General features: G+C 35.2%; 1 protein-coding gene and 1 long non-coding RNA gene across 2 annotated transcripts; one reads left to right on the top strand and one right to left on the bottom strand.

Moving 5' to 3' along the window:
* Positions 1 to 30,942: 30,942 nt before the first annotated feature.
* On the bottom strand, positions 30,943 to 36,924 carry LOC110688973. The gene is made up of 3 exons (XR_002504747.1): positions 36,008 to 36,924; positions 35,866 to 35,891; positions 30,943 to 34,592 (listed from the first exon to the last, which is right to left on the bottom strand). It is a non-coding gene; the product is annotated as an uncharacterized LOC110688973 (long non-coding RNA).
* Positions 36,925 to 49,196: 12,272 nt separating this feature from the next.
* LOC110688971 (aquaporin NIP2-1-like) lies at positions 49,197 to 66,125 on the top strand. The gene is made up of 5 exons (XM_021865717.1): positions 49,197 to 49,456; positions 49,591 to 49,815; positions 64,799 to 64,993; positions 65,140 to 65,201; positions 65,750 to 66,125. Exons 1-5 carry the CDS (start codon positions 49,355 to 49,357, stop codon positions 65,937 to 65,939), a joined length of 774 nt encoding a protein of 257 aa, XP_021721409.1. The 5' UTR covers positions 49,197 to 49,354; the 3' UTR covers positions 65,940 to 66,125.
* Positions 66,126 to 72,089: the final 5,964 nt, after the last annotated feature.

The following is a 72,089-nucleotide window of genomic DNA, read 5'->3' as shown; positions in this document are numbered from 1 at the left end:
GCACTCCAATGAGTCCATACAATACCCGAAGTTCTATACTTAAACCAAGGCGTGAAAGTTATAATTAACTAAGGTTTTGGACCAAATCAAATCTAATTTTTTTTAATTTAATTGTTTTAATTTGATTTATATTTTTATTGAAGTTACTAACAGTTTATTCATGATGTAGCAATTCAAGGAAACGCGAAAAGTGAGTAACTAATCACTTAATTACACATATTTTTATTCTTATTGCTAGTATCATGATTAAGTTTATTTATATTTGATTTGACTAACGCTATTATTGTTAAATTGCTTCCAATAGTAATGCCTATTTTATTATATTTATTGATCACCACATTGCATGTTAAAGGGAATATGTAATTGCAAATCATGCCTAATAAGATAATTTGGACAACCGGCTTAGGATCCTTTTTAATCTTGTTATTAATTCAAGTGATCACTAATATTTTAGAATTATATGTTGCATTAATATTCAACCAATTTAGCATAATAATAGTTTGGAGCAAATTGAATCTTTGTTTGTATACCTTTGAGATCGCAGGAATCACTTTTCACTATAAGAATCGAGTAGAGGCCAATACGGGCGAATGTGACTCCATGACTCACTTCGTACCATCATCCCCGATCCTCCTTTTGTGGTTCTGAACCATATGGAGTTAGTAATCTCATGGATTATGAATGGGGTGTAACCTTCACGGGTCAATCGTTGTTGCATCTTGTTGTCCCTTTATCGTGGTTGCCTTTTATGATCCGTGAACGGTTTACAAGTTCCTTAAAAACTTGTTGGCGGCTCCGTACTTTCCTTGTCCCTAATCGTATTATGTCAATTCCCACTTCCTATTAGTGTCAAGCGTATTCACACATGCTTTAACGTAGGCGCACTCCGAACGTCGCTTCCAAGAAGCATGTTGATATACTTCTTGGTAAGAACAATCTTGAAAAGGTCCAATCGGTCAGAGGGAATGCTAGTAAAGTAGGACTTGGCTATCATGGTCCTCAAAAGAACTCAAACTGGAGTCCTCCTAACACCACATGGAAAAACGAATCTTAGAAAGGCAAGTATGTTGTTGGTAAGGACATGCTTGTTTGCACTTATTGTGGTAAGGAAGGACATCAGATTGATTCTTGCTATTACAGGAGAAACAAGACATCTAGCAACAAGAAACATGTGAAGCAAGTGTGGCTTAGAAAAGATAGGAATATTTTAAAGTCTTCTGTTCGGGAACCTAAACATGTTCGAGTTCCTAGATCTAATGTTTGATCATGTTTGCAGGCAAAAGTGAGGGGTAGTACCTGTTGCCCTTGATGTTTTGATGATAACACAAGACAAATAAATTAAAAGGACTAATGCCTTGATCAGTTTTGTAGTTTGTTTATAATAAAGTTGCTGGATTAATTCAAGGCAAAGGAACAAGGGCTAAAAGATTAAAAGACATGTTGCAGAGTTCCTATGTAGGAACTGAAGCTTCGGAGCAGAAGCTAAGGAAAGAAGACTAGGAGTAGAGACTTCTTAGAGAAATTAAAGTCTAAAATATTTTTCATGTTTTAGGATTTATGTAAGTGAGATTAATTAGGAGTTGATGATGAGTAGAATGAGATTTGAATTTGTCAATTAGATAGAATTTCTTTGATTGCTAAAATATAGGAAATATTGTTTCCAAAAATATCTTTTTTGTTCTTATCTTTAGTTAATATATATTTTTCAGGAAAAATATCATTGAAAAGGTGAGAAAAACTAACTTCCTAAACTTACGCTAATACCTGTTGATTCAGTCTTCACCACCAACATAGAAACTCCTTCTAAGAGGTTCAACGTGCCCTGGTTTTTAGGACATGCATGTTTGAAGCTTTGGTAATGGTTGAAAGTAGTGGCGTTAAGATGCAGCAGTAGTGGTGTAAGTAGAGGAAATTGTGGCGTTTTAATCAAGCAATATTTTTTTTATAAATATCGAAGTTGTTCTCTGGAAAACTTCACCTTGCTCAATCATATCTTTCTATCTTTCTTGTTTTCTAAAAGAGTCAAGAGTCGCATTCTACTTAAGAGTTAACTTTTTTAATTTCTTTCACTAGAGTATTATTCATTTGAGTTGTAATTGGGGAATTAGGAGTTTGAGTGAACTCTAAGACAAATCAGTATTGAAAAAGAGAGAAGAGAATAGAGAAGAGTGGCAAGTAGTGGGACTTGCTGCTGGGAACTTCAAGTTCGTAGAGGAACTTAAAGTTAGATCCTTTAGCTTGTAATAGGTTGTTTGCCCTATTATAGTGAAGAATATTTCCTAAAATCCATAGTGGTCGTGGTTTTTTCTCTTGTTAGGGCCAAGAGATTTTCCACGTAAAATCTCTCTGTGTTTCTTTAAAGTTCCTTTAGTTTAGTTTTATCAGTTCCGCGATAAGTTAGCTAAATTCTCCCAAAATACAATTCACCCCCCATCTTGTAGTATTCCTATAAAGTAACAATTTGTATCAGAGCCTAATCCTCTTGAAATTTGAACACCCTGAAGAGGAGAATCTTGGCAAAAAATGAATACTCATAAAAATTTGAAGAAAGATACTCTACTCAACGACCTCCCATGTCCAACGGGAACTTCTACACATATTGGAAGAACAGGATGGAATGAAATCTTCATTAAGGCAGAAAATTATCAAGTCTGGAAAGTCATCGAGGTAGGAGATTTTGATGTAACCAAAACCAATGCTCAAAACCAGGTAATAACTAAACCAGTGTCTAAATATGAGAAAGAAGACTTTGATAAAATGGAAATTAATGCTATGGCTGTTAAGTTGCTTCACTGTGGACTTGGACCACATGAGCACAATCGTGTAATGGGGTGCAAGAATGCTAAGGAAATTTGGGATTTGCTTCAGGTTACCCATGAAGGAACCAATGAAGTAAAACGTTCAAAAATTGATTTTCTAATGTCTAAATATGAATGTTTCAAGATGCAACCCAAAGAATCTATCCACGAAATGCTTACTAGATTCACTAACATTATTAATGAACTAGTTTATCTTGGTAGAAAAATTCCTACAGATGAACAGGTAAGAAAAGTGCTCAGGAGCTTACCTCAAGATGAACGTTGGAGAGCCAAGGTAACAGCCCTACAGGAAACAAAGGACTTCACAACATTTAACATTGAACAACTTGTTGGTTCCCTAATGAAACATGAACTCCATCTGGGAACTAGCAGCAGTGAAGGCAATAGGAACAAGGGGCTGGCACTAAAGGCCGATCAAGAGGAATCCGAAGTAGATGAAGAAGAGGCTACAATGTTGGTCAGGCATTTCAAACGAATGTTCAACAAAAACAACCGGAACTCTTGAAACTTTCAAAAGAAAGCCTCTAACTCCAAACCAGACTATAGCTGTGACAAATGAGGGTCAACGGATCACTTCATCATAGACTGTCCTCAGTGGGACATTCAGAAAGGAAAAGGGAAGATCAAGGAACAGGGAAAAGAAAAATACAAGACTCCCTTTTCAAAGACTGATGTCAAGAAAGCCATGATAGCTGCATGGGGAAACTCTGATAGTGAAGAAGATGAAGATCAACCAAAAGAGGAGGTTGCAAATCTCTATCTGATGGTCAAATAAGATGACAAGCGTGCATACCTCAAGGCTTTTGAAAAGGAGGTAAGTGAAAGTAACTTTGACAATGCTCCACTTAGATCTTTATCCAAAGATGCTTTAATTGATTTAATTATTGAAATGGAAGTAAACCTAAGTGATGAATGCATACAAAGGAATGAATGTCAAAAGGTTCTGCAAATCTGGAAGGATCACAGTGCTTGGCTTGAAACAACACGAAATGATATCCAAACCAAATTTGGAGAACTACACGACAAATATCTTCTTATATCTGAGATGCTTGAAAGAGTCAAAAAGGAAAATGTCATGTTAAATGTGGAACTTTCACATTATAGGCTGATTAATACTGATATTGTTTCTAGCAGTTCCTCTAATGATTCCATGAAAAAATTTAATGTTGATTTTGAAAAACTCAAGCTAGATCTAGACAATTTAAAGTCTCACAAGGATAAAATGGAAAGGGAACTGTAGGGTAGAAAGAATAGAAGTATTGATCCTACTAGTACTCCTAAATGGATTAAAGATGCTCAAGTCAAGAGAACTTAAGGACTTGGGTATGAGTCCAAAAGGAAAGGTAAATAGAAAAAATATGTAGAACTTCCAAGTAGCAAAGTTTGTACTTTATGTGGAAAAATTGGACATTTACATTCTGATTGTAGAAAGAAAATGGAACATGATAATAGAAATGTTAAGCAAGTATGGGTAAAGAAAACTGATATTACCTCAACATCAAAGGAACCCAAGGATCTCGGGGTTCCTAAAGCTAACACTTAAGTTTTCTTGTAGGTTCTAGTGAGGGGGAACAACCTATGGTACCTCAACAACGGTTGTTCAAAGCATATGACATGAGACAAATCAAGTTCCTTTAATTTCACAAGAGTTCAACCCAAGAAGAACAGTGACTTTCGGAGACAATAAAAAAGGAGAAATCATTGCTAAAGGAAAAATTGGAAAGTTAACCTCCCATGAAATTGAGAATGTGTTCCTAGTCGAGGGCTTAATGCATAATCTGTTGAGCATATCACAATTTTGTGATAAAGGTAATTCGGTAAGCTTTACTTCTGATGAATGCCATATCTTCAATAACAAATCAGGAAAGGTTATTCTACAAGGGAAGAGAAGAGGAAATACCTATGTAGTAGACCTTGACTTAATCCCAAAGAGTAGCCTTACATGCTTGAGTGTTATTGAAGATGACTCTTTACTTTGGCACAAAAGATTTGGTCATGCTAGCTACTCTTTAATTGATAAACTCAGGACAAAGGACTTGGTAGTTGGACTACCCGCTATTAAGTTCCTAAATGATAATATATGTGATGCCTGCGTAAAAGGGAAGCATGTCCGAAATTCTTTTAAAGCTAAAAAGACGGTGAGCACTACAAAACCATTAGAATTGATTCATATGGACTTGTAAGGTCTCATGAGAATTCAGAGTAGGAGTGGCAAGAAATATGTGTTGGTCATTGTAGATGATTACTCTAGATATACTTGGGTAATATTTCTAACTAGTAAAAATGAGGCCTTTGATGAATTTGTAGCTTTTGCAAAGCATGTGCAGAAAACAAGTGGATTCTCCATAATCCACCTAAGATCTGACCATGATACAGAATTTGAAAATTCAAAGTTTGATGAGTTTTGCAGGGAACAGGACATGAATCATAACTTCTCTGCTCCTATAAATCCTTAACAGAATGGAGTAGTTGAAAGAAAAAATCGAACTCTGGAGGACATGGCAAGAAAAATGTTGATTGTAAGCTCCCTACTAAGGAACTTCTAGGCTGAAGCAGTCAATACTGCATGCTACATTACCAACAAGGTAACTATAAGAGCAATCTCCAACAAGACTCCCTACGAGTTATTCAAAGGGAGAAAACTAAACATCTCTCATCTTAGATCCTTTGGTTGTAAGTGTTTTGTTTATAATAATGGTAAGAGGAACCTAGGAAAATTTGATGAGAGAAGTGAAAAGGCTGTATTCCTTGGTTACGCCTCAAATAGTAAAGCTTACAGAGTCTATAATAAGAACTCATTATGTGTTAAAGAAAGCATTCATATTATTTTTGATGAGTCTAATCTATTTATGAATGCTCAAGAACAAGAAGAAAATGATTTTAAAATTGGATTAGTAAGAAACAGGACTGAAGATGAAGAAGAAATGAATTAAAAGCAAACCAGAGAAGAACCAGTAGTTCTAGATGATCCTCATCAAGAAAATGTTGAAGATTCTCAAGAGGAACCTCTAGAAGAACGGGTAAATGAAGAACAGGTCAATGAGGATCAGACAAATGAAGTAGACGGTGAAGGAACTGAGCAAGAAACTCCTTAAATTGGAGTTCCAGCAAGGGAATTCTAGCCTAAACCTTTCAAATATCAAGGATCCCATCCCACTAATCTTATAATCAATGACATTGGCAGAGGAACTCAGACGAGATCTCAGATGAGGAACTTCTGCGCATTCAATGCATTTCTATCCATTATAGAACCTCGAAATCATCAGGACGATTTGGAAGATGCTGACTGGATTGTAGCCATGTAAGAGGAACTAAACGAGTTTGAAAGATACAAAGTCTGGAATCTTGAAGCAAAGCCCAAAGACAAAAAGATTATTGGGCTAAAATGGGTCTTCAGGAACAAGCTGGATGAATATGGAACAATAGTCAGGAACAAAGCTCGTTTTGTTGTGAAAGGCTACAACCAACAGGAAGGTATTGATTTCGAAGAAACCTTTGCTCGTGTAGCTAGACTAGAAGCTATTAGAATACTCATTGCTTTTGCTTCTTTTATGGGTTTCAAACTTTACCAAATGGATGTGAAATGTGCTTTTCTGAATGGTTACTTAATGGAGGATGTGTTTGTAGAACAACCTCTAGGTTTTGAAAATCCAAAATTTCCTAATCATGTTTTCAAGCTTGACAAAGCCCTCTGTGGTCTAAAGCAAGCACCAAGAGCCTGGTATGAAAGGCTCTCCAAGTTCCTTTTGCAAAATGATTTTAGGAGAGGAAAAGTAGACAAAACTTTGTTTTTAAAATCACAAGGAACTGATCTCTTAGTTGTACAGATTTATGTAGATGATATTATCTTTGGTGAAACTAATTAACAATATTTTGTGCAAGTACTTCGCTGATCTCATGAGCGGTGAGTTTGAAATAAGTATGATGGGAGAATTGAACTTCTTCTTTGGACTACAAATCGAGCAAACAGAGAAAGGAATTTCAATTCACCAGCAAAAGTATATCAAGGAACTTTTGAAATAATACAATCTTGATCAAGCTAAGACAAATCACACACCCAAGGGAACATGCACAAGACTGGATGATGATCCAACAGGAACTAGTGTGGATCAAAAGATGTACAGAGGTATGATAGGTTCCTTATTGTACTTAACTGCTAGTAGACCTGACATTGCTTTTAGTATTGGATTATGTGCCAGTTTCAGTCAAATCCTAAGGAATCTCACCTAACTGCTATAAAGAGAATACTCAGATACTTGAAAGGATCTGATGAGTTATGTATCTTCTATCCTAGAAGTGATTCCTTTGAACTAAAAGGCTTCGCAGATGCAGATTATGCAAGATATTTAGTCAATCGAAAAAGTACATCAAGTATGGTCCAGTTCCTTGGGCCATGCTTAGTCTCATGGGAATCTAAGAAACAGAACACCGTAGCTTTATCTACAGCTGAAGCAGAATGTGTTGTTGCTACTGCTTGTTGCTCACAAGTACTGTGGATAAAACAACAACTCAGAGACTTTGGTATGAAATTTGATTGCATTCCTATTTTATGTGATAATACAAGTGCCATATGTATCTCTAAAGATCCAGTGCATCACTCTCGTGTTAAGCATATTCATATTAGACATCACTTTCTAAAGGATAATGCTGAGAAAGGCTTAATTAATTTAGAATTTTGTGAAACAACTAATCAAATTGCTGACATTTTGACTAATCCTTTAAACAGAGAAAGACATGAGATGATGAGGATGGAGCTTGGAATGATTAAGTTGTGTTAAGAAAAAGCCTTCCCTTAGGTAAAATCACTAAACTGATGTACATTTTATCTCACACAAGTGTGATATGTTTAATTACATCGATTTGGCAAGATATTTAAACATTTCTGTCCAAAGTTGTGCATAAGAGAAATGATAATTCTTGAATTCCTTGACTGATGGCATGAGCTATGTTGAATTGTTCCGTGTATCAATTTGTATATTCACAAGTTTATCTTAAAAAAATAATAATCGTTTTTTATTTAATTTTTTATTTTTTCATATTTATCTCATCAAACACGGTTTATCTGATGAATACATTTAATATTCATCCAATTTTGTTGAAGTAATCTCTTTACATGCAAAATAAATTTCACATTCTAGAACTATCTTTTTAGTTTCCCAAAGCTATAAATGCAAAAGACTCATCATCATAATTCAACTAACCTAACCTTTACCCTGAACCGACACATTACATTTACCTTAGTATAAAAAGGTGATGGATAATTCTGGAATCTTCACACCACTCAGAACAATTATAAATCTTCCTTACAAAGAACCTCACTCATACTCTCCCATGGATATCTCACCAAAGACCAAACCCTAGCCAAAGACCAAGCACCCACAGAGAAAATTCAAGAAATTCCTAAAGACGAAACCACAAATGCCCTTAAACAACTTCTTATTGAATATCCTCCATCACCAAAATCATCCCAAAAGGAAGAGGAACCAGAGCTGCCCAAAGAAGAGGAAATCGAAGAGTTGGGGGTTTCATACAAGAACAAGACTCCATCAATGAAGCGTCTTAAAGAGAATGCAAAGCATTTCGTGTCGAGTCTGTGCTTGAATCTTCCATGGTGCAAGGCAAGTAAGTTTAATGAATTTCTTGAGCTCATTGAATTCCAAAACTGGAGTTACTTATTGATTGAATGTTTTAACAAACCTATTTATGCTGGTGCCTTGAAAGAATTTCATTCTACTTTTAAATGTGAGAAAGGAAAAATTACATGCATAATTCAAGAAAAATCGATTGAATTTTATGCTGAGTATTTAGGGGAATTGTTTAAATTTCCAAATGCTGGATATGAGTTGTACTTTAAGGGGTCTGTGCAGAAACCTCTCCCTAACCTTTCAATTGAATCAATTGTTGAACATTACCGAGGAAACCCTAAAATCACTTATGTCAATCACAACAACTTTATCCCTCTCCAAAAACTCCTCTTTGAAATAGATCACAGTGATATTGTTCCTCAACCTAGAAAAGAGATTCAGCTAACAAGCTTGACTGTATCTTCATGTATTGCCTTCAACATCAAATTCCCATCAATTTCCCTTCTTTCATTATCCAACACCTTGATCACTGTGATCCTCGAAATTGGAAAATTGGATATGTGTAGACACCCATTTGTGTCTCCCCAAAACCAAACCCGATGATGTTTCACGTCGAATCATAATCGAATGAAGTGAAAGTGTGGAAAGTCTAGTGTTGAGGATAGTTTTAATTTCTTTTCTCTTCTCTCTGTTTTTGAAAACCTATTTTAAGAAAACATCCAATCCAGTTTGGTTGGTCCATGATATGGGTCTAATAATAGTATAGTTGGATGGGGATTGAAAAGAGCTTTCCAATGATATATTATAAGCCCAATTCCGATGAATATTGAGGAAGTTATGACCAAATTACTAAACTGGGTCCGGTTTGAGCCTTATGTGCGGCCTAATGATCTAGGTGAGGGCCTAGTATGGATTTATCATTCCTAATGCAATTAGGAATGGTTTTAGTCTTCTAGATTCTTCTAGAAGGTTCTATTCATTCCTAATTCAATTAGCATTGATAAATTAACTTTTTGGAATTTTAATCAGAATAAAAGAGTGTTTTTAAGAAAAATACGATTTTATCCTCCTGTACGGTTAAATTTTATCTGAATTTTAGAAAACGCGTAAAAATATTGATTAGCGCTTAACGACAGACATTAGCGCCTGGCGCTTGGCGCTAGCATTAGTGTCTGGCACTAATGTCAGTGTAACACCCCGTCTAAAATAGAAGGCGAGACGTTAGCGGAAATAACGTCAAGACGGAGTGTCACTCTAAGGGTTACTAAAAACTAAACAAAATAAATAAATAACTGAAACAAAAATTATGAAGAGAAAGAAATCTCAAATGATCAAAGAAAACCTTTAACGAGGCAGAACAACCTCAAATTTTACTATCTCATAAAGAGAGGTAAAGACATCAAAAGATAGTCCATAAAACTACTAGGGGACAAACTAAACACTCTACTCTCAGCCCAGACTCAACAAACGCTATTCTTCACCTGCAAATAACATTTAGATTCCACAATCAGCGGGGAGTAACTAGCAGTTCTCCCAAAACTTGTAAAAACACAAAGCTAATCATAAAGTAAAGCATAGAAGCATACATAAAAATAATACAACATATAGACAAGATAAACAACTACTTCACAATACACTCAAGATAAACATGATAAGATACATAGATAGGAATACAAGTCAAAACATGCAACATGATTACAATACAATACAAAACAAACACGTATATTAAACAAAATGAATATATTACCACATGATTATAGAGTAAGAATAAATAGCACACAAAGCATAAGCAATACACTCATAAAAACAATAATTAACACTTATAAAGGTTCTTTAAAGAGATTTAAAAAATTCTTGACTTGACTTAAGAAGACTTTCTCAAAAGTAATAATATTAAAATAGAGAATTTTAACTTTTCAAAAACTGATCCATAGTGAGGCAAGCATATAAAATATGAACGCCGGTGAATTCCGCAGCCCACCATCAAAGGTTTGTCAGGGCGAACCTACAGACAATTCCGCAGCCGTCTGCGTCAGATAATGGCCAAACTCCCAGTTTTCCTACTCGAATTCCGCAGCCCGAGTAGTTCCGGACCACAACAATTAACCTAGAAAATACATCTCAAATTCCGCAGCCCAAGATGTTGGCATGTTCCAACCATTGAATTCCGCAGCCCAATGGTTGTCGTACACTCACTAATCAAATAAAACAGTAAAAATAATTCTTCAAAATCATCCAAACACATTTTAGGGATCATCAACCCTAATTTAAAATACTGCAGTTCTTTACTTCTAAGACCAAATTTCAACAAAAAATCCTTCAAAAGAGTTTAACTTCAAAATTCTTCAAAGTACACAAAATCATTTATAAATAACAAGGTGTCACCCTTATTGTCTGGATTTGGGTACGAAGCTAATTATAATAAAATATCACAATACACTCCGTACACAACCCTTGGCGAAGCGGTGCTAAAAACAGTGTTATTCTACTTTAAAGCACAACGACGTCGACAACTTATTTAATACTTTCATACCATTAGAAAACATTCACAACTTCACCAACTTTGCTACTTGTTCATAATCCTATCACTATAACAGTTTACCAGAGACAAAGGAAATTACCCAACTTTATGCAACAAAGATAAGATAAAATAAAATAAATAAAATAAAATTATCCATGATTATGTTATTGGCTAAACATGAAACTAATCAATAACATAAATAAAACTAGGAATAAGATCATGATAATACACAAATTTGTGGCAGCAACAATAACATAACATGTGTGGGAACCAATCAATTATATTCAACTACGTGGAAGTAAAGTAAGGTTAACATTGAACTAATTAAAAGAAGCAACTATAAGCTTTGGGAACTAAAACAATTCAACAAGGCCACAACAGACACTTATATCTTACGCTTGAATAACCCAAAAATGGCAGCAGCTACATACTTGAACCAAAAGCACACAATAAACGAGACTAAAACAACTTCATTCAAGCCCTTTTTCATATGATTGAACATGATTATAACATTAACATATAGACATGATAAAGAAGAGAAAAAAAAACATGATCTTGAGACTAAAATAACATCCTTAAGCAACATTAGACATGAGTTAATAACAACCATACTTTCTGTCCATTTCTTGCAGCAACTTTCAAGCACAAACAATTTACTTTGATCATGGTTTTATAACCCCCAACATAACAAGGACCTAAGTACATGTTTCTACCCATAATTAGACAAGAAATGCATGGTTGTTTCATGATTTAGAACAGTCCCAAAGACACGCACCAAATGGTTTGTACACTGAATTTTACAACCCGCAACACACTCAAACCCATGGCCAAATTCGATCCGTATGCTTGTTCAATTATCATGACATTTTACAACCTTAAAAACCATAAAATTTTAATAGCATCCAGCATGATTATCCAGAATATACATCAGATATAAACATGATTAAAACTTCCCCTAATCACCACGCACAAGCAGCATACAAATAAGAAAATGCAAGCACACAAAATCATATCAATTCCTAATACAATGAACTCTAATTTGCGCCTAGCCTTACTCTAACCTAGCCATGATTTCTATAGCTTGGAATAGTGCTAGTTACGTCTTGATGTATAGGCAATTGAAACTCAAAGAAAGGGATAAACCACGCACAAACAACAGCAACCAATACGAACAACACCCACCTAAGTAGCCTTTTGCCTTGCTTCGTTTCCGTGTTGTTTTTACAGGGGAAATGGAGCACGACTTTTGCAGAGTTTATGGCAGTAGTTAGTCTTTGATTTTCCTTTTATTCCCACCTTGAATCACACAAAAAAAGATGGGGAGAAGAGAAGTGAGTTGATGCATCTTTTGGGTGGAGAAAACTGATGAAAGTTAGCCTTGTTTTGTACGTTATAAGAGAAGGAGAAGGAGAGGAGTTGGGCAGCCATAATTAGGTGTTATTACCATTGATTAGAGGAGGTTACTTAGGGTAAAATTATCAGCCAAATATCCCTCAAAGCTGTTGTGTAAATCAGCCTAAATTGGGCTTAATTGAAGCGCATAAACAAGCCTCATAATACATAAGTTCAAGGCTTTTCTTTAGGGCTTGATTAAATGATTACATTAGCTTAAGAATGGGTTTAAGAAAGCTAATAAACAAGTCTATCTTAATCTATATAGTCATGAAAGCTTTGAGAAAAAAAAACTCGACCTATATATAAATGCTAGTTGACCCGAATCTAGACTAGGAAAGGAAAGTAACGGAAGGCATTTTATTTAAAACGCATGCAAAAATGATAATATAGATTGTATTATTGATATCTCAATAATATATAATATCAATAATAATAATGAAAATAATCATTTAAATCACAATAGAGAAAATATAAATTTATATATATATATATAAAGTTCATAAGTACCGAAAAGCGACATAAAAGACGAAATGTGAAATCAGTAATATTATTCATTTACAATGACCTTATAATTAACAAAAGGACATTATAATGAGTACAATAAATAAAAGAATAGTTTATAAACAATATCAATTTGATAAACGAGTTGACGGAATCACCCAATACAACTTTATTTATCGATATTGATGCGATTGCGCATAAAACATTTTTAAAACTCTAAAAATCATTTTATACCTATTAGATTGGTACTTCAGTCAAGGAATCACCCATGATGACCTGTATCAATCGCAATAGGTTAAATATTAATATTACATATAATTTAGTAGCACTTACTAAATTGATGCTTAAGATTAAGGAATCACCCTGTAAGGCTAATATCAATTCAGACAAGTCAAATACAATTTGAAATGACTAAAACTCAAATATAGAACCTTTTTAAATAATAACTTTCAAACGTTCTGTCCAAATACTATAATTAGGGTCTAAAAAGGTTGGGATGACCTTTAAAACAAAGAACAAATCTTAATAATTAAATTAACATTTCAATTTAGAAATTGAGATTAAAATTAGAAATTAGGCTTTATAGGTTGAAACACACATAAAGTAATGGTTCGAAAATATGGGGCGTTACAGTCAGTGTCTGGCGCTAATGTCAGCGTCTGGCGCTAATGTCAGCTTCTGGCGCTAATTTCATTTTTTTCACGTCAAAACTCTGATTTGTTTTTCTATCTTTTTGGCCAATTATCTCTATTAATAGCCTCCTAAAAACTCCGTTTTCAATCATCTACAATCATCTCTAATCACCTATTCTCTAATTCTCTTCTCTCTCGAAGCTAAAGCTTTCTTTCTCTCTCTTTTCTAAACCCATCTTTTACACAAAATTCCGCATTCACAAGACCTAGAAACACCTAGCATAATTCGAAGTTGCCTTCGCCCTAGACGTGAAAGGTTTGATATTTCTGAGGGTTTGGTCCCAAATCTCTATTTCAATTATTTAATTTAATTGTTTGATTTATTATTTTCCTTGAAGTTACTAATGCGTGTAATTTGTTATTAGAAAGAGATACGAGGCATCCAAGTAAGTGCTTTAATTGATTTATTGATATTATGATATATAAATCATGTCTAGGTTGTTATTATGATTCATGTGATGCTTCATATATTTCTTTTCCTAATATCATGTTAGTATCATGTTAGGGCTAAAGTTTTGATTTTTATATGTTTAGTGACATGCTAGGGTTTGTTATTAATCTTGTTAGTATCATGCCTAGGATCTTGCTATTAATATTATGCTTTAACATGATTATTTTAATTATGATTATTATTATAGTTATGATTATTTTAAATATTATTATGATTATAATTGTTAATTACTATGATTATTATGTTGCTTGATATTTATTGTTATTGCTTGATCACACCTTTTATGCATGTTTAAAGGGAATTGGTACTTGTAATCACGCTTAATAAGATAATTAATAATCTTGTTTAAGGTTAATTTGATTATAACTCAAGTGATCGCCAATAATAGTTTTGTTTGTGCATTAATATTCAACCAACATAGATAAACAGGTTTAGGGGTAATCCTATTGATTGCACGTTAGTCAGAAAGCGCACATGAATACGATCAGAATAAAGTAGAGGCCTATTATTAGGGCAGGTTCAATCTCTTTTAGGTTGGATTTGTACCTTCATCCCCGAACTACCAGTCATGGTTCCAGACCTATTTGAGTTAACGATCTCCTGGATCATTAAGGGGTGTAACCTTCACCTCGTGAACGGTTTACAAGTTCCTAAAACTTGTTGGCGACTCTTTTGCTCTATCTTCTTTCCCTTTGGACACCACCTCACTTTAGTGTATGATCACAGTGGGGTTCAAGTTTGGGATAATGCTTGAAATATTCCCTACAGTTTTGGCGACTCCATTAGGGAGGATTTTTATTTTAATTCCTGAAATTTATTTCGGCAATGATTTAGAATGAGTGGATGAGACTCGAAAAGTTCTAAGTATTTCATGTGCGTAATTTTGATTAACATTATTGTCATATGCATAAAAAAGATCTCATTGGAAAGACCATCTGTAATGAGTTAAAACATAGGATTTTTACACGTAGGAAATTTGAGGAATATCTTTCACTACTAGGATCGAAATAATGCTGCGGGAAACTGGAAAATTTTATCGAGCACAGAAAGCTGTTGAGGCATGTAGGAACTAGCGTCAGCGAATAAAGACTAGGGCCAACATTTTGACGTTAGGGCCAGGCGACAGCCTCTGTCGCCAGGCGCTAAAGCCAAAAGGTGGCGTTGGACTTTGTTTGCTAGCGCCAAGTTCTTCCAATACCGAGCCAGAAATATGCGTTCTAATTTCGACCAGTTTTTAGCACTGTTTGCTCGATCCTACTTCCTGATTGAGTTTTTCTCACTTTTCTGAAACCCATATGTGTTCTACATATGGACGTAACCCTCTGGGAATTCATGCTCCATCTACCTGATTGAACGCTCTGAGCAACAAAGGGTACATCCGAGAATGTTGAATTCACCAAACCATGGAAGCAAGTTTTTCTAAATTCGCGGTGTCCCATCCAGTCGCGCCAACCCTTCACGGTTAGGTTTCCGCGCGATGCATCCGAAAAATCAACCATGGACCCTCTATTGACTAACCCATATCATGAACTTTAGAGAACTAGAGCCATGGTTAGGTTGCAAACTCATTGCATCATGTTGTGCCTACTTGACTAATTGTGCATTATTGCTTGTGCATACTCTATGTGTTTTTCCTAACCGTTTGTTTGACTTATCCTAAGATTAAATAAATTGATTTATGACTAAAAGAACTTTGCCTAATTAATTAATTAATTAATTAATTAATTAATTAATTATTTTGAGTAAATAAACTCTAATAATTTAATCTGAGTCGACTTAGTACGACTTTAGGCATACCCTGTAGAGTGATAATACCGAAAGCAGTTTCAGATTGACGTTCCAGTATTGGCGCCAAGATCTGAACTATAGCGCCACTCTGTGGAGTGTAGCGCCTGGCGACAATCCTGTCGTCTGGCGCTACACTGCAAAGAGAGAGGCCAGTCCTGTCGTTTTGACGACAGTTCGGTTTATTGCTCGAGTCATCACCTTATGTCTAATTGAGCAGTTTTCAAGTCGATTCAATTATTTTTGTTTACATGTTAAGTCGTTAATCGAGTCTAAGCACTAAGTCCCATGGTCTTACACAAGAGTCAAAGCATGTCACTTGCACTTACAACATAAAGCACACACTAATGTACACTTTGACCATGTCTAAGGGAGTCTTGTATGCGCGTATTTTCCGTCATTTTTTTAGGGGGGGTAAGTCGGATATTAATCCACCAAATAAATCAACTTGTTTAAACCCTATACTTAATTGCCAAAAATATATACCTTATTTTTGCCAAAAATATGCACCTATTTTTGCCTTTTCTCTTTCAAACCATAAAGTCAAGGTCAATTTAAGTCAAGTAATTAAAACAAAAAATGGTTTAATTTACAGCGCGTGGTCAAGAAAGGAAGGGCGTTTGATCAAAGACAACCTTTTTATCCAAGTCCAACTTTTCGACAAACCCATCTCTCGTAAGAGGAAATCTAACACAATAATGGCAACTTAAGAGGAAGTCAATGAGCTCAGGAACCAACTGATTACCGTGACTGAGGCGTTAAAGACCCTCAAGATTGATGATCCTGTTAAACAACAACAGATGGACCTCATGCAAGAGAGTCTAAGCAAGCTGTCTATTGACTATAAGTTTCAAGGAATTAGCTCACAAGGGGTCTCGGTGGACAAGGATCTTCTTCCGCAGAAGTTCAATGCCAACGACATCCGAAATTCAAAGCGACTGACAACCCTTACTTTCATTTAAGAGCTTTCGAAGCAATAAAGAGTATTAAGGGTATCGACAAGAAGGTGTTTCCCTCCTTATTTTCACTATCTCTCGAAACCGTTTGCCAATAATGGTTCTTTTCTCTTGAGAAAGAAAGAACCTCTACTTGGGAATCCATAGTAAACACTTTCATTGATAGATGCAAGTGCAATATTCAAGTTAAGACTGACTATAGAGAACATGAAATCCTCAAGCAGAAAGAGAATGAAGGTTTCACCTCTTTTTTCAACAAATGGAGGGAGACTTTTGCTAAGATGATCGAGGTGTCAAGCGAAAAAGAGTCTGTGAGGTTATTCATCAAAAACCTTCAAGAGAAATATTCGAAGCATCTCAAATACCAGAATAATCTCCATACCTTCAAGGCCGTCTACGACATTGGAATCAATATAGAAGACGACCTGGCTAAGTTGAAAGCTGCTAACAATAACTCCAACAGTGGCTAGAAAGGCAAGAAGAATGAAAATCCTTATTCTTCCAAAACTACTCACTCGAACAATGTTGGCACTTTTAACTTAAGTGAAGTCCTTGCTATGAATAATCAAGGTCAAAAGAAACCATTTAGGAGGAACTTTACTCCTATTAGTATGAGTTATGACACCGCATTTGACTTGATTAAATGCAAAAGGTCTTATAACTCCTATTGGACCATTCGGGGACCCACTAGTCGAGAAGAGGACAGCTAATTGGAACATCAATGCACATTGCAAGTATCATCAAGGTAGGGGCCATCTTACCAAGAATTGTTGGAAGCTTAAGGAAGCTATCCAAGACTTAATCGACAATAACAAATTACCATTGCCTCCTGCCAGTAAGAAGCCAAGTATTGATAATGCGCCTCTTGCTCACTCCTTGGCCATCTCTGATGAGGAAAATGAGGTTGATCCCTCATCTCTCATCAAACCTCTTGATCCATGCTATCGAAGAAGAGGAGGAGATCTTTTTTTATGCCACGGAAAACCATCCAGAATTAGCAAGTAAAGAGGACACACAATTGCTTACACTGTTCATGTTAGAGGAATCAAACTTGCTACGTGAAGCTCTCGAAGTTATGAAGAAACTTCAGAAAAAGTGTGACGAGGTACCACCCTCGAAAAATAAACCCAAGAGAGAGTTCACACCCATGGGAATGACCCATGATGCTACTTTTGATCGTCTTTATGATCAAGGACTAATCAAACCTATTGGCCCTACTGAGGATCCAATACCAGAAAAGCGAACTTCAAGATGGGATCCTAAGTCCTACTTCAAGTACCATCGAGGGAACAGTCATACCACAAATGAATGCTACAGGTTTTGAAACCTCATTCAAGATCTTATGGAAGCAAACAAGATCCCATTACCTCTAGCTAGCAAGGAAACGAAGAAACAGTTTTCCTTGCAAGTAATTGATGAACCCAAGAAGAGTAATAGACGCTACACTCCAATTGGGATTCCATATGCTCAAATGTTCAAAATTCTCTCCGAGAGTGGCGAGGTCAAATCTCTCGAACCGAGACCATTTGAATCGTTAACAAGGACATACATAATTTAAGGATTTAATTCAAAAAATGATTGATGACAAAAGACTAGTCCAAGTTCCACAAGAAGGAGACGTAAATATTAATGGAGTTTGGGATAGTGATGAAGAAGACTTTTATCTAAAGGACATGGTAGGACCTCCACCTACAGTGTCATATGCCATGGATGACTTCTGGGTTGAAGAAGATTCATCCATAGACGTCCTCACAAGATCCAGGAGAATGTAACCTCCTATTTCGACACAACTTATGCCAACCACGCAGCAAGTTCCCATACCTATCATAGAAGACAATGACATTGTCAAACAGTTCAAGAAAACCAAGGTTGAAATGAACGTATGGAAGCTTCTGGCAACATCTCGAGAACATAGATTGGCAGTAATGAATGCCTTGGATAAAATAGGGATAGATTTCGACACCACTCCTTAGGGGTTGGCTAACTTCCTTACGAGTGATCTCCCTATTCCTATAACCTTGATCACCTTTTCTGACAAGGATTTACCTCCATAAGGTGACAAGCATTATAAGGCGTTAAACCTCACAGTGGTTTGCAAGAGAATGAACGTCCCTATGACTCTTATGGACAATGGATCAGCCATTAATGTTTGTCCACTCAGAACTGTGAGGATGCTAGGCATAAGGGATGAAGACCTAACCTCGTCAACGCAAGGAATAAGAGCTTACGACAATTCTCGTCGTCAAGCTCTTGGTAAGATCACTATGAATGTAACGGCGGGAGCAATAGAACACGCTACTACATTCCAAGTAGTAGACATAAAGGCTTCATTCAATCTGTTGTTGGGACGCCCTTGGCTCCATGACCTAAAGGCCGTCCCCTTATCTCTCCACCAACAGGTAAAAGCTATAGTTGGAGGAATTCCCATCACAATCGATGCTTCACCCATGAGGATTAAAGCTATACACAATCTAATAATTAATGTGGAGCACGATGAAGACGATGAAAATTTGTGGGGCTTTAACAAAGAGGTCTCCTTAATCGAGGAGGATGAAAGGACCCCTCTTTGCCACGACCCCCACTCCAATATGGTAGTGAACGCTATTCTGAAGAAACAAGGACAATTTCCGGGGATGACCCTAGGAAAGAAAAAAGGAATCGCAAAACTGCTGAAATCACCTAGCCTCCCTAAGTTAGATACTTTCGGATTTGGTTTCAAACCGACTCGAGAAGATATCAAGCGAGCCCAGGAAAAATCAAAAGCACATAAGGATGCTCGCATCCAAATGAAAGTAATCCCAATGGATCAGTATCCTCTTACCCTCAATGGACAATTTATAAAAGAATGAGAGGACTATCCGTGCTAAGAATTTCCCGAACCGATTGTCGTAAATGGCATAAGACAATCGGGATTCGAGATTTTCCTAGATTACTACTTCATAGACGAAATCCCAACTCCTATCCACAAGGAGAAAGCACCCCCATGCTTTGACTTTAATGTCATGGGATTACTATTTAGGCGAGAAAAAGATGAGCCAACATACAAAGAGGATAACTCCTCGCTCATCCAAACAGTCCTACAAAGCGAAAGCTTCGATCCCTTAAAGCTCATCACTCCAGCGAAAGGATCACTACAAGGGTGGCGCAAGACCGTCAAGGTGACTACTCCAAGCGGAAGGAAAATCTCTATAACAACGGGGCAAGGACCGATGTTCGAAGATTCGTCTGAGTTAGAGTCAAAGTCAGAGTCTCTCCCTATAGAGTCATATAAGTCTTTAGTTGTAGCGCCCCCCCCCCCCTTTCTATCTCTTCTCCTAGGATAGTCAACGATCAAATCCTTGAGGACATATCCCTCTTTGATGAATGATCTCACAATTTAATAATATGTCTTCTTCTCCTTACTCTTTGTGTTCTTCTTTAACCCAAGATGACGAGAATTTCTTAACTAACAATGAACATAACACATAACTTATTAAAGCAATGGAAACACTTGAAAAGAAAACACCGATAATTGAGGAAACTAAGACGGTTGATATCTCAAATGATTCAACCAATTTAATGAACAAGAAAGAACCGATTTAATTAACTTGCTTAAAGAATTCATCGATGTATTCGCTTGGTCATATGAAGATATGCCAGGAATTAATAGAGAAATAGCTCAACACACCATACCATTAATTCTAGGAACGAAACCTGTAAAACAAAAGTTACGTCGAATGAAACCCGACGTAGCTCTTAAAATAAAAGAAGAAGTTCAAAAATAAATAACCGCAGGTTTTATCAAGGTATCCAAATACCCCGAATAGGTCGCCAACTTCGTCCTAGTTCCAAAAAAGGATAGAAGGGTAAGAATGTGTGTCGACTATCGAGATCTAAATAAGGCAAGTCCAAAGGACGACTTCCCTTTACCACACATCGATATTCTAGTGGATAACATAGCAAATCATGCACTTCTCTCGTTCATGGATGGATATGCGGGCTATAATAAGATTCTCATGGCAGAAGAAGACATGGAGAAAACAACCTTCATAACACCATGGGGTATTTACTGCTACACGGTAATGCCATTCGGGTTGAAAAACGCGGGTGCTACTTACCAACGAGCAGCGAATGCCTTGCTCCATGACATGATGCATAAAGAAGTCGAAGTATATGTGGACGATATGATTGTGAAATCAAAAGATCGCCCATGCCATCAAATAGCCTTGAGAAAATTGTTTGAAAGGCTGAGAAAATACAACATGAGGCTGAATCCATCTAAGTGTGCTTTTGGAGTCACCTCAGGAAAACTTTTGGGTTATGTCATAAGCTCTAGAGGAATAGAGATAGACCCAACCAAGATCAAGGAAATCATGTCAATGCCACCGCCCAAAACCGAGAAGCAAATTCGAGGATTTATTGGCCGGTTGCAATACATAAACAGGTTCATATCAAAATTAACAACAATATGTGAACCAATCTTCAAAAAGCTTAAAAAGAATGTACCAGTGATATAGGATGACAAGTGTCAAAAAGCCTTTGAAGAGATCAAAGCCTATCTCGCAAATCCTCCCGTATTAGCACCAGCACTTCCGGGAATACCTCTTAGGTTGTACTTAACAGTCACCAAAGAGACAATGGGAGCCATGTTAGCGCAAGAAGTAGAAGACAAAGAAAATGCGATCTACTATCTAAGCAAAAAGATGCTCAAGTATGAAGCACGCTATACACCACTTGAGAAATTGTGCCTCGCATTGGTGTGGGCCACAACCAAGTTAAGACATTACATGATCGTGCATACAGTCTTTGTAGTTTCCCGATTAGATCCACTCAAGAATTTATTCGAGAAGTCTACACTCAATGGGCGCATATCAAGATGGATAGTCAACTTAGCCCAGTTCGATGTAAGGTTCATGCCACAAAAAGCTATCAAAGGATCTGTGGTTTCAGATTTTCTTGCAGACTTTCCAATAGAGGATTCGACGCCAATACACGACAATGAATTCCCAGACGAAGACTTGATGGTTAGTGAGGACGATACTTGGACCTTGTACTTCGATGGACCCTCAAACCAAAAGCGATGTGGCGTTGGAGTATTACTAGTATCACCCAAAGAAGAGCATGTTCCAATCTCCATAAAGCTTGATTTCAACGTTACCAACAACGCCGCCGAATATGAAGCATGCGTGGTAGGCCTCGAAACAGCTCTAGCATTGGGAGTGAAAAAACTACGAATATTCGGAGACTCTTCATTGACCATTAATCAAATCTCTAAAAGATGGAAAGTAAGGAGTGAAAGCCTAGCCCCTTACCAAACTTATTTGGAAACGCTCACTAATAAGTTAGAGAAGGTAGAATACACATATCTACCTAGAGAAGAAAATCAATTTGCTGATGCCTTGGCAAGATTAGCCTCAATGGTTAGGATTCCTACAAAAATCGAGAAAATGCCTCTAACTATAGAAAAAGGCATAAACCGGCCTACATCCAAGCTATAGAAAATGATGAAGTGATCCAAGACGAAGAAGAAGAAGAAGAAGACGAACCGTGGTATATGGATATACTCAACTATGTCACCAAAGGAGAATACCCTCCCCATGCTGACAAAAGAGCAAAACGAGCATTAAGACTCTTGGCTTCCCAATACGTACTCATAGACAAAGAGTTACACAGAAGGGTACCTAAAGGTCGAACTCTCTTATGTGTAGGAAAAAAGGATGCCCAAAGAGCAATGAAGATAGTCCATGAAGGAATTTGTGGAACTCACGTAAATGGCAAAATGCTAGTCCAAAAGACAATGCGAGACGGATACTATTGGACTACAATGAATAGGGATTGCCATCAATACGTAAAAAGATGCCCTAAGTTCCAAATCTATGCAAATTTACAACATGTTCCTCCATCTCTACTCTACACCTTCGTCATGGAAATTCTCTACATGGGGAATTGACATCATTGGCAAAATCACTCCCCCAAGAACAGGAGGTCACGAATACATTTTAGTGGCAATTGATTACTTCACAAAGTGGGTTGAAGCACAATCATACGCTAAACTCACTGCAAAACATGTAGCACTCTTTATCGAAAGAAATATTAATTGTCAATATGGTGTCCCACATGAAATAATAAGTGACAATGGAATTCACTTTCAAGCCGAGTGTGAAGATTTGCTACAAAAAGTATGGTATTCAACATCATCATTCTTATCCTTATAGACCTCAGGCAAATGGAGCAGTCGAAGCAACTAATAAAAATTTAAACACTATTATCGAGAAAATGACGGAAAATTACAAGGATTGGCCTGACAAACTCCACTTCGCATTGTGGGGTTATCGCACGTCAACAGGAAATACGCCATTTTCCTTAGTTTATGGAATGGATGCCGTACAACCAGTAGAGCTAGAGATTCCATCTATACGCATCACATTAGAAAGAAAACTTGATGAAGTTGAATGGACTAGGGTGAGATATGAGGAGCTACTTGATGAACAACGACTAGAAGCTCTACATCATACTCAATGTTATCAAACTCGTATGGCTAGGAATTTTAATAAGAAGGTCAAGACAAGAAACATCAAAGTAGGAGATTTGGTGTAAAAAGCATTAAGGAAAAATGTTTTAGATCCAAGGGGAAAATTAAGACCTAATTGGTCTGGACCCTATATTGTCAAAACAATCCTGTCAGGAGGTGCTGCAAAATTAACTATTATGGATGGCAATGAGTTCTCGAATATGACAAATCTTGACCAACTTAAAAAGTACTACCCATAATCACTTGAGTACGACACTCAAGAGAGCTACGTTTGGCCTGATTCCTTAAGAAAGGATACGTAGGCAACCCTTTACGGGTGCGACCACTTTATTTTTTTCAAACCTCGCATCCCAGACTTAATGAAAAATTGAACAGAAGATCGACGAAACATCGGCGTCACAGAAAAAGTTCTGGCGCCAGACGACAACCCCTGTTTCCTGACGCTAGACTGCCGCAGCTGGCGCCAGTCGTAAAATTGTAGAGCAAATTTTCTGTACAGTATCTGGGAATATTTTGGTGTTTTTCGGAAAATTTTCGACTTTCGTACTCGAAAAAATTTCTGGAAAATTAAATTTTTCGGTTTTCATTGCTTTAATAAATTAAATTTAAAGGAGATAATTTAATTAAAAAGCTGGAATCTCATTAATAAAATAAATTACATTATTGATGGAATTTAAATAAAGCCTAAATAAATTAACTTTGAATTTAAAACTAAGTATAATAATTGAAAGTTAAGCAATGATTTTAATCTTTTTTCTCTTTCTTTGCCCTCTTCCAATTCTTATATGCGTCTTCTTCCTCATCCATAACCTTAGCTAGTAGGCATCCTTTAGAGGACCTACATTCAATTTTGGAGTAAATAGTTTCTCCTTTAGCTAGGACTCCATGTTTCTTTTCTACCCAAGCCTTCTTCTCTGTAGTGTCAGCTTTCCTTTTTCCTTTATCCTTCGCAGAGCTTTTCTTCTTAGGCATTGTAGGTGTTTTGAACTCAACTCTTTCACCCAAGCGTTCCTTAACAGGAATCACTTTATCACCTAGACGACTATTCACATCAGTTTTACTCTGATTTTTCTTCATGTCCTTTGAATGTTTCTTCATAAGCCACCTTTTCACATCATTGGGAAAGGAAGGAGGAACCTTTTGGGTAATCACTTCCCATAAAGGTCTAGCGCTCCAATAAGTATCAAATTTGTCTACTTCTTGAGAGACAGGGAACTCATAAGGACGGCGAAGATCCCCGGAAGGAATTGTTTGAAGTAGGCCGTACTGTCTTTTTTCCCTGCAGAGGTAATAAAAAGTCATTCGGAACAAGCTTGGAAGACAACAGAAAGGTTGCTTGTTAACACCAACCATCTTTCCTATTTTCCACCAAGGGATAACCCACTTGATGGCAAAATTGCAAGACCCGAAGACCTTCTTCCATTCATGGCGCCCCATCTTAGAGAAGCGTTTCTTCCTTCTCACAAAGCAGTTTGGAGTGTACTTCTCAATATTGTCTGGAGGGCTAATTAATTCTAGTCTTTCCATTAGCCACATCTGTAATAAAATTCAATGTAAATAAATTATTATTACTATACAAAAATATATTTTTGATTTCTGTAATTAAAAGTACTATTTTTCTACCTGTAATAAAATTGGAGAGCCCCAAAAAGGCGCTTTCGGATTCTTCTTTAATTCATCAAGAATAAGCATAGTCTCTCCAACTATTAATGGCATCGGATTTCTCCCAGATTCAATTTGCTCCAAAAAAGAAAAGCCCTTCTTCTATAAATATGAAAATACTCAGAATATGGTCTATCAAAATAATGGCGAGCAAATTCTTTCAAATTAACTATGCTACCATCTACTATTTTGGTTAGATCTTTTGTCTTTTAAATTAAAGAAGCGCTTGAAATCCTTATAATAATATTCGTTTATTTTAGGGATTACTACAAGATCTAATGCAGGGAAGCCTAAGATAGCACCGAATTCTTCCGACAAAGGGCTAATTTCATCATACCCTAGTTTAAAACAATGAGTATCCACATCCCAATATTCTAGAGAAGTATGAATAAAGTTTACATCAAGATCTACCCCTTTGACACCATAAATACCCCCATATGAAAAACATCTAACTCTTTTCTCTCCCTGGCAGTAAGAGACCGACACCATTCATGAATGAAGTTGGTAAAACTTTTAGAGACTAGAGACATGATTATTATTTATTCAAAAGCTAAGATTCTTTTTTAATCTACTGAAATTATGTAGAAAATCGGCTGGGTAGGGGGCTATTTATATACAAAATCGGCGCAGTTTTAATCCTGATAGGATTCAGAGTCAGCGCTCATCAGCGCCAGACGCCAAACATTGGCGCATGACGCCAAAGCTTGGCGCCAAACGCTAAGCGTAGCGCCAGGCACTAAACCAAAACGTGTAGCGCCAGGTGGCGCTAACGTGTCTTATTATACGAGCTTTCCAAAAACCGCGTTTTTTGGCCTGATTCAAGTCTGGCCAATGACTTTATGGTCTTTTATTCTTTTTTATACCTTTTTTCTAAATTTTATTTATTTCTTCTTCTTAATTAATATAACTATTATATTAATTATATTATTTTTCAGATTTTATTTAGACTTAACTTCTAAGTTTTTTATAAATCCAATATTTTTTTACTTTTATTTTTTTTCATTTTTTTTTTGGGGAGAAATTCGGTACCCTCCATCAATAATAAAAATGACGGAATTTTTGCGCAAAATTAATTTTTGCAATTCTTTGCACACACAAACTTGCACATAAAAATTAAAAATGATAAATAATAAATAAATACTGAATAAACTCATAAGTAGTATGTATATACAAGCATGTCTACATAATGAGTCTAAATAAAAGCAAAGTTCTATACAAAGTCAAAATAAAAAAAAAGCACAGGAACAAACTACGGCGCCGGGGGACGTACACCCATCATCTCATAGAACTGCGCCGTACGAGGAGTAACCTCTCCACTAACTCTAGCTCCAGCTCCGGTCTCCTCGGGAGGTGGAAAACTTAGCACAGGACCCATCCACCCAAGATCAACCTGAGGCTGAGGTAGCCTCTCCCTAGCCTACCGGCGCAGCATGTGCACTCTCAGATGAAGAGCCTGAGCCCTCTACCGCCTCGGTGCGGGCAGCCTCAGAACGACCACCCCGAACGCCAGAACCAGTACGGGGACGTCTCGAGTTAGACCTCGCCGGCTCTCTCCGCACCTCGGGTCTCGCACGGGTACGATAAGGAATGGTCTGACCCTGCAAAAGAAATTAAAATCAGAAACAAGCAAAATAGAAGCAGTAAGGCAAATAAAGAAGGGAAACTACCTTCTGAACGGCGTCGTCGCAACGACATGTAGCCACATTCCTCATACGAACAAGCTGGCTCCGGAAAGCATCTATGCACCGTGCCATCGCCGTGACCACCTCGCGTGAGAACTGTCAAAGAAGTAAAGTTAGTAATGATGCATAACATATATGGACAAAGGTTGCAAATAAGTAAGCTTACCCGAGTCTGGTGACGAGGGATCGACCGCTCCACGAAGCGCTCAACCTCGGGAGCCGGAGGAATCATCTCCTCAATCGGCCCGTATGTCACCTGATAGTGGATGGACATACGAGGCGGTACGAACTCAGTAGGTCCAGCTTGACAAGAGAAAATCAAAGTCAGTAAAGCATTACTTTGGGGCTACTTAACGAAAGGTAAAAGCTGAAAATCATACCGCCACCTCCTCAACCAGTACAAGGACTGGAGCTAACAACGGCAGTAGCTCCTCCTCATAGCACCGCCCAGGGATCGTGTAATATTGCCAAAGGGGTACCTGCTCCCTCTGACATGGTCACCAACCTCGCACCATTGAACATATGACGCGGTGGAGGAGTGGAAACGACAAAAGTGTCCGAGGAATGCTGAATAGCAACCCTCTCTCCAAGATACGCAATCGCTCCATATGTCCCCAAGAAGTAGCGACGCTCAGCAGTATACTGCGCGGATAACCCAGGGATAACCAAGTCGACCCATGGCCGGTACAACACGTCAGGCTACTATAAAGAACGCCTATCAGATAAGAATCTATCGAAGGTATTACAAAGTGTTCAAATACGTAAAGAACCATACTGAGATGATCCAATCTCGGACATAAGCAGTGGACATCCCAACACGGCGGCTTCCCCAGGAAGCAATCACTGGAAACCTGCGCGGCGACGGTCTTGCCAGCGCAACTGAGGGAAAGTACTCGTAGAACCAGATCTACAAAAGGCAAAAAATATCAGCAAGTGCTAACTAAAACTTAGAGTTAAACTTTATGGGAGATTAAGTATACCTCTACGACCCTCGAAAAGCCTGATAGAGCGACGTTCCCTGTGAAGGACCGGTTTCGACACGAGTCCGGTAACGCTCGAATGAAGTCACCATAGGCCAAGCTGGCCCAATCATAAGTCCCGATCAAGTGTAGATCACGAACTGCAGGCAGGAAGTAAAGCAGCACTGTACTACCTTTGTCATGGGTGAACGTACATGACAGCAAGATAAGTACAAAGATGCGCACCCGCTGCTCTCGGGTGGTTGCATCATCATCAAAAGCTGCTGCTAGTGTCGAACGGCGAATCCCCTTCGCGCTGAACTGAGTCGACTCTACCTCAGCACGAGCCTGAACAGCAATCGGACCCAAGAGCTCCTCGACCTCAGGGGAAAATACGTTGATCTCGTTGTCAAACGACAGCGCAACAGAGCTAAACTCCGGTCCTGTAATGAGACTGAAGTCGGCCGGGGTGACCATCATCTCACCCCAAGGAAAGTGGAAAGTGTTGGTGGTGTCCCAAAAGAACTCCACCAGAGCACGAACCACATGGTGACCCCCGCTAGAGGCAATCATAGCTCTGAGGTCTCGAAAAGTGCAGTCAGTCCGCAAGACTCCCAGAGAAGTCTCGCCTCTCCGTCATTGCCAATGTACAACTTGTATAGGTCGCCCAAGGTATCACAACCTGAACTATGACAGCGCGTCCTACCAACTGTGATTCTCCGTCGCACCCTCTCAGAAATGTAGTGGACAGGAGAGAAGTACAGAGCCCTCTCATCCCACTCAGGGAGTCGGTCGAGAGAAGTAGACGGATCGGCGTCGTCCTCTACGGGCTCGTGCTCCCGTCGAACGTCTCGGGACCATGAACCCGAACCTTGCTTTCTAGTCATGCTACATTGTGCAGAATTATCATAAATTAAGGCTCTATAGTATCTAAGGTTCGCCTAGCCGCATGATACTATGTTCGCAAAAACAAAAAAAAAAAAAAAAAAAAAAACCAGAGTACGTAGTACTAAAACAGAGCACAAATTCAAATTGAACATATACGACATTTTTCAAGCATTCAAAAAATTTCTTGCAATACTATAGTAATTATTCTGAAAAATTGGACAAGAATTTCTAGCAAAAACGTCAAGAACAAGCCACATTGTCTTCCGACCTTGAGAGATCCAACAATGGTGATTTGTTCATTTCTTCACCAAATTAAGTCAAACAAGTCTCAAATTACTCCCAAAGAAATATATAAACATAATCAAGCAATTTCATGGCATAAAATTCGATAAACAAAGAGAATTAAGCAATTTAAGTTTTGAATTTTCAAGAAATTCGTGAACAAACTTGTGCAAAATTCATTAAAACCGACGTGAGTTTGGAGAAAACTTACATAGATCGGGAAAATGGATGGAATAAGCTTTGATTTGCAACAAATTTGAGTGAATTAGGTTAAGAAACGAGCAAGAACGAGTGAATTGAAGTTCTGAGTGATTCTCGAGTGAAAATACGAGCAGCAGCAGCGGAAATGAAGAAGAGAAGGGTATTTATAGAAAACCCAACTCTAGCGCCAAGCGACATACCTTAGCGCAAGTCGATAAGGCTTAGCGCCTGGCGCTATTGCCAGCGGCTGGCGCTACAGCCAAATATGCGGCGCTAGCAATATTTCAGCTGCGATAGACTGTTCAGCCACTCAGTGGAGCTGTTCCAACCTCTTGCAATATATTTTGGGTTCCTTGGTACGCCAGTTAGCCCCTCTAAGTAATTTGACAAGATTTTAGTAATTGTCTTGATTACAACCGCACATAAAGTGATCGACCTGATGAATGATCGTCTCACTTAGCTTAAAGCGCCTAAGCATTGGCTCATCGCAAAGCACCGACATTTCTTTCCTCTTCTCTCTGTTTTTGAAAACCTATTTTAAGAAAACATCCAATCCAGTTTGGTTGGTCCATGATATGGGTCCAATAATAGATAGTTGGATGGGGCTTGAAAAGAGCTTTCCAATGATATATTATAAGCCCAATTTTGATGAATTTTAAGGATGTTATGGCCAAATTACTAAACTAGGCCCGGTTTGAGCCTTATGTGCGGCCCAATGATCTAGGGGATGGCCTAATACGATTTTATCCTCCTGTACGGTTAAATTTTATCTGAATTTTAGAAAACGCGTAAAAGATTGATTAGCGCTTAAAGCCAGACATTAGCGCCTGGCGCTAGCATTAGTGTCTGACGCTAATGTCAGTGTCTGGCGCTAATGTCAGCGTCTGGCGCTAATTTTGTTTTTTTCACGTCAAAACTCTGATTCGTTTTTCTATCTTTTTGGCCGATTTTCTCTATACATAGCCTCCTAAAAACTCCGTTTTCAATCATCTACAATCATCTCTAATCACCTATTCTCTAATTCTCTTCTCTCTCGAAGCTAAAGCTTTCTTTCTCTCTCTTTTCTAAACCCATATTTACACAAAATTATGCATCCACAAGACCTAGAAACACCTAGCATAATTCGAAGTTGCCTTCGCCCAAGACGTGAAAGGTTTGATATTTCTGAGGGTTTGGTCCCAAATCTCTATTTCAATTATTTAATTTAATTGTTTGATTTATTATTTTCGTTGAAGTTACTAACGCGTGTATTTTGTTATTAGAAAGAGATACGAGGCATCCAAGTAAGTGCTTTAATTGATTTATTGATATTATGATACATAAATCATGCCTAGGTTGTTATTATGATTCATGTGATGCTTCATATGTTTCTTTTCCTAATATCATGTTAGAGCTAAAGTTTTGATTTTTATATGTTTAGTGACATGCTAGGGTTTGTTATTAATCTTGTTAGTATCATGCCTAGGATCTTGCTATTAATATTATGCTTTAACATGATTATTTTAATTATGATTATTATTATAATTATGATTATTTTAAATATTATTATGATTATAATAGTTAATTATTATGTTGCTTGATATTTATTGTTATTGCTTGATCACACCTTTTATGCATGTTTAAAGGGAATTGGTACTTGTAATCACGCTTAATAGGATAATTAATAATCTTGTTTAAGGTTAATTTGATTATAACTCAAGTGATCGCCAATAATAGTTTTGTTTGTGCATTAATATTCAACCAACATAGATAAACAGGTTTAGGGGTAATCCTATTGATTTCATGTTAGTCAAAAAACGCACATGAATACAATCAGAATAAAGTAGAGGCCTATTATTAGGGCAGGTTCAATCTCTTTTAGGTTGGATTTGTACCTTCATCCCCGAACTACCATTCATGGTTCCAGACCTATTGGAGTTAACGATCTCCTGGATCGTTAAGGGGTGTAACCTTCACCTCGTGAACAGTTTACAAGTTCCTAAAACTTGTTGGCGACTCTTTTGCTCTATTTTCTTTCCCTTTGGACGCCACCGTACTTTAGTGTATGATCACAGTGGGGTTCAAGTTTGGGATAATGCTTGAAATATTCCCTACAATATGGTAACCTTCTCACCACTGTCATTGAAAGCTTTGGTGTTGATCTTTCAAAATTTGAACCACTGCCTCTCAAAACAAATGAATTTGTCCATCGCTCTTTCCTTGAAAATCGAGGCTTGCATGTGGTTTATGGATGTTTGGAGGAGATACCCTCTGAAATAGAAGTTAAAAAGGAGGCTCAAATTGAGGGGGAAGATGTTGAAGAAGGCAAACAGAAAGAGGGTGATAAAAAGGAAAACAAGAGAGAGAGGGAGAAGTCTGTTGAAGTAGAAGTGCAGGAAGTAGGAACCCAGGAGACAGGAGGGAAAAAGAGGAAAAGTCTAAGGCTGTCTAAAAAGAGTGCCCACAAAGAAATAGAACATGTTCACATTGACTTAGGGGAACAGGACATAGGGAAGGAGACTGTAGTTCCTACACCACTAGGATCTCCTCCTAAAACTACTCCTAAAGGAACAGAGTTCGAATAAATCAGTTCCCTAGCCATGCTCAATGAAGATGTTACAATTGAGCTTTAGGAATTGAAGAAAATGCTTAAGCAGGTCATCTCGCACCTTAAGAGTAATTCAGACAGGTTGGATTCTTTGGAAAGAGCTAGTTCAAGTTGTGCAAGTGATGCAAAGGCTTTTCTTCTCGAGGTTTCTCAAGCAAGAGATGCAGCAATCAAGTAGGTGGTGGAGAAGATTGCAGCAAAGCTTGATGATCTTACTACAGAAGTAGTCTGAACTAGTTTCCTGTCCCTTCAGCTTGTGATGATGATGACTTTGTTTTTATTTTGCTGATCTTGAACAATTCTATTTTGCTTTTGAGTCTGTAACTAAAACATGGATTACTTTTTTTTTTTTTGTGAACTTGTGAATTTGCTGCATTTTGGCCGATGTTTTAACATTGGTTTTGGATGGATGTTTTATTACTCTTTTGTGCATATTTTCTGCTTGGACTGTTTCTATGCTCTCTGCCTTATCATTTAAACCATGTTATGGTGTTGTGCTTGAGATAATTTGCTATATACATTGTGTTTTTGAAAATGCCAAAAGGGGGAAAGTACAGGAAAACTACCTACACACTTATCATCCATCTCTACTTCAAAGTTTTGTGACTCTCTGATTCTCAGTCAGGTATTAAAACTTTTCTTATTTCTTTTATCATTTATTTTGCTTTACAATAGTTTACTTGTCTTTTAATTTTATTTTTGCTCTAATGTTTTTGCCTAGTTTGTCATCATAAAAAAGGGGGAATATTGTTGCCCTTGATGTTTTGATGATAACACAAGACAAATAAAAGGACTAATGCCTTAATCAGTTTTGTAGTTTGTTTATAATAAAGTTGCAGGATTAATTCAAGGCAAAGGAACGGGCTAAAAGATTAAAAGACATGTTGCAGAGTTCCTGCGTAGGAACTGAAGCTTCAGAGCAGAAGCTAAGGAAAGAAGACTCAGAGCAGAGACTTCTTAGAGAAATTAAAGTCTAAAATATTTTTCATGTTTTAGGATTTATGAAAGTGAGATTAATTAAGAGTTGATGATGAGTAGTATGTGATTTGAATTTGTCAATTAGATAGAATTTCTTTGATTGCTAAAATAAAGGAAATATTGTTTTCAAAAATATCTTTTCTGTTCTTATCTTTAGTTAATATCTTTTTCAGGAAAAATATCTTTGAAAAGGTTAGAAAAACCAACTTCCTAAACTTACGCCAATACCTGTTGATTTAGTCTTCACGACCAACACAAGAAACTGCTTCTAAGAGGTTCAACGCACCCTGGTTTTTAGGACATGTTTGATGCTTTGGTAGTGGTGGAAAGTAGTGGCGTTAAGATGCAGCAATAGTGGTGTGAGTAGTGGAAATTGTGGCGTTTTAATCAAGTAATGTTTTTCTATATATATCGAAGTTGTTCTCTGGAAAACTTCACCTTGCTCAATCATATCTTTCTATCTTTCTTGTTTTCTAAAAGAGTCAAGAGTCGCATTCTACTTAAGAGTTAACTTTTTTAATTTCTTTCACTAAAGTATTATTCATTTGAGTTGTAATTGGGGAATTGGGAGTCTGAGTGAACTCAAAGAGAAGTCTGTAAAGAAAGAGAGAAACTAGAAGAGAGAAGAGAAGAGTGGCAAGTAATGGGACTTGCTGCTGGGAACTTGAAGTACGTAGAGGAACTTGAAGTTAGATCCTTTAGCTTGTAATAGGTTGTTTTCCCTATTATAGTGAAGAATCTTTCCTAAAATCCCTTGTGGTCGTGGTTTTTCCTTTTGTTAGGGCCAAGAGATTTTCCACGTAAAATCTCTCTGTGTTTCTTTAAAGTTCCTTTAGCTTAGTTTTATCAGTTCCGCGAAAAGTTAGATAAATTCTCCCAAACTAAAATTCACCCCCACTCTTGTAGTATTCCTCTAAAGTAACAGTACCTTTTGGTATTTTGAAAGTGGATGCTTAAGACACATGTCAAGTGATAAATGACAATTCCTCTCACTCACTGCCTTTGATGGAGGGAGTATGACTTTCAGAGACAACAACAAGGGAACAGTTTTTGGTATAGGTAAGGTTGGTAAGTCACTCTCTCAAAGTATTGATGATGTTTATTACGTTGTAGGCTTGCAACATAATCTCTAGAGTATATCTCAACTATGTGACAAGGTAATAGAGTTGAATTTCAACCAACCTTTGTCAAATATTTGAAAATAAGACTGGAACGGTTGTTTGTCTGGGAACCAGAAAGAATGACATTTATTTCCCTTAGTTGGATGATATTCATATGAACAAATCTATTTGTCTTAATGCTATTTAAGAGAAAGATCAGTGGCTATGCATAAAAGATTTGGACAACAAATTGAAATCTTAAAATCTGGTTGAAGGTTTGCCTAATATCAGTTATGAGATTGACAAAATTTGTTTAGAATGTGCAAAAGAAAAGCATGTTAGATCATCTTTCAAGCCAAAGTCACACATTAGCACTTCTTAACCACTGTAATTAATACATATTGATTTATGTGGTCCTATGAGAGTCATGAGTAGAAATGGTGCTAATGAAAGGGGATGTCGAATATACTTACTCTTATGTCTGTAATTATCTTCCCTTTGAAATGCTTGTCGATTGCATGCCAATCTTTTCCCCCAATAGGAAAATGTGACTCCATCTTCGCAATCATACTAATGAATTTAACCAAAATGTGTCCACCTTTCCTAATTGGCTGGCATAAATCATTAAATTCAACATATTACTATACGTCGTTATTACTCCACACGTCAATTGGCAGAATAATACCACTTACTAATGTAGTGCTACCCTTGGCATCTAAATAAAATAACAAAATTAAGTTAAAAGAAATAATCAGTTCAAAAAATTGTATGAAACATGGGATTATCGCAGTTCACTTTGATGAGCCCAACATTAGGACACTTCCACGAACGCACAACAGCAGGATCATAGGAAATAATAGGTGGCTTAAACACCTTGCACGCATAATCCCCATACTCCAAGACATTATTCATCGGACCAACAGCAACAAGAACAGGTAAGGGGGTTTCATTATAAAAAATAACCCTGTTACGACACCACCTCGCAGCCCACATCAACGCGGCCATCGTCAGAAGCTCTTTACTAGAAACTTTCGAAGCTAACCAAATAAAATAGGATGAAAAATCAGAGTTTGGGGCCTGAGCAACCAAAGCGTGAAAATCACTCACACTCTAAATCTGAACAGCAGCTCTACATTAAAAAAATTGTGTGGATAATGTGTTTATAAAGGGTATTATATCCAAACAATTCAAGACTATCTTCATTAAAACAAGAAAGTTCCATTCACAACAAAGCCAGAAAATTCAAAGCCTATAAAATTCATAACAAAAACACAAAAAAAAATTCGAAACTAAAACCCTAAGAACGCCATAAAATTCATAAAATAAAGGGTATTTTGATTTTTACCACCTTCAAATAACCAAATAATTGAATTTACCACCTCCAAAAAAAAAAGATTTACTTTACCACCTCATAAAAAAATTAAACATCAGTTTTACCACCAATCACCTCCAACTAACGGATTCCGTCCAAAAATCCGTTAGTGGGGCCTACCTTGCACACGTGTCGCCATATTATTGGTTAAGTTTTAAAAAAATAAATAAAAAAAAACAAAATAAAAAATAAAAAATTTGAAAAAAAAAAATTAAAAAAAATTTGAAAAAAAAAAAAAAGGCTACTGGCGCCTGGCCAGGACGCCACCGCTACGGTGGCGGCGCCTGGGCAAGACGCCGTAGCCACGGTGGCGGCGTCTTCAGTGGACGCCGCCACCGTGGCTACGGCGTCTTGCCCAGGCGCCGCCACCGTGGCGGTGGCGTCTTGGCCAGGCGCCGCCACCGTGGCGGCGGGCGATGTTTAGCGTTTCACGACCAGAAACAACCGCCACCCAGACGCGAAACCACCCCGACTCAAAACCACCACCACCCACCAGAAACCACGCCAGCCAAACGCGAAACCATCGCGACTCGAAACCACCACCACCCAGACGCGAAACCCACACGAAATTCCGACCAACCGAGGTAGTTGATTTCGTTGCTGGTTGGTTGACATGGAAGGTCGGGGAAGATGAAGAAGAAACGTCAAAAATGTGGGCCCTACTAACGGATTCATGGACGGAATCTGGTAGTTGGTGGTAAAATCGATTTTTTGGAAATTTTGGTGGTGGTAAAGTAAATCTTTTTTTTTTGGAGGTGGTAAATTCAATTATTTGGTTATTTAAAGGTGGTAAAAATCAAAATACCTAAAACCCATAAAAAAAAACTACTTTTTTTTTTTTTAAAAAAAAAAAGGGAAACATCAAAATTGTAAACAAAATTCACGAAAAAAGCCACAACATAAGAAATTAAATCATCTAATTAAGGGAATAAAATTACCTTGCAATAAGAGATCGATTCTTGTTCTACTCCAATTCAAAATCAAAGACATGCAAAGAATAATTCCCAAATTTAACAAAATTTAAAGAATTGTGAGATATTAGGGTACCAAAAATTGTAAAGCAAATTGTGAATCAATTACCTGAAATTTCTGAAAGTGAAGAGCAAAATCCCCCCAAATTCGTTGAAGTTTAGCAAGAAAACCCATAATTTACTCCGATCCGTATGTTGTAGCACTGAGCCGCTTATTCAGTAGAGAGCAAACTAGTTTATGAATGATTCAATAGTGGGCGGTTTAATTGGGAGTATTTCTTTATAATACAACCCGCTTTTTTTCATTAAATTTTAAAATTGCGGGCAACAGGGAGTCACGTGTATGACACGTGATTTTCTTGACGCTTTTATGTATCGAGACAAACCTTTGACACGTAAAAGTGTCGAGAAAAAGCAAAACTAAAAATTGTACACTGACACCACAGCCAAGGCGTCAAGGCAAAAGTGTCTAAAATATGCGGGTTTTGTAGTAGTGTAGTATCATGTTATTTATTAAAAAAAAAAAAAACAAAAAAAAAAAATCAAACAAAACAGGGTACCCTATGTCCCGAACCGAATAATTCAAGTACCCAACATATTCGGGTCGGGACATGGGACGAATTAACAATTACCCAAAACTCCGGGTTCCCGTATTTTCGGGTACCCAAAAACCCGGGTACCCGAATTTGAACACCCCTAGCACAAAGAATACAATATATTGTAAGTTTATATTGTAAGTTTATACAGGGCACAAAGAATACAAGCTTCATGGATTCAGATCAAAAAAAATATTCTTCCCTTCGATTTTTAACAAGTGGTGTAGTTATTCGTCCGTCTCCTGTATGAGGTAATTTTGTTATAACTTCTATTTAAAAGAACACTTTTGAAAAAAATACAATTAATTTTGTTTTTTTTTTTTTTTTTGAAAAAACACCAAAAAAAATAAAAATTGAGTAGCACTACCACATTTTGTTTTTCTGACAAGAATCTCTGTATTGGGCGTATTTTATGAAAATTTCTTCCAAAAACTCAAATTAAGTGACAATATAGGTCTACATTAACTGTAAATTAGGTAATACTCGTCGATCGTCCCAAATTCCTCAATTTTGCGAAACCATAAATTTAATTTTTTGCCTATGAACTCTAATTTTAATGTTCAATTGAGAAATTAATATGATTACAATACAAAATTAAAGAAAATTTACATATAATAGTGTTCGACTATCGAGTTCCCTTGTTTTCTCTACCGCAATTGATTGAAATCTTATAAAGTAAGCTCGTATAACCGGAGATTTTGGCTGAAGTAGTGCTACTCAAAGTTTTTGTGTTTTTGTGGTAGCTTTTTTTTTTTAAAAAAATAATAAAATTAAAAAAAAAAAAAATTTTAAAAATAATTAAATAGTAGTTGTTCTCAAAAGTAAACATTTAAATGGAAGTTATTGGCAAAATTTCCCCTATATGGTTTTTTCTAATTTATTTTTCTTATATGGTTTTTAGGGGGGAAAAAGTTTTTATTAACCTATTTTGCATATCTTCCTATAATAAATTGTAATCTTACCCTTCCCTACTAAGGTTTGATTCTCTTACACATTTGAAACATTAAATGTCAAGTTAATTTAACAAAATATTCCATGTTTCATTTTCTCAAATACTTCAATTTTGTTCAAGATATTTTAAACAATTTTAATTTTTTATTCTATTAATCATTTTTAATTTGTTAAATTTTTTTTGAGTAATTACAATAACCGTCCTTGGCCTAGCCTTCTCTCCCTTTCTTCTCTCTTCTAAATTCTAGCCTCCATTATTAATTTTCAAGGGACTTCCATCAAATTTCGTCGATGGAAAAGCCTCAATCTTTTTTTCTTTTAAGTATTTTATTTATTAGGTTATAATAATGTCTTTCTCGAAAGAGAGAGTTTATCTCCTTTGAAAGACAAGATTTTTTCAATCTATTCGAAAGACAAGATTTTCGAACTCCTTTGAAAGACAAGGTTTTATGAACTCCTTTATTTGCGTTTGATATGGTCTCTAGTTGTACAGGGCTACAATTTATTATTGCTTGGATCTAGGTTACAAAATCATCACTAGAAATTTCTTTCTCACAATATTATGAAGCGACGCCGAATCCACTTTAAAAAATTGCATAAAACAACGAATCGAGAATGTGTCGAATTGTTATATCTTTGTATTTAGATTCTTAGCCCATCTCTGGTTAATTCAGGTTTAATTTTGTTAAATCTATATTTATTATCATTAATTGTCAATTTTCAATGATGTATAAGTTTAATTATTAAAATATATATAGTTTCCTTTTCCTAACCTGAGCTTTCCCGACATAAATAAACTTGCTCCAAACTCGACACAACGTGAGCCTGAAATTGAACCCAAATCAAATTTGAATTGAACTAAACTCAACCTGCATATGAAAGGGTAAACAACTCAACATAACCCAAATAAAACTTGATCCACCGGAACTTGAATCCAAATTATTGGAGGTTGTTGGAACAAATGTAATATATTTGCTTATAAGTATTTCACTTGTTTATGTCGTTTGTAGTTAATTGACATAGTTTAAGTTAGAGGATTATACGCAACTAATTAAGATACTAGGGTGGCTAAAGCGCCCGATGCGCGCGCCATATCTAACTATGTCGGGGAGCCTTTTCACACATTAATGAGGGAAAATACATAGTCAAATATTTTAGCGGTACTGTAGGCGTCGTTTGAAATGCGCCTACGTTAGTATGTTGAATATGCTTGGCACTCTTAGGAAGTGAGAATTAACATATACGATTAGGGACAATGATTAGGGACAAGGAAAGTAGGGAGCCGCCAACAAGTTTTTAAGGAACTTGTAAACCGTTCACGGATCATAAAAGGCAACCACGATAAAGGGACAACAAAAGGCAACAACGATTGACCCGTAAAGGTTACACCCCATTCATAATCTATGAGATTAATAACTCCATATGGTTCGGAACCACAAAAGGAGGATCGGAGATCATGTTACGAAGTGATTCATGGAGTCACATTCCCCCGTATTAGCCTCTACTCGATTCTTATAGTGAAAAGCATTCCTGTGATCTCAAAGGCATACAAACAAAATATTCAATTTGCTCCAAACTATTGTTATGTTGAAATTGGTTGAATATTAATGCAACATATACTTCTAAAATATGCGTGATCACTTGATTATACAACAAGATTAAAAAGGAACCTAAATCGGTTGTCCAAATTATCTTATTAGTCGTGATTTTCAATTACATATTCCTTTTAAACATGCAATATGGTGATCAATAATAACAATAAAATTCAACATTAATATTGGAACAACAATAAATTATTAGTCAAATCGAATAATAATAACCTAATCATAATATTAGAAATATTAATATAAAATAAGTAATTAAATTAAGGGACTCACATTCTGCGTGATCCTTTAAATTGCTACATCATGAATAATAAATTGTTAGTAACTTCAATAAAAATATAAATCAAATTGAAATTAAATTAAATTAAATTAAAAGTAGAGTTGATTTGGTCCAAACCCTCAGTTAATTGTATCTTTCACGCCTTGGTTTAAGGACAAAACCTCGGGTCGACTGTGAACTCCTTGGAGTGCTTAGGGGAAGTATTATGAAATAATAGGGTGGCTAGTGTTTAGGCTAAAACAAGAGAGAAAGAGAGAAGAAAATGATAGTTGGTGTAGAGAGAAGGAGAGAATGATTTTTGGTGCCCTCGAACTGCAGAAAGGAGGGGGTATTTATAGAGGAAATGAGTCGGGGATTACACGGAACCCTAGTAAAAATAAAAACCTTAATTTAGGGCGCCGTGACACGACAATGGGTGCCGTGACACAGTACAGATTACCGTGTCGCGATGCGTAATTTTACCCTAAACTGTGAATATTGTACGGGGAGAGTACACATAAAAATCCCGTGGTCACAATATGTGTACCGTGACACGACAAAGGGCACCGCGACTCGCACAGTCCACCGTGGCGCGGCACGTGGCGCCGTGTCACGTTGTACAACCTACCCAAAATTGCGTCCAAGTTTAAAAATACACAAATAATGAACCGTGACACGGTGTAGATTACAGTGTCATGGAAATATGCACCGTCCACATCAGCTTTTGCCGCAACACGGCATTTTAGCTACTGCGAGGTTATTCCAGTTTTTTTATACGTTTTAAAAACTATGATAACTTTTTATCTGTAACTTGGAATAAGGTATATAATATATCGTTGGAAAGATTATCAAATCTTCTTTCCAACCCAATTAGAATCAGGTCAAAATCATTTGTAGATTGTAAGATATGACCGTTTTAGTGAAAGGATGTCGGTTTTGGGCCGAGTTTAATTAGTATTTTTTTTCATATCTTCTTCGTTTCAAATCGGAGTTGGGAATATGATATACCGTTAGAAAGCTCATTGAAAGGCCTATCTAATCAAATTACATTTGGATCAAAATTATATGGCCACAAAATCAGATTCTCTCATTTTTTGTGACGTGGACACGAAAAGTGGAAAATATGTTATGGTTTGGGGAAATGGGCTAGAAATTGGATTAGTTTATGAAATTTATTGGGAATGAATATGGATTTAAGCACTCCAAATATTGAATACTTAACCCAACCAATAATTGCGGTGAAAGCTTATTCATCATCGGGTTTTGTTTTCGGGAGACATTTTTAGGGGTGTACAGGTATGAATGTTCGCACACTATTCTGAATAGTTATATAAAAAAGTTGGGCAATGAACGATTAAACATTAATAAAGGAAAAAAATAAATTAATGTTAGTGATGGTAAAATAAATATTTGTACAATTAATGAGAGTAAACATGTAAATGCATATTTTGAAGGGTATAATTCTTATACTTTTTATAAGGTAGGTAGGGATAAACGTTAAGAGATTGACGTTGGAAGTCACATGACGTGCCTGCACAAGGTTTAGGTGGCGTTCCCATGCGTCCCTTTTTGTGATAGTTCTCTTTGTGGTTTGTTATAAATCTGTGTGGGTCTATAGTATAAACTCGTATGTGTCTATACGACTATACATGCTTAAAGTTTCGTAATTATATATTATCATTCTTTATTAATAATGAACGCACTTGATTAGTTATAACTAGCCTTTTTGCTCGTGACATGCACAGATTATGCATAGGAAAATTAAAAAAGAAAAATTGTTAACAATTTTTTGTCCCTTGAAAAATCAATGAATGTTTTTAAATATATTGTACTTTTTGCATGAGTGATTGATTAAATATCAATCAATTCAATAAAAGTTAATAAGTAGGGGAAGAAAATAACTTGTATGTGAATTGAATAGAGAAATAAATAATACAACTGGTGAAGAATGTTAAAGGGATTAAAATGTTGGAGATGAATGGGAACGATAGAGTGTTAAGACAAAAGGAATTATAAAATTTCTCTCATGAAAAAATTATAATAAAGTAAATTCAAATGGTGAAAGAGATGAGGACATGTGGTGTATATAGTTTGTGTTTTCATGTAATAGGTATATCAGTACAAAGAAAGCAGATTATTAATTTAAATCAAGGTCTTCATTATTCAACATAAAGCAATTGTTACTTATGTACTATTTGATTGAAAATTTAAGGGAAATTCTCTTTGGAAAACCTGTATTTTTAAAATTCTTAGTGGTAAATTGCAAAAAAAGTTATTATCCTTGGTAACTCCAATTAATTAAATTTAGTCATTGGTAACATTAATGATGGTAATTAGGGTTCTTCGTGGTCTCTGAAATCTTCACCGCAACCACTTGGGGGAACACAATTGCAGCGCACATTCTTCACCCAAGCAATCTGATCATCCATGGTGATTGGCTCAACCGAGGAAGATGAACGACTGTTCTTCATTGTCAGCATATAGAAATTAGGGGAAATCATGAAAATTAAGGTTTATATGAAAAAAGGAAATCGATTAGGGACATATAAGAAGGGGGAAATCGATTTGGAGATAAAGTCAGGCTTGTCATTAAGGAAAAATTAGGGTTAAATTTGTCATTAGGTCATTAGTTAACCATGATTAAGCTTAAAATGCCTAATAACCACCATTAATGTTACCAATAACTTATTTTAATTAATTGGAGTTTACCAAGGATAATAACTTCTTTGCAATTTACTACTGAGAATTTTAAAAACTACAGGTTTACCAAAGAGAATTTCCCAAAATTTGATTTTTATTTTTTATAAATCACATGTCGTCATTTTTATATTTGTTTTAGTGTTTAGCTTTTTTTTTATATAATTTTTTTTTATATATCTTAAAAATATCTTAATTTATATAGGAGATATGTATATTATGACTAAGATGATATAAAATTTTATATTATTTCCATTTTTAAAAAATGCAAGAGATTTTGACTTAATGTATATTCAAAATTGTACAATGTTTATTTTATTTTTTACTAACTTAAATTTACCAAAATCAAATTTGATTTGGTAAATATATTGTGAATCTTGTGTAATCAATGTTTAAACGGTAAATGTCATGTAAAATGAAAAAAAAAATTCAAAATATTGATTTTGGAGGGAAAAAACGGTACCAGAGAGTGACATGTGTCACTTTTGATGTCTGTTTTAATATTAAGTGATTGATGATTATTGAAGAGTTATAACTAAAATACTGTGATGTCTTTTGGTATTAAAAGACATGCATGGCCTCTCAGTGGCGGATCCAAGATTTAGAAAATGGAGGTACGGAATTAAGTTAAATTTTTTTTTTACAAAATGTGGAGCGTAATAATTTTGCTTACTGTATTAATATTTGCGTACATTATACAACAAGGATTATAATTGAGTAACTAAATATGTTTGGAGTATTTCTTTTAAAAAATATATTTTTCTTTTAGTAAAAAAAAGAGATTATCTAAGAGAACTATTATTTATAACAATAGGTCTCTTTTATCAAAAGTACTAATAGACCTGTTATTTGTACCATTAGGTCTATATGATAAAAAGTAGTAGTTTGGCGTGGAAAAATAATAAAACCCACCTAAGAGACCCCCTTTTCAAGTAGGTGGTCTTTTTAAATTTTACACAAAAAAGGCGGGCGAACTAAATAGCAGTACCTAAGAGACCCCCTATTTTTACAAGCGGTCTCTTCTGTTATCAGTTTTTTTTCCTTTCTGTGGGATGGGGGGTACAACTGTAACTCTATGTACCCCTAGATTCGCCACTGTGGCCTCTTGGGAAACATGTCAATGATGTCATATCAAGAATGTTTCTACCCTCCATAGAGATGGTTCCTAATGTAAATGTCAATGATAATCAGAAAATCATTTGCCTGCTTGTTTGACAGAATTTATTCAAGAACTTTTCTCTAATTTAGCCGAACACTAGCTTAGGCAACGTACCATGCATGGCAAGTGTAATTTTTTTTTTAAATAAATTAATTATATCTGACAAATAAAAGTGATATTTTAAAGTAATCTCTTTAATATCAATAATATAGATCAATTAATTATGGAGTATTACTTTATTGGAAAAATCTAACATTACTTTGTTTATTATATAATTAAAATTAAAAGGAGTTGAAATAAGGCCCCGTTCTCTTCACCTTAAAAAATAATATTAAGTAAAAATAATTTCAGTTCAGTAAAAATAAGTTCAGTTCAGTAAAATTCAGTTTTGTTAAAGAAGAATTATAATAGAAAATCAGTAAAAAAATAATTTCAGTTCAGTAAAAATAATTTCAGTTCAGTAAAATTAAGTTCAGTTCAGTAAAAATAAGTTCAGTTCAGTAAAAATAATTTCAGTTCAGCAAAATTAAGGTGAATCAAACAGGGCCTAACATTTTAGGTAAATGTGTATGGAAGATATGTGAACACCAATAAAAAAGAATATTTTTGTCATAAAGATAATATAAAAGATTTGGAATGATATTATTAATTGCATCAAATATTCACAAAAAAATGTTTAAAAGGGAATAAGAGTTTTGGAGGAAAAAAACAGTATCATGATGTGACACGTGTCACTCTAGATGTTATTGATTGATGATTGATGATTGATGATTGATTGATTGTACTTGTTCACAACTATTTGTAGATTAATTTAGTTAAACAACCAAATCAATTGGCCTCTCCTTTGTATCTCAATGGTTTTATCATGTTAACCTTCTTGTCATTTCGTAGAGGGAGGATAATAAAGTACTACCTCCGACTTTTTTTAGTTGTAACTTTGGGGTATTATTTAAAAGATATAAAATATTCTAAAGTTGCAACTTAAAAAAATCGGAGCTTGTAGAAAAGCGACATCAAGCTACGTGCTTAGAAGAAATAGTTGGTCTCTCTTGTTTTACCGAAACCTAACTTAATCTAAATCAAACCTGATCTGAATACCCGAATTGACACCTCTAATACTATGCACTAGTAGTAGATAACATATATTGCTTTTCTTGAAGGGGAGGGGCAGAATGTTGGTCTACCAATAAAATATATGGTATGTATTGCGTGAAAGATGCACCACAAGATAATAGAATTTCGTATAAGAACTATTAAAATTTAATCAACAAATTATAAGAATTTGCATGGTAGACAGTGAGTTATAATTAAAGATGTTTGAGTAGTTCGTTAATGCATGATAACGTATGAAAGGCATGTCGAATCTAAATTTAATTGGTATCCTAGAAGTAGGTGAATCTATTTATACAGATTATGAAGTTTGTGAACCTTGTGTTACACCAATTTATTGGTAACACATTTGACATTTCTATTCCTTTTATTTTAATTCTGATTGTGACATAATAAAATGTAAAAGATAAATGACAAAAATCATCGATCGTTGGTGGTTTTTTTTTCCCATTGTTAATCATGCGTAAGAGCAAAAGATATACGAAGTAACTTTAAATCATCAATCATTGGTAGATTTTCCCTTTGTTGATCCTGTGTAACAGATTATTTTTAACAATTTTTTTCTAAAATAAAATCTATTTAAAATAAATAATGCCAAGTCAAAACTAAGACTTTGTTCACTTCACTTTACAAAAATAATATTCAGTAAAACTAATTGCAATGCAGTAAAAAAAATTTTAGTTCAGTATGAATAATTTCAGTTTAGTAAACATCTTAACTGTCACGGTCCGAGAATTTGGGCCCAAAAATGTGCGGCGCGCTCTAGCCTTTTGGCGGCAAGAACACTAGCCGAGGGGCTTGTGAGCACGAAGCAACACAAGCGGGCAATTGAATCTCATGAACACTCTCGTTTATTTGGGCGACAGAGTGCGGGTGGTCAGGGCTTGTTATGGCCGAAACTTCAAGGCGGGCACAAACGGGTCCGAACAACGAGCTCTTAATGCATCAAGTTGGTTTGGAGGAGAGCTATTATGCAAGTAGGACACAATATCTATAAAGGTATAACAACAAACAAGCATAAAAGCAAGGCAACACTTGATAAAAATCACTAACTTTAAAGAGGAAATATTAAATAAAATTATTAAAACAAATTGGAGTCTCTCCGGCCGGGGAGAGGCTTGCTATCGTAACCTTTTCCCCGGTGTATGTGAAAAAAGTGACGAACCCATTTCGGTCATAGGTTAGTCCAAAGAACGAGAGTCGGCTTCCTTAAGTCCGTTGTTCCTCAGTAGCTCAGTGGTAGAGCGGTCGGCTGTTAACTGACTTTCAGTAAAATTAATTTCAATTGAGTAAAAATAATTTAAGTTCAGCAAAAAAAATTTCAATATAGTAAAAATAATTGCAATTCAGCAAAATAAGGTGAAGTGAACGGGGCCTAACTACCAAAAAAGTAGGCAAAGATAAGGCAATAACTATCAACGTGGAAAACTGACTTCTAGTGTTGTGCAAACTCGTGTTCCTCCTATGCATGAATTTTAATTTAGACTGACCCGTAAGAAACTGACTAGTTAGCAACACTCAGTTCCCTCTAGATGGTCAATTCCTCCGAGACTGAAGTTCCAATTTAGTTCCTTCGCTTGTTCAAACAATTTCTGTTATCCAATATACTTACATATGACTCCTAGAAAAATATACTCTTAATTTTTTGTCTTTATGTTTCTCTAATAAAGATTGCACTCCAAAGCTTTTGTTCCTTCAAAGAAACTTCTCTTTGCTTGTTTCTACTTAGGAACCGCTGCTAATTCCTTACAAAGAACCGTTTCTTATTCTTCTTAGGAACTACATACAAAGTCTAACAATACGTTTATACATTTAGACTCCATCTCTTTGTGTTCCCCCTCAGGATGGAACTATTCTTCTCTTTGTGCTCACCCTAAAGAACTCAAGCACGATCCATTTGTTGTTCTTTGGTAACCATCTTAAATAATGATTTAAGATGTACTCAACGATGTTCATTCTTCATAACTTGTTCTTACACATCTCGATACACATATTAGTTATATAATCATCAAATTTTTACAATACATGTTAAAGGTATTTATGCATATATAATAAGGGCATGTTCACTTCAACTTAATTTCATTTCAGTTCAGTTGAGCTCCAATCAGTTCTGTTCAGCTCACTTCAATTCAGGTCCTAATTTCCCTCTCTCATAAAATATTCATTTCAGCTCAGTTCAGTTCAACTCTAATTAATTCAGTTCAGTTCAGCTCCAATCATTTCAGTTCAGTTCAGTTTAGCTCATTTCATTAAATGTGAGCATACCCTCAGATAATTTTATGAATAGTCAACTACCTTTAATTTGTTGGGTGGTAATGTGGTACTGAAGACCTAGGATCAAATTCCGTCTAGATTATTTGTCTTTAACGCTATCTCTACACCACACACACACACACAAAAAAAAAAAAAAACAACGCCCGATTATGATTTCACTGTCAATGTTTATAATTCAATTATATCACCTAATAATGTGATTATAATATTTAGAATCATACTAAAGAATTTCATTCATTCCTTTTGTCTCATATGTTTTTCTTACCCTTTTTTATGCACAAATTTGAGCATTATTAATCTTCATATACTTACTACCTCTGTTAATTTTTATGTGCAACTTTGGGGTATTATTTGTGAGGTATAAAATATTTCAAAATTGTACATAAAAATTAACGAAGGTAGTATAATATTATAAAAGTTGATCGTTTTTTTTTTAAATAAACATGTATTAACTATATATTGAGATGTATGCAATTAACACGATCCTAGAAGAATACTTTTGTTTTCTTTACTCTCTTGTTTCATAATGTTATCTCATATGGAATCAATCACATAAAATATGAAAACAAGAACATTTGAATCTAACATTAAAGTGCAAAATCATTCATAATTAGTTTACCTTATTTAATTTTTTTTTTATTTTGTTTTACGAAATCATAAGTCATAATTGCATAATTCAAGATATAGATTTCCTTATTACTTAGAGTCATATCATCAAACCACAACAAATTAATTCAAAAAAAAATTAAGTTAAAAATAGAACACATTCAATACGGGTAGATCTTTTTGAAACGGCCGAAATAGTATATGAGACTAACATTGTGAAATGGAGGGAGTATTTTGAATTAATCTTCAAATTAAACTTTTTCTCTCCTCAAATCAAAGAATCTTAATAAGATAAACAAAAAGGAAAGTGAGAGTTTTGTAGGATTTTTAATAGAGTAAATGTTAATGCTTATGTTATTTTTGTATTGCAATATTGTGTTAAGTTTTAATTTTATATTGAGAAAATTGTAAGAAAGTACCTTTTAAGTAGTCGACTTTTTGAAAAAGGACATTGTAAGTTAAAATTTGTGAAAAATGACCTTTTAAGTTGCATTTTTTTTGTGGAGGGTACTTGGGAGCTCTTGGTGGTCAACACCGGAGCTCCGGCGTTGACTATCATGTGACTTATTATTATTTAAAAAAAAAAAACCCAAAATTTCCTCAATAAAAACCCCCCAAATTTTCCTCTTTCCCGAGGAAAATGAAAGGGTTAGGTCGGGAAAGAGGGAAATTTGGGGATTTTTTTATTTTTTTAAATAATAATAAGTCACGTGATAGTCAACGCCGGAGCTCCGACGTTGACCACCACGCAAGAGCACCCAAGTACCCTCTACAAACAAAATGCAACTTCAAAAGTTCATTTTTCACAAATTTTAACTTAAAAGGTCCTTTTTCAAAAAGTCGACCACTTCAAAGGTCCTTTCTCACAATTTTCTCATTTATATTTTATTGGTAAAGAGAAGGATTCTAACCAAATCTTAATTTTCACGATTTTTTTGATCACCTTATTTTTGCTGAACTGAAATTATTTTTACTGAACTTAAATTATTTTTGTTGAAGTGAAATTATTTTTACTGAACTGAAATTATTTTTGCTGAATTGAAATTATTTTTACTATATAACCACAAGGTAAATACGAATAGTAAAAAAACCCTAGCCTCCTTTTCTCTCTTCTCTCTCCTAAACCTAGTCTCCATTGTCAATTTTAAAGGGGCTTCCATCGGATTTCACCGGTGGAAAGCCCCAATCTTTATTTTCTTTTAAGCCTTTTGTTTTAGGTTACAATAATGTCTCCCTCGAAAGAAAGGGTTTGTCTCCTTCGAAAGACAAGGTTTTTTCGATTTCCTTCGAAAGACAAGGTTTTTCTTACTCCTTTGAAAGACAAGGTTTTATTTGTGCTTAATTTGGTCTCCGGTTGTGCGGGGCTAGTATTCATTGTGGCTCGGATTCGGGTTACGGAATCAGCACAAGAATTGACTTTCTCACAAAATTGCAAAGCGACAACGGATCTACTCAAAAAGTTGTATGAGACAACGAATCGAGAATATGCCGAATTGTTATATTATGTATTTGGATTCTTAGCCCTTTCTCGATTAATTCTTATTTGATTTTGTTAAATTCGTTTTCATTATCGTTCATTGTCAATTGTAGATGCCGTATGGCTTATATTAATGAAATATAGTGTCCTTTGGGACTTTCTTCAAAAAAAAAGTAATTATTTTTACTGATTCTATATTATATTTCTTCTTTAGAGTTACTGATTTTTACTGAACTGAAATTATTTTTTACTGAACTGAAATTAATTTTACTGAACTGAAATTATTTTTACTGAACTGAACTTATTTTTACTGAACTGAAATTATTTTTACTTAATATAATTTTTTTAAGGTGAACAGAACATGGCCTAATTGTGGTTTAGACCATTAGAAAGTAAGGGGAAAGGGTAAGGAATCCCCACCTTTAAAGTGTTTCTAGTAGAGATTGCATTCTCAGCCTTAACATTGGAAGGTACAATCTTATCCAAACTTAAATAGTTGTAATATTGTGTCAAATTGAATCAATATTAAAATGAATATGCTTTTAGGAATTACTACATAGTTTGAGTATTTATTGTGTCAACTTAAATTCCCTATAAATAACATACTGTGGAGCACATAGACCTTCACAAACTCGTCCAATCTTTTTTCCCGTTTATTAAATAATTATTAACCAAATCTATAAATTCTACTAGTAATTGTTTCAGTGCTCTTACTCTATAGAAATGGAATCAAATTCTTCAACTTCTTCAAGCAATGATCAGAATATATATGATGCTTTCGTCTCTTCACTTCATAAACATTATCCAAATGAATTTTTACGTAAGGTACGTATAATCACCAGTTTTTTCCGTTTAGTTTCCCATTTTTTCCTATATACGATCACCTTGTTTTTATGTCGTTTTTAATTTGTTTTTCATTTTTTGTTAATCTTTTTATTATCGTTTGTATACAAAAATAGCTGTTAGCTGAAGTAATAGCAACATATATGTTGGTGTTTGTGGCATGCGGAGTGGCCTCCATAAGTGACACTAGTGAACATAAGATCACAAGGCTCGGTGCTTCCCTCGCCGGAGGAATGATCGTAACGGTTATGATATATGCAGTCGGCCATATTTCGGGTGCCCACATGAACCCGGCCATCACTATAGCGTTCGCTGCCACTAGGCATTTTCCTTGGAAGCAGGTATTGTTAGCTTTGTTATTTCTAAATCAACCGTACTAAGCAGTAAAGTAGCTAGGTACTTGCCTCTAGTAGTGATCATAAAAAATGTATATATATGTACGTATCTAACTTAAAATTATAACCAAATATAACATACTTCGTATTAATAAAGGGGTGATTGAGAATTTGAGATATAGTTGTATTACTATAATAAACATTAGCAAGCAGTAAGCACTTAAGCACAAAGCACCTTTATGTTGTCTCACTATAATAACTAATTGTACCGAACAAACATATCCATTAGTTACGGGATACCCTAGTTTGTTTCTCCTGTGACATTTTCATAAATAAACCAATAACTTTATTTAAGTGGAATCCACAATAATGAAAAATTTGTTGATTTACGAAAATGTCTCCATAAAAATAAATTTTGTTTCTCAATTGAGAATTTCCTTATCAATTATACTCATTGGTTGGTGTGCATATACCTGTTGGTAGCATCAATTTTTTATGTGTTATCATGTATCTATAATTTTGAAGTAATCATACATCAAACATTGATGTATAATTTTTTTTTTAGACAAATAGATGTATAATTACTTCAATTTAGACAATACCAAAAAAATTTCCTGACAAAAATACATACTCCCTCCGTTACATATTACTCGCAACAAAGGAATATTTTATGTCTCACAAATAATACCCCTTTGTTGCGAGTAATTCGTAACGGAGGAAGAGCATAACTTTATCAATCATACTAAATAATTGGCTAATTTTATCTATAAATGTTAACATAACAAGTAACGTACTTCCAAGCGTATTTTTTGTATTAAGGGAGGATATATAATAATCATATACAGAGACTTCAATTTACTTAATTATGCAGTTAAGCGAGAGTATGTATAATTCCTCAGAATATTTTTCAATTATCTAAATAGCATTAAAATGTTATGTTAGCTGAAAAATGTGTGTCAGTTAGACTTTGGTAATTTATGAGAAGATTGTAAGACGCGACATGAAAGTCAAAAGTGATACAAGCGAGTGTAGTATGTGGTTTAGTAGTAAGGATTGTACAGCTCTAAGGACACTTTGGTGAATATTCCCTTACCCTTCCCACCACTATTCAGAGGCTTTGCCCACTAATTCAAGTTAGATTAACTTGTGTGATATTCTGATTCAATATAACGCTTTCTCCTTGCCTATCTAAAAAAATACTACATATATATATTTTTGGTGTTCTACCCGGTTTACCATTTGGGCTAATTCGGATTCGGGGATCAGTTCTAGGTGGTTAGGTTCCAGTCCCCTCCCGATTGTTATTGCGGGTGATTGAACACGAGTCCTCCCTACCAAGTGTAGTCTCAATCACCACTACACCAACAACCAATTGGTATATTGTATGTATGGAACCAAACTGATAGCTAAATTCATGGTAGATATCATGAGTTTTATTAAAGGTGAGTAGATCGATTATGTGTAATACTACAAGCATGAAGACATGTCCAATTTTACGTAATAAATTGATGTCACAAAAGTAGGTGAATCTATTTATATATATAGGTTATGAAATACTTCGTATGTTTGATTTTCGGACACGATATACACGAATTTGTTGGCAACAAATTCTGATTGTGACAATTTTGAATAAATGTTACCAGTATAATTAAAGTTGAATACATAAATCTGGATTAAGTTTGTGAAAATTCTCCAAGTAAATTAGCTTTACAAACAATAAGCTAATTAAGCTTTTAATTTTGGTTTTATATGGATTTATTAGTAATCTTCAATAAAGTCTTGAGTCATATTTCTACTTTTCTTTTATATTATATACTAGGACACCTAACGCGCGCGAGGCGCGCGCATATAAGAAAGCAAAATAAAAGAAGAAAACGTTGATAAATGCTACTGCTTTTCTCATTCAAATAAAACAACTAATAGCAACCTATTATATAGGCATACAAAGGAAACTAAAAAGCATGCATAGCTAATTTTACGTGGGATCAACTTCCTATTTACATGGGTAGTTGCTTATAGTGAGTGCCCCATGATTTTAGCCCACTATGACTCTACTAAACTTCCTAATTTGACTTAGTAAAAATATTAGAAACTAAATAATAATAATTACTAACTTTGAAGCACTAACTTTAACACTCCCCTTTGCTTCAAAGTTTACAAAAAAAGATTAAATAAATGGAGCACTTCTCTTCATCCATGATGCACTTCTCATCACATACACAAATGTTGTTGATGCACATTATCACCAACCATCAATGTTTACTTGTTGATGCACATCTCACCATCACACTCTTCAAATTTTGGAGTACTTCCCTCCATGGTGCACTTCTTACACACAACTCTAAAATAGGGTCTCTTCCACGGCCACTTGTGCCATGATCTCTTGCTCTTCATTTTTGGACTTACAATTCTTTGCCAAATGCCCAAATTTTTTACAGTTAAAACACTTAGGTTTCCCCTTATGCCAACAATCTTTTTCTTCATGACCAATTTTGTGACAAATGTTGCATTGGAGGGACTTGCCTTTCCCCTTTTGATAAGGAGACCTTGTTAGAAATGTCTTTCCGCTTTTGTTTTCATCATTTTCGTTTCTCATGGACCTCCTTTGATCCACCGCATGTAGTGAATTGATCAACTCCGAAACTGTCAACTTTGAAAAATCTTTAGTATCTTCAATTGAAGAAAGTTTAGTTTCTGTAGGGAATAATTTTAAGCCTTTAAAGTCCCACTAGCTTGAACCCCACTGTGATCATACACTAAAGTACGGTGGCGTCCAAAAGGGAAGAAGATAGAGCAAAAGAGTCGCCAACAAGTTTTTAAGGAACTTGTAAACTGTTCACGAGGTGAAGGTTCACCCCTTAACGATCCAAGAGATCGTCAACTCCATAAGGTCATGAGCCAAAATAGGGTTCGGGGATGATGGTACAAATCCAACCTAAAAGAGATTGAACCTGCCCTAATAATAGGCCTCTACTTTATTCTGATCGTATTCATGTGCGCTTTCTGACTAACATACAATCAATAGATTAACCCTAAACCTGTTTAATCTATGTTGGTTGAACATTAATGCACAAATAAACTATTATTGACGATCACTTGAATTATAATCACAATTAACCTAACAAGATTATTAAATATCTTATTAAGCGCGATTACAAGTACCAATTCCCTTTAAACATGCAATAAAGGTGATCAAGCAATAACGATAAAATAACATCAAGCAACAATAATAAATAATCAACATCATTAATAATAAAAATATCAATCATAGTAATTTAATCATGTTAAAGCATAGCAAGATCCTAGGCATGATACTAACAAGATTAATAACAAACCCTAGCATGTCACTAAGCAATTAAAAATCAAATCTTTAGCCCTAACATGATACTAACAATCATAAATATTAGGAAGAGAATAAAAGGCATCATACTTTTAATCATACTTAATATTAAAGTTACCCTATACATGATACTAGGAATTAAAATAACAATCTAAGCATGATTTCTATATCATAATATCAATTAAACCATTAAAGTACTTACTTGGATGCCTCGTACCTCTTTCTAATAACAAAATACACACGTTAGTAACTTCAAGGAAAATAATAAAATAAACAATTAAATTAAATAATTGAAAGAGAGATTTGGGACCAAACCCTCATAAATTAAAACCTTTCACGTCTAGGGCGAAGGCAACTTCGAATATGGCTAGGTGTTTCAAGATCTTGCGAATGCGGAATTTTGTATTTTAGAAAAGGCTAGCTTAGAAAAAGAGAGAGAGAAAGAATAATCAAGAAAATCTTGATGAGAGTTGGTTAAAACTTAAGAATAAAGAGAATTGGTGAATGATAGATGTAGATGATGAATGAAGAGAATTAATAAATGGTAATTGATGATGAAAACGGAGTTTTTGATACGATATTTATAGAGAAAATCATCCAAAAAAGATAATTTAACAAAACAGAGTCTGAAGATCTCAAAAACACATTGGCGCCAACCCCGGCTAACTGGCGCCAGGCACCAGTGGCTAGCGCCAGGCGCCAGTGGCTAGCGTCTGGCGCCAAGCCTGGTTCCAGGCACCAAGGCCTGGGGTTGGACGCCAAAGTGGTTTTCCACGCGTTTTCGAAAATCTGATAAATTTCCTGTACTAGAAGATAAAATAATATAATTCCATCGAAAATGCTATTTGATCTTAATTAAAACTCTGAAGAGTCCTAATTGAACCAGGAATGATAAAGACCTTCTAGAATGTTCTAGAAAATTAAAACCATTCCTAATTGCATTAGGAATGATAAATTATATTAGGCCCTCCCCTAGATCATTAGGCCGTACATAAAGCTCAAACCGGACCCAGTTTAGTAAATTGGCCATAACTTCCTCAATATTTATCGGAATTGGGCTTATAATATATCGTTGGAAAGGTCTTTGCAAACCCCATCCAACTACACCACTATTGGACCTATATCATGGACCAACCAAACTGGATTGGCTGTTTTCTTTAAAATAAAGTTTTCAAAAACAGGGAGAAGAGAAAAAGAAATAAAACTTTCCTCAACACTAGACCTTTCCGCACTTTCGTTTCATTCGATTATGATTCAACGTGAAAGACACTCATCACCGGGTTTGGTTTTGGGGAGACACAAATGGGTATCTACAATTTCATACCTTTCCGGAAGACTAACATGAAGTTTGTCCACTACTCTTTGATTGTCAAATTCTCCACCAAGTAATTTGATTTGATTTGCAATGGACATTAGCCGACTCCCGTATTCCTTGACACCTTCACTACCTTTCATCCCCATCATTTCAAACTCTCTTTTAAGGTTTAAAATTTGCATGAGTTTGGTTTGATGGTTTCCTTCATATTCCTCCTTAATATTTTCCCATGCTTCTTTAGGGGTATCACAACCCATAATAGTTGTGAATATTTCTTCCGACACGGCCGAATGTAGACACGAAAGTGCCTTTGCAATTTTTTCCATATCCTCATCATATTTTTTGGTTTGGGCTACGGTTGGATTTTGTGAAAGAGGAATTGGATACACATCACTCTCAATTGCTTCCCATAAACTCATGGCTTTCAAATATGATTTCATTTTGATAGCCCATGTACTATAATTATCCCCTTTGAATGTGGGAATAGAAAGTGAAAAGTTGTTTGGGGTAGACATTAGAACTCTCACGATTTTTTAACCTCACAAGCCCTAAGAATCAAATGGCTCTCACTACAATAAAATAACCTTTTCGTAGCGATTATTTTAACCTTTAGTATCGATTGTAATTGCAACAAAAAGATTTCCCAACGAATGGTCATTCAATAGAATATCCCCCGTTGCCTTAGCCTTTAGTAGTGGTTTTCAATGTCGCTGGGGTTGGCCTCAATAATCGATACGAAAAACTATATCCAATCGTGGTGATATTGTAGCGATTACAATCGTTATAAATGTTTAACTCATTTTCTTAAAAAAAAAAAAAAAAGTGCATGCAACCTCAAACTCTTAGATTAAATGTTTCACCAATAAGCTATGACATATTTTATATATTCTTTGTCAAACAATATTTATATATCTAGTGTTGAAAAGGCTTTTCGTATCAATTTTTAGGATTTAGTGGCGATTGTAAATGATACGATTTCTCAAAATTATATAAATATGTAAAAATAGTGTGGATATGTATTATTATGTTTTCCGTATCGATTTTATTTGGGAAAACCATGACGATTGTAAAAATGATATGACATCCTTAATTATTTCACAAACATACTTGCATAATGTAGCGAATGTACAATCGCTACGAAATAATCGCTACGAAAAGAGATTTTTCTTGTAGTGTCTGATACCAATTTGTTGGAAATAAGAAAGCAAAATAAAAGAAGAAAACGTTGATAAATGCTACTGCTTTTCTCATTCAAATAAAACAACTAATAGCAACCTATTATATAGGCATACAAAGGAAACTAAAAAGCATGCATAGCTAATTTTACGTGGGATCAACTTCCTATTTACATGGGTAGTTGCTTATAGTGAGTGCCCCATGATTTTAGCCCACTATGACTCTACTAAACTTCCTAATTTGACTTAGTAAAAATATTAGAAACTAAATAATAATAATTACTAACTTTGAAGCACTAACTTTAACACTCCCCTTTGCTTCAAAGTTTACAAAAAAAGATTAAATAAATGAAGCACTTCTCTTCATCCATGATGCACTTCTCATCACATACACAAATGTTGTTGATGCACATTATCACCAACCATCAATGTTTACTTGTTGATGCACATCTCACCATCACACTCTTCAAATTTTGGAGTACTTCCCTCCATGGTGCACTTCTTACACACAACTCTAAAATAGGGTCTCTTCCACGGCCACTTGTGCCATGATCTCTTGCTCTTCATTTTTGGACTTACAATTCTTTGCCAAATGCCCAAATTTTTTACAGTTAAAACACTTAGGTTTCCCCTTATGCCAACAATCTTTTTCTTCATGACCAATTTTGTGACAAATGTTGCATTGGAGGGACTTGCCTTTCCCCTTTTGATAAGGAGACCTTGTTAGAAATGTCTTTCCGCTTTTGTTTTCATCATTTTCGTTTCTCATGGACCTCCTTTGATCCACCGCATGTAGTGAATTGATCAACTCCGAAACTGTCAACTTTGAAAAATCTTTAGTATCTTCAATTGAAGAAAGTTTAGTTTCTGTAGGGAATAATTTTAAGCCTTTAAAGTCCCACTAGCTTGAACCCCACTGTGATCATACACTAAAGTACGGTGGCGTCCAAAAGGGAAGAAGATAGAGCAAAAGAGTCGCCAACAAGTTTTTAAGGAACTTGTAAACTGTTCACGAGGTGAAGGTTCACCCCTTAACGATCCAAGAGATCGTCAACTCCATAAGGTCATGAGCCAAAATAGGGTTCGGGGATGATGGTACAAATCCAACCTAAAAGAGATTGAACCTGCCCTAATAATAGGCCTCTACTTTATTCTGATCGTATTCATGTGCGCTTTCTGACTAACATACAATCAATAGATTAACCCTAAACCTGTTTAATCTATGTTGGTTGAACATTAATGCACAAATAAACTATTATTGACGATCACTTGAATTATAATCACAATTAACCTAACAAGATTATTAAATATCTTATTAAGCGCGATTACAAGTACCAATTCCCTTTAAACATGCAATAAAGGTGATCAAGCAATAACGATAAAATAACATCAAGCAACAATAATAAATAATCAACATCATTAATAATAAAAATATCAATCATAGTAATTTAATCATGTTAAAGCATAGCAAGATCCTAGGCATGATACTAACAAGATTAATAACAAACCCTAGCATGTCACTAAGCAATTAAAAATCAAATCTTTAGCCCTAACATGATACTAACAATCATAAATATTAGGAAGAGAATAAAAGGCATCATACTTTTAATCATACTTAATATTAAAGTTACCCTATACATGATACTAGGAATTAAAATAACAATCTAAGCATGATTTCTATATCATAATATCAATTAAACCATTAAAGTACTTACTTGGATGCCTCGTACCTCTTTCTAATAACAAAATACACACGTTAGTAACTTCAAGGAAAATAATAAAATAAACAATTAAATTAAATAATTGAAAGAGAGATTTGGGACCAAACCCTCATAAATTAAAACCTTTCACGTCTAGGGCGAAGGCAACTTCGAATATGGCTAGGTGTTTCAAGATCTTGAGAATGCGGAATTTTGTATTTTAGAAAAGGCTAGCTTAGAAAAAGAGAGAGAGAAAGAATAATCAAGAAAATCTTGATGAGAGTTGGTTAAAACTTAAGAATAAAGAGAATTGGTGAATGATAGATGTAGATGATGAATGAAGAGAATTAATAAATGGTAATTGATGATGAAAACGGAGTTTTTGATACGATATTTATAGAGAAAATCATCCAAAAAAGATAATTTAACAAAACAGAGTCTGAAGATCTCAAAAACACATTGGCGCCAACCCCGGCTAACTGGCGCCAGGCACCAGTGGCTAGCGCCAGGCGCCAGTGGCTAGCGTCTGGCGCCAAGCCTGGTTCCAGGCACCAAGGCCTGGGGTTGGACGCCAAAGTGGTTTTCCACGCGTTTTCGAAAATCTGATAAATTTCCTGTACTAGAAGATAAAATAATATAATTCCATCGAAAATGCTATTTGATCTTAATTAAAACTCTGAAGAGTCCTAATTGAACCAGGAATGATAAAGACCTTCTAGAATGTTCTAGAAAATTAAAACCATTCCTAATTGCATTAGGAATGATAAATTATATTAGGCCCTCCCCTAGATCATTAGGCCGTACATAAAGCTCAAACCGGACCCAGTTTAGTAAATTGGCCATAACTTCCTCAATATTTATCGGAATTGGGCTTATAATATATCGTTGGAAAGGTCTTTGCAAACCCCATCCAACTACACCACTATTGGACCTATATCATGGACCAACCAAACTGGATTGGCTGTTTTCTTTAAAATAAAGTTTTCAAAAACAGGGAGAAGAGAAAAAGAAATAAAACTTTCCTCAACACTAGACCTTTCCGCACTTTCGTTTCATTCGATTATGATTCAACGTGAAAGACACTCATCACCGGGTTTGGTTTTGGGGAGACACAAATGGGTATCTACAATTTCATACCTTTCCGGAAGACTAACATGAAGTTTGTCCACTACTCTTTGATTGTCAAATTCTCCACCAAGTAATTTGATTTGATTTGCAATGGACATTAGCCGACTCCCGTATTCCTTGACACCTTCACTACCTTTCATCCCCATCATTTCAAACTCTCTTTTAAGGTTTAAAATTTGCATGAGTTTGGTTTGATGGTTTCCTTCATATTCCTCCTTAATATTTTCCCATGCTTCTTTAGGGGTATCACAACCCATAATAGTTGTGAATATTTCTTCCGACACGGCCGAATGTAGACACGAAAGTGCCTTTGCAATTTTTTCCATATCCTCATCATATTTTTTGGTTTGGGCTACGGTTGGATTTTGTGAAAGAGGAATTGGATACACATCACTCTCAATTGCTTCCCATAAACTCATGGCTTTCAAATATGATTTCATTTTGATAGCCCATGTACTATAATTATCCCCTTTGAATGTGGGAATAGAAAGTGAAAAGTTGTTTGGGGTAGACATTAGAACTCTCACGATTTTTTAACCTCACAAGCCCTAAGAATCAAATGGCTCTCACTACAATAAAATAACCTTTTCGTAGCGATTATTTTAACCTTTAGTATCGATTGTAATTGCAACAAAAAGATTTCCCAACGAATGGTCATTCAATAGAATATCCCCCGTTGCCTTAGCCTTTAGTAGTGGTTTTCAATGTCGCTGGGGTTGGCCTCAATAATCGATACGAAAAACTATATCCAATCGTGGTGATATTGTAGCGATTACAATCGTTATAAATGTTTAACTCATTTTCTTAAAAAAAAAAAAAAAAAGTGCATGCAACCTCAAACTCTTAGATTAAATGTTTCACCAATAAGCTATGACATATTTTATATATTCTTTGTCAAACAATATTTATATATCTAGTGTTGAAAAGGCTTTTCGTATCAATTTTTAGGATTTAGTGGCGATTGTAAATGATACGATTTCTCAAAATTATATAAATATGTAAAAATAGTGTGGATATGTATTATTATGTTTTCCGTATCGATTTTATTTGGGAAAACCATGACGATTGTAAAAATGATATGACATCCTTAATTATTTCACAAACATACTTGCATAATGTAGCGAATGTACAATCGCTACGAAATAATCGCTACGAAAAGAGATTTTTCTTGTAGTGTCTGATACCAATTTGTTGGAAATAAGAAAGCAAAATAAAAGAAGAAAACGTTGATAAATGCTACTGCTTTTCTCATTCAAATAAAACAACTAATAGCAACCTATTATATAGGCATACAAAGGAAACTAAAAAGCATGCATAGCTAATTTTACGTGGGATCAACTTCCTATTTACATGGGTAGTTGCTTATAGTGAGTGCCCCATGATTTTAGCCCACTATGACTCTACTAAACTTCCTAATTTGACTTAGTAAAAATATTAGAAACTAAATAATAATAATTACTAACTTTGAAGCACTAACTTTAACACTCCCCTTTGCTTCAAAGTTTACAAAAAAAGATTAAATAAATGAAGCACTTCTCTTCATCCATGATGCACTTCTCATCACATACACAAATGTTGTTGATGCACATTATCACCAACCATCAATGTTTACTTGTTGATGCACATCTCACCATCACACTCTTCAAATTTTGGAGTACTTCCCTCCATGGTGCACTTCTTACACACAACTCTAAAATAGGGTCTCTTCCACGGCCACTTGTGCCATGATCTCTTGCTCTTCATTTTTGGACTTACAATTCTTTGCCAAATGCCCAAATTTTTTACAGTTAAAACACTTAGGTTTCCCCTTATGCCAACAATCTTTATCTTCATGACCAATTTTGTGACAAATGTTGCATTGGAGGGACTTGCCTTTCCCCTTTTGATAAGGAGACCTTGTTAGAAATGTCTTTCCGCTTTTGTTTTCATCATTTTCGTTTCTCATGGACCTCCTTTGATCCACCGCATGTAGTGAATTGATCAACTCCGAAACTGTCAACTTTGAAAAATCTTTAGTATCTTCAATTGAAGAAAGTTTAGTTTCTGTAGGGAATAATTTTAAGCCTTTAAAGTCCCACTAGCTTGAACCCCACTGTGATCATACACTAAAGTACGGTGGCGTCCAAAAGGGAAGAAGATAGAGCAAAAGAGTCGCCAACAAGTTTGTAAGGAACTTGTAAACTGTTCACGAGGTGAAGGTTCACCCCTTAACGATCCAAGAGATCGTCAACTCCATAAGGTCATGAGCCAAAATAGGGTTCGGGGATGATGGTACAAATCCAACCTAAAAGAGATTGAACCTGCCCTAATAATAGGCCTCTACTTTATTCTGATCGTATTCATGTGCGCTTTCTGACTAACATACAATCAATAGATTAACCCTAAACCTGTTTAATCTATGTTGGTTGAACATTAATGCACAAATAAACTATTATTGACGATCACTTGAATTATAATCACAATTAACCTAACAAGATTATTAAATATCTTATTAAGCGCGATTACAAGTACCAATTCCCTTTAAACATGCAATAAAGGTGATCAAGCAATAACGATAAAATAACATCAAGCAACAATAATAAATAATCAACATCATTAATAATAAAAATATCAATCATAGTAATTTAATCATGTTAAAGCATAGCAAGATCCTAGGCATGATACTAACAAGATTAATAACAAACCCTAGCATGTCACTAAGCAATTAAAAATCAAATCTTTAGCCCTAACATGATACTAACAATCATAAATATTAGGAAGAGAATAAAAGGCATCATACTTTTAATCATACTTAATATTAAAGTTACCCTATACATGATACTAGGAATTAAAATAACAATCTAAGCATGATTTCTATATCATAATATCAATTAAACCATTAAAGTACTTACTTGGATGCCTCGTACCTCTTTCTAATAACAAAATACACACGTTAGTAACTTCAAGGAAAATAATAAAATAAACAATTAAATTAAATAATTGAAAGAGAGATTTGGGACCAAACCCTCATAAATTAAAACCTTTCACGTCTAGGGCGAAGGCAACTTCGAATATGGCTAGGTGTTTCAAGATCTTGCGAATGCGGAATTTTGTATTTTAGAAAAGGCTAGCTTAGAAAAAGAGAGAGAGAAAGAATAATCAAGAAAATCTTGATGAGAGTTGGTTAAAACTTAAGAATAAAGAGAATTGGTGAATGATAGATGTAGATGATGAATGAAGAGAATTAATAAATGGTAATTGATGATGAAAACGGAGTTTTTGATACGATATTTATAGAGAAAATCATCCAAAAAAGATAATTTAACAAAACAGAGTCTGAAGATCTCAAAAACACATTGGCGCCAACCCCGGCTAACTGGCGCCAGGCACCAGTGGCTAGCGCCAGGCGCCAGTGGCTAGCGTCTGGCGCCAAGCCTGGTTCCAGGCACCAAGGCCTGGGGTTGGACGCCAAAGTGGTTTTCCACGCGTTTTCGAAAATCTGATAAATTTCCTGTACTAGAAGATAAAATAATATAATTCCATCGAAAATGCTATTTGATCTTAATTAAAACTCTGAAGAGTCCTAATTGAACCAGGAATGATAAAGACCTTCTAGAATGTTCTAGAAAATTAAAACCATTCCTAATTGCATTAGGAATGATAAATTATATTAGGCCCTCCCCTAGATCATTAGGCCGTACATAAAGCTCAAACCGGACCCAGTTTAGTAAATTGGCCATAACTTCCTCAATATTTATCGGAATTGGGCTTATAATATATCGTTGGAAAGGTCTTTGCAAACCCCATCCAACTACACCACTATTGGACCTATATCATGGACCAACCAAACTGGATTGGCTGTTTTCTTTAAAATAAAGTTTTCAAAAACAGGGAGAAGAGAAAAAGAAATAAAACTTTCCTCAACACTAGACCTTTCCGCACTTTCGTTTCATTCGATTATGATTCAACGTGAAAGACACTCATCACCGGGTTTGGTTTTGGGGAGACACAAATGGGTATCTACAATTTCATACCTTTCCGGAAGACTAACATGAAGTTTGTCCACTACTCTTTGATTGTCAAATTCTCCACCAAGTAATTTGATTTGATTTGCAATGGACATTAGCCGACTCCCGTATTCCTTGACACCTTCACTACCTTTCATCCCCATCATTTCAAACTCTCTTTTAAGGTTTAAAATTTGCATGAGTTTGGTTTGATGGTTTCCTTCATATTCCTCCTTAATATTTTCCCATGCTTCTTTAGGGGTATCACAACCCATAATAGTTGTGAATATTTCTTCCGACACGGCCGAATGTAGACACGAAAGTGCCTTTGCAATTTTTTCCATATCCTCATCATATTTTTTGGTTTGGGCTACGGTTGGATTTTGTGAAAGAGGAATTGGATACACATCACTCTCAATTGCTTCCCATAAACTCATGGCTTTCAAATATGATTTCATTTTGATAGCCCATGTACTATAATTATCCCCTTTGAATGTGGGAATAGAAAGTGAAAAGTTGTTTGGGGTAGACATTAGAACTCTCACGATTTTTTAACCTCACAAGCCCTAAGAATCAAATGGCTCTCACTACAATAAAATAACCTTTTCGTAGCGATTATTTTAACCTTTAGTATCGATTGTAATTGCAACAAAAAGATTTCCCAACGAATGGTCATTCAATAGAATATCCCCCGTTGCCTTAGCCTTTAGTAGTGGTTTTCAATGTCGCTGGGGTTGGCCTCAATAATCGATACGAAAAACTATATCCAATCGTGGTGATATTGTAGCGATTACAATCGTTATAAATGTTTAACTCATTTTCTTAAAAAAAAAAAAAAAACAAAAAAGTGCATGCAACCTCAAACTCTTAGATTAAATGTTTCACCAATAAGCTATGACATATTTTATATATTCTTTGTCAAACAATATTTATATATCTAGTGTTGAAAAGGCTTTTCGTATCAATTTTTAGGATTTAGTGGCGATTGTAAATGATACGATTTCTCAAAATTATATAAATATGTAAAAATAGTGTGGATATGTATTATTATGTTTTCCGTATCGATTTTATTTGGGAAAACCATGACGATTGTAAAAATGATATGACATCCTTAATTATTTCACAAACATACTTGCATAATGTAGCGAATGTACAATCGCTACGAAAAGAGATTTTTCTTGTAGTGTCTGATACCAATTTGTTGGAAATAAGAAAGCAAAATAAAAGAAGAAAACGTTGATAAATGCTACTGCTTTTCTCATTCAAATAAAACAACTAATAGCAACCTATTATATAGGCATACAAAGGAAACTAAAAAGCATGCATAGCTAATTTTACGTGGGATCAACTTCCTATTTACATGGGTAGTTGCTTATAGTGAGTGCCCCATGATTTTCGCCCACTATGACTCTACTAAACTTCCTAATTTGACTTAGTAAAAATATTAGAAACTAAATAATAATAATTACTAACTTTGAAGCACTAACTTTAACATAGATATCATGAGTTTTATTAAAGGTGAGTAGATTGATTATGTGTGATACTACAAGCATGAAGACAAGTCCAATTTTACGTAATAAATTGATGTCACCAAAGTAGGTGAATCTATTTATATATATAGGTTATGAAATACTTCGTATGTTTGATTTTCGGACACGATATACACGAATTTATTGGCAACAAATTCTGATTGTGACAATTTTGAATAAATGTTACCAGTATAATAAAAGTTGAATACATAAATCTAGATTAAGTTTGTGAAAATTCTCCAAGTAAATTAGCTTTACAAACAATAAGCTAATTAAGCTTTTATTTTTGGTTTTATATGGATTTAATTAGTCATATCTAGAAGCTCTTTCAGCTTGGTCTTAAAATCACAAATTTTGGCAAAATTAATGACAAAAAAATATGTAAACAACTTTGTTTATGGGTATAAATGTACAAGACAACTAACATTAATGCATGAGAGAAAATATGTACATAATTAAATATTTTAGAGGGTATAATTGTCCAAACACTATTCATTAAAAAACTTTGTACATATTAATGAGGGTATATATGTAGATACACATTTTAAAGGGTATAATTGGCATTATACTATTCATAAGAGTAATCTTGTACTTTTTATAAGGTAGGGATTCAACCATCGAAATTTTTAAAACTCATTTTATTGTATGTTCTTTTTTGATTATTAATTAAGTTGTAATTAGATGAACTCCGATTTTTTTTTTTCTTCTTTCTTTGGACTCAATTGAAAATAAGATGAACATATAATACGAGTAACACGTAAAGTCGAAAAGGAATGTAATTGACTGATTGCAATATATACGTGTGTACATGTACAGGTTCCTGCATATGCATTAGCACACATAACAGGAGCAATATCAGCAGCATTTACGTTGAAATACTTGTTACACCCAATAAAACTACTAGGCGTTACCACTCCTTCTGGAACAACTCCTCAAGCTTTGATAATGGAGATTGTTGTTACTTTTTGTATGATGTTCGTCATTTCAGCCGTTGCAACTGACTCCAAATCTGTATGTTTTCTTTTTTATTCTTCAATCATTATATTTAATAATAACCTAATCAGTTAAAAACACGAAACGTTTTTTTTTTTTTTTTTTTTTTTTTTCATTTCGAAATTTGAGACTAACACTTTTTTGTTATTATTGTTGTTTTTTAGGTGGGGGAATTAGCTGGAATTGCTGTTGGTTCTGCAGTTTGCATTGGTTCAATGTTGGCAGGGTAAGCTACTCTTCTACTACCTTTGTTTTCATATTATGTGTAATAAAAATTTTAACACAAACTCTTAGAAACAATTTGTTTATGAGTGTCAAAATGAGATAAATATATAAATACAAAGTATATGTGATAAGAAGAGAAATAGATAGAACCAACTGGGGTTGGCGTGAGTGGTTAAGGGACTCTTGCTTGCTCCTTAACCAAGGTCTCAGGTTCGAGCCTTGGGTATGGAAAAAATCCTAGCTGGAAGGGATGTTGCCCATCGAGGTACCCATTCAAACTGCCACGGGAGATTAGTCCACTTGCCAAAGGCGGTGGGAACTCCTCATAGTAGTACCAAAAAAAGTGAAATCGATAGAAATGATAAGTTAAGAAAAAATATATATATTTGTCGCACATAATGAATAGCATCCGCTTTTAATAAATGTTACATCTAATATGAAATGGTGATTTAAGTTTGTAAAAAACACTTAAATTTATATATAAAGAGCCTATTTTTTGCAGTGAGGATTTCATACTAATTAATTGCTTATTTAATTTTATATTAACAGGCCTATATCTGGAGGATCAATGAACCCGGTTAGAACCATAGGGCCAGCATTAGCCAGTGGATGTTACAATGATCTATGGGTGTATGTGGTTGGGCCACTAATTGGGACATTAGCAGGAGCATGGTCATATGAGTTTATTAGGGTTAATGAGAAACAAGTTCATTCAATCTCTAGTAGGTCTTTTGTTTGAATTATTATTTCAAGGGAGAGTTCTTTTATAATTTCTCCTTATTAGTAATACAGGATATATAAGTTTTATTTTATATCCGAGTGTTCATATGTGCATAGCATGTAAAATTTTTAATGTACAATTTTGAATGTTAGTATATAATAATATAATGGACAATGTGCCTCTTAACTACCAAGTGGTATACTACATTATATTATATTATATTATATTATATTATATTATACGTGTTTGTATTATTTGGTTTGACATTTATTTGATCAAACTAAGAGTGATGGATAACTCAAGTGGTTCGAGCTTTCCTCCCGATTGAGATCGATTCTCACCCCTATCCTTGTGTATATATATATATATATATATATATATATATATATATATATATATATATATATATATATATATATATGTTCAAACTAATTACCCATACTAGTTTTTGTTGAACAACCTAAAAAAATACTATATGAATTTAAGTATTAGTTGCTATTAATATCATCATGCTATCCTATTGTCACTTTTAATTTACCATATTACTTACACTTTGATCGGATAAAAGAAACTGAGATAGATTAAAGACAGGGAAGTGGATGGGACTATGGGAGGGAGCATGTCCAATCCCCTTGTTTGGATAAGAGGTTGGGGAGGAAGGTCCATTTCCCCATCTCTTTAAACAGTGGCGGATCATGGAGCAAAAAGTATAAGAGGTCAAGATTGAACAAAATAAATCTATATACAGATATGTAACAATTGAAATATAATATTTTATATCAATATTTAATGCAATAATGTATTTATTATGCCTAATATAGTTTTACAAAATTGTGGGGGGGGGGGACCAAAAGTTCCGATAAGCTATCATTGCTTGTGGATGATTGTTAAGCCCTAATATTGTACTTAGTATTGTATTTAGTTTACGGGCCGATTTATGTTTATAAGGCTTATTCTATTTTTTAGGGTGTATATATACTTTGTGCATAAGCTAATACAAAATACAGAAAATCATTTACTCTAATCTACCTTTCTAATTTTGACATGGTATTGGAGCCAAAATCAATCTAAACCCTAAACCTATAAATTTGTTTTCTAATCTCTTCCATTCTCTAAACTCTAATCGCTATTGCTGACCCTGCCACTACAAACGCTGCAAGCAGGCTAGACAGCAGTCCACCTATGGCATCCCCTGTTGCCTATAACCCCACTGTGGTTTCCCCTGCTGCCAGCAGCCACCCTGTGGGGAATTCTACTGCTGCCAGGGCTACGGACAACAGCAACCACGCTGCTTTGAGCACTCCCACTGCTCCTCCTCTTCACTTAAGTCGTGATCAACGCACTCGACACCCCCCCGGGTTGGCACCGTGACAACGTCGCACATACTATCTCTTTACCAAGTCCATCTTTATCTCTAAGTTCACCGCCTTCTCCAAGCTCCTCAGGTACTCCTTATCCCTTAGCACACTTTGTGAATTATGATAAATTTTCTATGCCATACTGTGTCTTTATTGCAGCTATTGATACGACGATTGATCCGCGTAATTTCAAAGAGGTAATGCAACATGAAGGTTGGAGAGAGGTTATGGAAAAAGAAATCTCTGCTTTAGATGATAATGAGACTTGGGTATTAGAAGAATTACCTCCAAGGAAGAAAGCTCTCGGGTGCAGATGGGTTTACAAGGTGAAACATAATTCGATGGATCGGTTGAACGACTAAAGGCTTGCTTGTTATATTTAGAAATCATTAGGTTGAGGGTGTTGACTATACCGAAACATTTTCTCCCGTCACTAAAATGGTCATTGTTCGTGCATTTTTAGCAGTTGCTGCAGCGAAAAAATTGGGAACTGGATCAAATGGATGTTCATAATGCCTTTTTTCATGGCTATCTTGATGAGGAGGTTTATATGAAGCCTCCCCTTGGCTTTCATGGCACTCAACCTGGTATGGTCTGTCGTCTTCGAAAGTCTTTGTATGGTCTAAGATAAGCACCTCGTTGTTGGTTTTCTAAATTGACCGGTTCTCTAAAGAGGTGCGGTTTTTTGCAATCGTACTCTGACTAATCTTTATTTACTCTGCAAATTGGATCCATTCAACTTAGTGTTCTAGTGTATGTTGATGATTTAATAATCTCTGGTAATGGTTCTTCTGTTATTTCATCATTCAAATCATACTTGAGTGATTGTTTTCATATGAAAGATTTGGGTGTGTTGAAATACTTTCTTGGTATTGAGGTTGCACGGAGTCCGGAAGGCATATTTTTATGTCAACGGAAATATACACTTGATATTATTGCAGAATCGGGTTTGCTAGGGGTTCGTCCGGCAAGTACTCCGATTGAGTAGAATCATACTCTGGCTAAATCAAAGTCCCCTCTTATTTCTAATCCTGAGATGTATCGGCGGCTTGTGGTTTGATTGATTTATTTGTCTTTTACTAGACCTGATTTGGCTTATGCAGTTCATATCTTGTCTCAATTTACGCAATAACCGCGTCAGGATCATTGGGAGGCCGCCCTTCGTACGGTGCATTACTTGAAAGGATGCCTGGGTCAAGGAATCCTTTTAAGTTCTGATTGTGATTTTCATATTACAGGTTGGTGTGATTCGGATTGGGCTAGCCGTCCTTTGACAAGACGTTCGATTACTGGTTGGTTTGTGTTTCTTAGTGGCTCTCCTATTTCTTGGAAGACTAAGAAGCAAGATACTATTTCTAAATCCTCTTCTGAGGCATAGTATCATTCAATGTCTAAGGCTACTGATGAGTTAAAATGGTTGAAGGCACTATTAGCTAGCTAGGGAGTTTCTCATCCGCGTGCAATGAGTTTATTTTGTGATAGTCAATCTGCGTTGTATATTGCGCAGAATCCGGTCTTCCATGAACGCACTAAGCATATTGAGGTTGATTGTCACTATATTCGGGATGCGATTCAAGAAGGGATCATTAGTCCGTCGTATGTGAAAACGACGGATCAACTAGCAGAGATTTTTATTAAGGCTCTTGGCAAGCAACAATTCATGTATCTTCTGGGGAAGTTTGACATTTGTGACTTGCATGCTCCAACTTGAGGGGGGTTGTTAAGCCCTAATATTGTACTTAGTATTGTATTTAGTTTACGGGCCGGTTTATGTTTATAAGGCCTAATCTATTTTCTTAGAGTGTATATATACTTTGTACATAAGCTAATACAAAATACAAAAAATCATTTACTCTAATCTACCTCTCTAATTTTGAGAGTGATCCACCCGAAGGCTACTGATAAGTACCTTTGAACACTTTAATACCGATGTAGTGTGCCTAATACAATTATATTTGGCCTTATATATTTCGTAGATCACTAGTGAAAGGATAACTCATCTGGATAACTCATCTAATCACATCACACGATGAAAGAACGAAGAAGGATGCCTTGATTGCTCAACGTGCAGGTAATGTATAATGCGAATAGATGTAGTCAAATGAACCTATCGTAGTACGCAGTTGTTGCATAAATTGAGCCAAAATGTGTATTTAATATGCTAAAAAAGATCTTTTTTGAAGTAGTTAAAGGACAAGTAAAATTAATGAGACATGCAAGGGGTTGTTGCGTGCTTGGAAAATCATGAAGAATTGTTCTAGTTATAGATGTGGGTGAAGAAGAGAAGAATAGTGTAGAGTGCAGGGTGTGTCTTGTGTGGTTCACTTAAAGAAACCCCGGAACATCTATTTAGGGATTGTGACTTGGTTAGAAAAGTGTGGTTCGTGGCCCATTAGGAATCCAGGCAGAGCGACTACACCCTCCAAATGATGGACAAAAAATCTGTTGTTGTACCTCATAAACCACAAAGAGAGATCGACACTTTTGATGATTGCTACTTTCTAGGCAATCTAGGTTCATATAAACGAATTTTTACAGGGAGGGAGGCGGTACCAGGCCTGAAGAATATAATGGCTATCTTGGAATACTCTCTGAAAAGGTTTACGGTAGAGAAAGACGATGATCTAAAGGCTACACCAAAGGAAAGCTAGTCTACGATCCAACTTGATTTTAAGAGTAGAGGAAATGTCTACAAGATTACACCTACAATGCTAATAATGGACAGAGCATGGAAAAAACGATGATTAGAGGCTATAATTTTGGAAAGAGGAGATAAGCTGATTAATGCGATATGTGCTTAATGAGATATTAGAAGCAATTTTGTAGGTGTAGTTGGGAATATTTCAAACACCAACTTTGAGTCCCACTATGATCATGCACTTAAGCATGGTAGGTCCAAGGGGAAGGAACCTACATCAAAAGAGTAGCCAACAAGTTTTAGGAAGTTGTAAACCGCCCACATGTGTGATGATTACACCTCATTCACGATCATAGAGATCCTAACTCCATGGTGGTCCAGAACCATGACTGGATATTCGGGGATGATGGTACGAATCCAACCTAAAAGAGATTGAACTCGCCTTTGATGTCTTGTATCTATTTCTATCAAAACAATACACATGTTATTAAACTTCAAGAAATATTAAATAAATCAATGCAAACAATAATTGAAATATAGATTTGGGACCAAACCCTTATAACTATCAACCTTTCACGACGAGGGTGAAGGAAACTACGAGTTTGGCTAGTAGTATTTGAATCTCGTGAATGAGGTATAGTGTTTGTTTAGAAAATTATCAACGGATATGTGTTTAGGAAGCGTGGGATGTGTTTAGGCTAAGGCTAGGCTAGAAACCAAGAAAATAGAGTGAAAGAAAGAATAAGCTTCAGCTTAGAGAGAGAAGATTGTGATTCTTGGTGATCAAGCTTGTTTATGATTGAAAACAGGGTGATATGACCTCTATTTGTAACAAAAAAAAGAGGGTCAAAATCAAGAAAAGATTTGAATTCAAATCGAAACAAAACTCTTGCCATAGGCAGTAGTTTTTGCGGTTTTTGTTTTTATCATAACTTTTGATCCAGAAATCGGAATAAAATAAATAATATGTTGTTGGAAAGCTTCTACTTTCTTACCCAATCATAATAAAATAAAAATAAATTTTACAATAAAATATATGTTTGAAATAGTAGAACGGTATCAGTTTGAATAGTGTTTGGTATTTCATTCATATGTTTTTCGTTATAGCTCGGAATTGAGATTATCATATATCATTGGAAAGATAATGTTAAGGGATATCAGCCATTAAAGATTTGGATAAAAATTATTAGGCAAGAAAATAATATTTGAGCATCTTTCAATTCAAACGGAATTAGGATTTTCAAAAAGGGGAGTTTTATTCAATTTCAAATCTTTGATCTTTATCTTTTGAAAAGGATATATTAGAACCTTTTAGACACTTCTATATGTTCCTAATGAATCACAATGAATCATAATTGGTTTAGGATTGAGATTAAGGTAATGGACCCTCTACATGATCCTTGGGTCATAGGTAAGGTGGGCCTAGGTTCATTTTGGTCTTGCTTTAGTATTTTGGCCATAGCTTAATTGTTATAAGTCGGATTTGCAGTAGTTAACGGCTGAGGTCAACCTCATCCAGTACTAGCTGAGGTAACTGCTATTATAATAAAAATGAATGTTTTACAATAATTTTGTATTTCTCTATAATCAAATGTTCATTTTCATGCAGTATAATGTTCATTCTTATAAAATAAATGTTCATTTTCATGTCGTATAATGTTCATTCTTATAAAAATAAATGTTTATTTTATTTTTTAATTTATACAAATTTTTATATTTGTTCAGTTGTATAAAATGTTCATTTTTATAATAAAGGATGTTCAATTAAATTTAGCATTTTGTTCATTATTAAAAACAATATATTGTTGATTTATTTAATTGGTATTAAATCATATAGATCTTTTTTTCAAACTAAAAGGGTACTTAAATTAAATTAATAGAAGACCTAATACAGCTTAGTTCCAAGGTTCAACTAAAGACAAGTAGAGTATCTATGATTATGTCCTACCAATCACAAATTATCCAAAAACTCAAGATAAACTAGCAATAATTTAAACCAACAGACATTATATGCTAAATCATCACTCCATAAGAAAAAGATAATAAAGAAAAACCAATAACCAGGCTAACGCCACTATGATGCAGTATGTTTGAGGTCTCCTTCATAGACATCTCTTGCGGCTTGAGGTATTCAAGAACAATTCAATTGCAAGATATTCATTCAAGAGTATT

The sequence above is a fragment of the Chenopodium quinoa genome, unplaced genomic scaffold (assembly GCF_001683475.1).
Source record: "Chenopodium quinoa cultivar QQ74 unplaced genomic scaffold, ASM168347v1, whole genome shotgun sequence".
NCBI lineage: Eukaryota > Viridiplantae > Streptophyta > Magnoliopsida > Caryophyllales > Amaranthaceae > Chenopodium > Chenopodium quinoa.
Note: the sequence above shows the minus strand (reverse complement) of the source record. Positions and strands in the feature narration are given on the sequence as shown.

What these genes read in the sequence shown, in the direction of transcription:
- LOC110688971 (XM_021865717.1), top strand. Translation starts at nt 49,355, where the DNA reads ATGGAATCAAATTCTTCAACTTCTTCAAGCAATGATCAGAATATATAT. An exon ending in TTGCAACTGACTCCAAATCT is followed by an intron (nt 64,994 to 65,139) that starts GTATGTTTTCTT and finishes GTTGTTTTTTAG; the next exon opens with GTGGGGGAATTAGCTGGAAT. An exon ending in ATTGGTTCAATGTTGGCAGG is followed by an intron (nt 65,202 to 65,749) that starts GTAAGCTACTCT and finishes TTATATTAACAG; the next exon opens with GCCTATATCTGGAGGATCAA.